General features: G+C 42.1%; 1 protein-coding gene across 2 annotated transcripts; it reads left to right on the forward strand.

The window, feature by feature from the left end:
* The first annotated feature begins 21901 nt into the window (after positions 1–21901).
* On the forward strand, positions 21902–56830 carry NR4A3 (nuclear receptor subfamily 4 group A member 3). Of its 2 annotated transcripts, none has more exons than XM_065878809.1 (7): positions 21902–22067; positions 24302–25269; positions 28890–29019; positions 29482–29654; positions 39312–39511; positions 41735–41913; positions 56583–56830. In XM_065878809.1, the coding sequence occupies exons 2-7, from the start codon at positions 24304–24306 to the stop codon at positions 56828–56830; spliced, it is 1896 nt and encodes a 631-aa protein (XP_065734881.1). In that variant the 5' UTR covers positions 21902–22067; positions 24302–24303. The 2 variants fall into 2 exon arrangements, with proteins under 2 accessions (XP_065734881.1, XP_065734880.1); XM_065878808.1 differs by lacking the exon at positions 21902–22067 and adding an exon at positions 22980–23010.
* Positions 56831–72089: the final 15259 nt, after the last annotated feature.

Raw genomic sequence — 72089 nt, forward strand, 5'->3', positions numbered from 1 at the left:
ACATCACTGTCAGTCCTAGGGTTTTTGTTTTTGTTTTTCTTGGGTCTTTCTATTTTTTGTTTTTCTTTCTTTCTTTTGTTTTACTTGGGTCTTTCTTTTCTTTTGAATTTTGTTTTGTATAAAACGAAATGACTTTCTCTGATGATGGGTTTAAAATTAAAAGAGCATCTAGTTTTGGTGTGGGGATGATCCAGAATTATGTTGTGACTGATGTATATAAGTTACTTGCGCTTTTTTTTTTTTTTTTTTTGGATCTTTGCAAGGGGAAAACTACAAGTAATGAGTTTTATATCATTAATTTAAATTTGTTACAGGTTTTCATGTTCAGGATAAACAATTTTTCAACCTTGGGTGAAAATACTTGAAACAGTTTCAGGTGACTGTGTTTTACCTTAGGACAACTGTTGCATTCCAATTTGTGTGCGCGTGTGAAAACACTTCAAAATTGAGTTAAAAGATGTAAATTTACAATTGGTTGTGTATCTAATCTGCCCCAGGTTCAATAAATAAACAATTCTCTAAAAAAAAAAGAGTTTACATATATGGATCTTGACTTATATGACCCAAATGAGAATGCCTACGTAATATAAGAAACCTATCCTACTGATTTAAGCCATTACCAAAACATACACACACACCTTTTAGTTCAATTACACAAGAAACAAAAAAAGCTAACTTTTAATATTGTTAATCGTGAATAGTCATATGCTACTTTAATTTAGTCCCTTTTTTTATAGTTCTGCAAATGCAAAGCTAGCATAACGATTTGGTGGAACTCGTATTAATTAGTTCAATTCTAGTTACTAAGCACTTAACACCAACCAGAAATATTTTAAATGTTCCTCTTTGTATACTAGCTAAAAATTCTCTAGCCCATTTGCCCACCTTAAGACAGAAGATTATTTCTTCAATCCAAAAGGAAGATATTAAATTAAATGGCATACAATGAATATAGTGGGTTGAATTGGTGGTCCCTGAAAAGATAGGTACATGTCCTAATGCCTGGAAACTGTGAATGTTACCTTATTTGAATAAAGAGTCTTTGCAGGTGTAATTAAAGATCTTGAGACGAGGAAATCATCCTGGCTTACTAGGTGGGTCCTAAATCCAATAACAAGTGGAGTATTAAAGTCAGTCCTTATAAGAATCAGTCCTTATAAGAGAAAGGCAAAGAGAGATTTGAGACAGACATAAGAGGAAAAGACACAGAATAGAGAAGGAGGAGGCTATGTGACCACAAAGGCAGAGACTGGAGTGAGGTGACCATAAGCCAAGCAGTGCCAACAGCCATCAGAAGGTGAAAGAGGCAAAGAATGAATTCTCCCCTAGAGCCTCCAGAGGGAGTGAAGCCCTGACAACACCTTGATTTCAGACTTCTGGCCTCCAGAGCCATGACAGAATAAATATCTGTTGTTTATGCCACCCAATTTGTGGCAATTTGTTACAGCAACCATAGGAAGCTAATACAGTGAACAAAGGCATTTTGGTAAGGAATCATGGGTTGAAGTCCCACTCCTGTCATTCAGTCCCTATTTGCTCTTTAGTAAGTTGGTTAGCCTCTTGCCTCTCTGAGCCTCCATGACCTTATTTGTAAAAATGGGATAATCAAACCTGTGCTGCTATCCCCCAGGGTTCTGATAAGAATCAGATGAGATCATATAGGTGAAAACATTCAGAATACTGTAAAATCCTTTACAAATATGAATTATTATTCTTATACTTTATCTGGAATTTAATGAGGTTTGGAGCCCAGGCTCTTTATGCAAGCCCACTTGCTGCAACCCTTTACATAAATCAGCACTTGTCTAATTTTAGCAATGCCAACATTATATCAAATTTTTTTTTTTTTTTTTTTTTTTTTTTTTTGGTATGCGGGCCTCTCACTGTTGTGTCCTCTCCCATTGCGGAGCACAGGCTCCGGACGCGCAGGCTCAGCGGCCATGGCTCACGGGCCCAGCCACTCCGCGGCATGTGGGATCCTCCTGGACTGGGGCACGAACCCGTGTCCCCTGCATCGGCAGGCGGACTCTCAACCACTGCGCCACCAGGGAAGCCCTATATCAATTTTTAATATTAAATTTTATTTATAGAATTAAACTATCACTAATATACATAGTACCTCTTTAGTGTTAGGATTTAATGAAGGTCTACTTAGCACTAACCTTATCTATTTCACTTCCCTCCATATATCTTTACTACTGTCACACTTATTTAGAAAAGAGACCATCGAATTGGTTTATTGCCCCCATATACATTAACAAATCAGTTCTAACTGATCTGCCTTCAATACTATCTGTGAACTCACTTAACACAATCATAATTCTTTCTCTAGCTGACCTTAATTATTCCTCACTGAATTTTTCTTGGCTAAGAATGAATCATTAATAACCTCTTCCTCCTATTTTCTGGTTTTTCCCAGTAGGTGGATCCTGATCTACTGCCAGACCTAGTTTCACCTTTCCTGAAATCAAGTATATTTATGAAGTATAACCATAACTAAGGATATCATTCCACAAGTTATGCACAAAAGTTTCATAACTCTATAATCTCACTTTATCCATGTACGAGTTTATATTTTCTAGAGAATTTTTCCATTTTTATTTCACAAGAAACATCATCAAACATATTCCAAACTATTGAGAGGCTAGTTCTACTGCAAGCTTCAAATTTCTTTCCTTCAGGGGACTTTCCTGGTGACGCAGTGGTTGAGAATCCACCTGGCAATGCATGGGACACGGGTTCGAGCCCTGGTCCAGGAAGATCCCACATGCCACGGAGCAACTAAGCCTGTGCACCATGACTACTAAGCCTGCGCTCTACAGCCTGCAATCCACAACTACTGAGCCTGTGAGCCACAACTAATGAAGCCCATGTGCCCTAGAGCCCGTGCGCCACAACTACTGAGCCCACACGCCACAACTACTGAAACCCGCATGCTCTAGGGCCCATGCTTCGCCACAAGAGAAGCCACTGCAATGAGAAACCCATGCACCACCACGAAGAGTAGCCCCCGCTCGCTGCAACTAGAGAAAGCCTGCATGCAGCAACAAAGACCCAACGCAACCAAAAAAAAAAAATTTCTTTCCTTCAGTGCAAGAGTTTGACATTAAAAATAAAGAAATAGTACTCTGATGATGCAGTCTTTATTTTCTTGTGCCATAATCATTCTTTTCTATATCAGAATTGAAAGATATTCAAATTTTCCTTAGATCTAACACAGAGTACCATAAACATTTTATTCTTTGAAATTTTGTCTCTTCAGAGTAACTTAAAAGAATTTTTCCCAAACAGAAGTTCAAAACAGTAAAACCTTGAGTGGGCTTTTGAGATTTGTAAATGTAATAATCACTTGCAATTATTATTATCAATAACACACATCCTTAAGATGAGATGTCCTTTAGATGTCCCTACCAAGCCACTGAATTGTGGGCAGTAAGTTATTTTAACATGCTTCACTATGTTTCCACAAACATAGTGAATAAATCATAAATCACTTCCAAGATGTAAATTAAACACTTGGTTCTCAGGATCATCACTAAAAATTTCAAATCAAAAGTTACACTTAGGGGGCTTCCCTGGTGGCGCAGTGGTTGAGAGTCCGCCTGCTGATGCAGGGGACACGGGTACGTGCCCCGGTCTGGGAAGATCCCACATGCCGCGGAGCGGCTGGGCCCGTGAACCATGGCCGCTGAGCCTGTGCTCCGCAACGGGAGAGGCCACAACAGTGAGAGGCCCGCATACCGCAAAAAAAAAAAAAAAAAAAAAAGTTACATTTAGGAAATCCACAACCATTATTTTGTATAAATACAGATGAATACTACTCTATGGCATTATCCATAACTTTAAATATAGGCTTTACCCGTCTACAAATGGGTTTATAAAGGTACCTACTATTATCACTTCAGATCAATAAGAAATTTACTAACAATGGTTTCCTAACTCTCTGGTCTCTAAATGACCTACATAAAAGTAAACTGCGAACTTCTTCCAACAACCGTTAGCCTCTATATTTTTCAGACAATCGGATCCCACGTGAGACTGCCAAAATACTACTTATTCTGTGAAATGTGCTAATCCTCCTGATCATGAAAACTGGAACTAACGATCTTCATTAAGAATTTTAACTCTGGATCCTCAGAATACTTCTTAAGAAACAAAAAACATCCTAAGAAGCCGTCCATTCCCCAGTCACCCATCTTAGCAACCAAGTGTAGAACCTGGCTCCTCGCCACTAGAGGGGGGTGTTTCTTCTATTGGTTTCTCTTTCCCCTAATTTGGCTTACCAGAATTTCTGGTTCAACTAGAAATAAGCCTCAAGATCAACATCCTGACTTTTATTTCCCCTGCATACTGTGTGGCCCTTTCTTTTTATTTCAGGCTGTAAGCTACCACTAAAATATCAACTTCAATCCCTGATTACCTGTACAATTATGTCCCATGTCCTATTTCATTGCCTTTTTACTAACAAACAAGATACACAGAGCTGATTCTAGAGACTTTGACATTAGTTCATCTGAAAAAAATCAGAAAATGCAACCAACCTCGCTTATTCTTTTTCAGGAAAAAGGCTTTTATTCATTTTCCATGTTCACATTATTTCATTTGAATCACAACAAAACTACAGAAAAGAATTGAACAATTAGTAACAAATTCCAAAGAAGAAACTCTATGTCTTTAAGTGACTTGCCCAAGATTTCAGGTAGCAAATAGTGAAGCCATAAATGAAGACTCAAGTGCCCTGACCCCTAGACATTTCTGGTGCTACCTGTTCTATGCCATGAGTAAAAGGCACTAGATGAGAAAATGGACTGAGGACTGACCTACTTTTACTTTTGCCATACCAGTCTAGAGCAAACAGCTGTGTGACTACTTAACTCACTATTATTTCTGGCAAAGATTATACATGTCTTAGACTAGCCCCCACTGGCCATAAAGTCACAAAGTGAGACAGGAGTAGATGAGAGAGATAAAGGAAAAGAGAGGCTCAGGGGAGAAGGAAGAGATGAAAATAAATCTATTAAACAATTTTGAGGCCAGGCATGAGATGCTAAGTATGCAAGAACAGGGACCAAGATGCATCGAGGAATCAGAATCAGAATCAGGAAAAGAACAAATGAATGACAAAAAGAAGCAGTCACACCACCAGATATTCAAATGATCCAAAAGGCTCCAGAAGAGGGACTTCTCTGGTGGTCCAGTGGTTAAGACTCCATGCTCCCAGTGCAGGGGGCCCAGGTTCAATCCCTGGTCAGGTAACTAGAACCCACATGCCGCAGCTAAGAGCCCGCATGCTGCAACTAAAGATCCTGCATGTAGCAACGATGATCCCATGTGCTGCAACTAGGACCTGGTACAGCCAAATAAATAAATAAATGTTTTTTTAAAAAAAGGCTCCAGAAGAGATGATGGCGGCTGGCTGATTCCTTGCTGCTTTCTGTGAAGAACCTCTAAGGGCAGAGGCCCTTAGAGAAGACTGAGACAAGAATTGGCCAGTTAAAATCTGCACCCACTTTCTGAAGCCATAAGACAGGGGAGGGAAGAGCCCCAATAAAAGGAAATCTATCAGAATAAAATCAAAACCGTTTGACATGAATCTGCTTGGGACAAAGTGAGTATACCACTCAGAATGCTTTTGGCTGCAAGTGACAAAATCCCAGATAATGCTGGCTTACACAATAAGGAACTGTGTTATCTCACAGACCTGGAAGTTCAGAGGTGAGGCAGACCAAGTACAATACAATCAGAAGTTCAGTAAGGCCATCAAGAGCTCAGGTTTCCTCTCTCTGTTCTGCCATCTTCTAGATCAGCTTCCTCCAAAGCTAGTTTCTCTCATTACCCTAAGATGTCTTGAGCTTTTCTAGCTATCATATTCAGACATAACAGCATCAGAGGAAGAAGAGGCACCATCTCTTTCTTTTATCTCTTTTTAGGGTCAAGAAAACCTTTCCAAGAAGCACCCCGGCCTTCCACCAGGCTTCCCTTCACATCTCATTGGCCAAAATAGGTTACAGGCCATTCTTAACCCTTCATTAGCAGAGGAAATGGGATTAACCATGACTGCTTAGACTCATCATCTAGGGTGGAATTAATGCTGGGTAGTCAATCACTATGACCATACCACGGGCAAGTTATAATGTTGAGTATTATTGTGACATTGTTTTCACTCCATAACAAACGTATAATTTATTATGTTGCTTCCAAGATCTTAACGATGAGGCATGTGCTTTGCCCAAAATTTAGATAATTACTCTTTGCTGACATTCCATATTTGCCATCATAAACTTTTTTATCAGTTATAAAACATTTTATTACAATTTTCTTGGCCAATCCACTATTTAAAAAAAAAACTTTAATGCAATATTTTAGAGCAAGAATGGTAAATAGGTTTGTCACAGCAACTCCAATAGGTACAGCTACTTAGAATCCCATTTCAAGAAAGATCCAAAGATGAGTTTGGATCCAATAAGTAATAGTGCCATGACTGATTAGTGATGTCTACCATGTACTCAGGTTTGCGCACAACACATAGCACATATCTGCCAACCCTGATTTAGAGAAAATCTATTTAAATAACTTCCCTCCAATGACAATGGATCTCTCTGCCTTATTTTTATTTTAGTCAGGAGCCAATCTAATTCCTACCCTCTCTTTATTATTCCCATCTAATTTATATATTTATACACATAATATACATCAAGCATGAACTCCAAAAATTATTCTATAGATAATCAGAGCGTTCCACAGGGACCCTTTTGTAAATATATAGAAAGGGTTGGCAGAATGGCTTAATTTACAAACTGTCTCACTTAAATAAAGCAGGGGGGGTGTCTTTGGGGCCCAGGCTAGTTGTGGATCTCAGCAGGCTTCAGGGACAGAAGGAAAAAGAGAATGGCAATCTATTCCCAATTAAAGTGGACTGGCCCACAGTTGCAGGTCAAAAGGGAGAAAGGAACCAAAGCCTAAACCTGGACAAAGGTGATTAATCAATAATTGGAGAATGCGTAAATAATGGCAGATTACAAACAGTATGCAGAGTTTATGTGTATAAAATGCATTTGAAAAGACAGGAAAGGACAACAGTGGTTATTCTTGGGTAAATTAATTTATGGCTTTTTTTTCCTTTTGTCCTTCTACTCGTCTACATTTTTCTGAGTGTCCTGTACTGCACATACACTGCCTTTTTAATGAGGGGAAAAAAAACAATAATGGAAACATGTTTTTATCTCATCCCTCGATGTTTTGGTTGTTCCAATTAACCTCTTATTGCCTTGTAGTTAAGATTGAGTTTGTCCAAGTATGCTATTGTTGGGCAGCTAGGTTGTCTTAACCTTTTGGTATCACAAGCAACAAAGTACTCTTGTAGTTGAAAATTAATTTGAAATATAAAAGAAGAAAAATCAGAAAAATCTCTAGAAAATGGACCAAAAGTGTTTAAACACCCCATAATATACTAAAAGTATCACTACTCAAAAATTAATAACTTAGGATATTCACACCAAATAATTGTTTTAACCAAATTGTCCAGTTGACCAGTTTACTTTCAACTAAATTGTATTTGGACAAAATTGATTTTGGCCAAAATAACTTTAAGTCAAATTGGTATTGGACAGAGTATACTACCAGCATCAGAGGAAAGTCTAAATGCAGAGATAAGAAATAGCACCCCCCCCAAAAAAAAGTTTCAATAATAAGCAACAGGCAAGTCTGAAAGAGAAACATCACCTGGGGCAATGTTTCAAAGTAGAAGGAAGTGTTTATCAAGGAGCTATAAAACTAACCCAAGTAGCTTAGAAAGTGCTAGTAAGGATATCACGTAAATTCAGTTTCAGCTGCCTGTTTGGACACTCTCCCCTAGGTAGAACAATGCTGGGTTTTCTCCAGGTTCCCTAGATGAAAAACTTAATCTGTTTGGAGTTCAAATTGAGGATGTATGTTCCACAAATCATTCATCCACAATCACTTTCCCAGTAAATGAGGTTCTGGAGCTGGCCACTGCATGATGGGGAATCCAAACCACTTCTTGGGCATATTATGGTTCCCCACCCCAAATTATAGAGGGTAATATCCCATATTGTCAGACAAGCAGAGGTAGCAGATGATGTGAATTTGCACGGAAAGAAGCAATCTGAACTGGATTGCCGCAGGAGTAAAAGACCCAGGTAGTGGGTTTCAGCTTCTAGAATAGCTGGTTAGCATGGCCAGAGAGAGTTAGAAGACATCTCTGACTTGAACAGTCTTCGAAGGAACCTGATTACAGTTAAGATTTCTTTTTAGCCCATTATTGCTCCATGGAAAATCCTGGAGAGCTTTCTGAGCAGCCTGTATGCATTCAAATATTAACTGGCTGTCAGGCTGCTGGTGTTGCTGAGGTAAGCAGAGAGGTAGCAGAGTAGAAGGCAAAGACATCTGTGCCATTAAAGAAGGGATTCTATAGGAAGGAAAACAGAGAAATGCATTTATATTCAGTCACAGCAAAGAAGGTGTGAAAAAACAAGGTAGATGAATCAATTTGTTTCTACTAAAAAGCAAAACAATGTAGAGAGGGACTATTCACAAATGGTGTTGGGGCAACTGAGTAGCCATTTGGAAAATAATTAAATTTGGACCTATGTCTCACACCATACACTAAGAAAAGTGCATCAGAAAACTTAAGTGTAAAATAGAAGCCATAAAAGTAGTAGTAAAAAAAAAAGTAGTAGTAGAATATGAGAGAATTCTTTTATAACCTTGTAGTGGGGCAGGCTTTTCTAACTATGACACAAAACCCAGAAGTCATAAAAGAGAAGACTGACAAATTCAACTACATTTTAGGAAAAATCTACATGGCAAAACACTACAAGCAAAGACAAATGACAAACTGGGGTCGGGGGGGATGATGCAACTCATTTTACAGAGGGCAAACCTCCATATTATAAACATCAGCTACAAGTTGATTTTCAAATGACCGCCCCCCCAAAAGAAGAATATAAGAGATACTTCACAGAAAAGGAAATACAAATGGCTTTTAAACATATGAAAAAATATTCAAACTCACTGTTAAAAAGAAATAAAAATTAAAACCACACTAAGATAACAATTTTCACTCACTGGATTGGAAAAAATCCAAAAGTTCAATAACACATTTTGTTGGCAAGAACACGGGTAGTCAGGCACTCTTATACATTTCTGATGGGGGTATAAATTATACAGCCTCTATGAAGGGTAATACCTATAAAATCACTATGAGATACACTCTTTGACCACAATTCCACTTTTAGGAATTTACCCTACAAATATATTTGTACAAGTGTGAAATAATCTATGTAACAAAAGTATTTACTGCAGCATTGTTTCTAATAGCAAGAGATTGGAAATTTCCCAAATGTCTATCAATATGGTACTGATTAAATAAATGATGCTATAGCCACACAATGATGTGGAAGAGATCTCCAAGACATACTGTTAATATGAAATATACCTCATATATTTCTCCACTGTTATGGAAAGAACACCAAGATACACTGTTGAGTGAAAAAGGCAGAATGGAAGCATAAGCTTCCATTTGTATAAAAAAGGAAAGGAAAACAGAATTTATATTTGTATTGGCTTGGGTATGCATTTTAAAACTCTAGGAGGATAGGAACTGAGTAGATGGTAGACAGGAGTGGAAGGGAAACTTTTTTATTTCTAAACATTTTGGTGTTTGAATCATGTGAACGCATTACCTTTTCAAAAGTTAAATCTTAAGATTTAATATATTAAATGTTTAGAAAATATAATTTGAGTTCCTAGATAATATTCTATATTTATGTCCCTCAGTCTATGGGTGATAGATTGTAGACAAGTGACAAGAGGCCTTGAACTGTAAAGCAAAGTGAGGGTTACAGTAGGAAATCTGATGACTAGAAGTGAAGAACTCACCAATGAACAGGTTGTACAGACCCAGGGTAGAGACAGTAAAGAAAAGAGGGAAGGACACCATCTTGTGAAAGTATCAGAGCAAAAGTGCCACATCGAAATAAAGAGATAAGCCAGAGATTAACTCTTGAGGGGGTTTAGGATCAAAAGGTGATATAATTCCTTAGGATACTTGAATTCTTTAGTTCAAACACAGATGTCACAGAGTGCTGTGACTCAGGGGTACTGCCCTCAATATGGACAACTAGATGTGTCTGTAGTCTAGTCGCAATGGAGAGACAGGCAGTTCAGAAGCAGCAGCACAGTGATGTACAGCAGGTCTTCTCTGCTGCTCTCTCATGCTGAACCCCTGAGTGAAACTCTCTCAGAAAAGTTAATAAGGCCACAAGGCTGGTTATGATAAAGAAAATAGAATATTTTGAATAAAGCTTCTTGAAAACTGCTTTCATTCATTCATCAAATGTTTACAGAGCACCTATTCTGTGCCAAGAACTGCTCCATGGGCTCAGTAAATTCATCCTCCCAAATAAATATGTCCAAGATAATTTAAACAAAAAGGCATTTTAAAAGATTTTGAGATAAATAGAAGCTTCTCACACACAAAAAATTTAAATATAAAAAGTCACTAAAAAGTTAACTGGCAACTATAAAGTACCATGAAACTATGGTAAATGGACTTCAAATTGTATACAGGTTATCCTGTTGTTTTTAAAAAGTGAAATTAATGACTTAGCATGAATTTAAAATAAGACAATCATTTTCAGAAATTAGAAATAATGAGTAAAATTCAATAATTTTACTAAACTTAAAAAGTATCAATATAAATCTTTAAAATATGGCTTTCTATTCTCATCACTACAATTGATAAAACAGGAAAACATAACCGGAAAAGAGAACTAATTCAGAATAGATATCAGGGAAGAATTTTTCCAGTAGTGAACTATAAACATGAGTAACAAATAATGAAAAATGTATTATGGCAAAAAATTAGAATCAGTTACTAATTACATGATCTAAGTGAGAAAACAGATACCTAAATATGTAGAAGAGGCATTTAAAAAGTAGCCCTAAATTAATGGACAAACCATGTTTTTACTATCCAAACCTAACTCAGATAATACATAAATCTGCAATGTGTTAAGATTCGGGTATTTCCCAATGCCTACAAAGTCAGCTCTCATTTATCCATAAAAATGTATCCAACAGCAAGCCAGCAAGTTTGCAAACAGCATTTATTGTATTCTTCCTGTTTGACTTGCTAACATATTTCCAACTTAATAACTACTTGGTACTTTCCTTTTTGACCTGCCTTCTCAATATCTCACTTTCTCTATCTGTTTATACTCTAAAAGGATGTAAAGACTTACAAGCCCACCATCACCAGCCCTTTTCTAGGAAAAAGCAAAAAGGACAGTTCTGCCTCAGCTGCTACATTTAAGAAGAAATGATTCATGCTTAGCATGCAGTGAGAATCAGAAAAGAACAGGAGGAGCAAACAACAGTATCCATTCCAATGAAAGTTTATTAATTTGTATGAAGTCAATTTGTGACTCATCCATATTCAAATGAATGAACAAAAACAAATTCCAAAGCTAAATATAAAATGACTTTTGGACTATCCAGGTTTCTGCTTGTTTCCACTTTATGGACAAGACAAGGCTGTGATGCTGGCAATACATTAACACTCTCAGGCCACCAAGATCCCACTCAGTGGCTACAGTTATTTATCAAGTAGGTCAAAGAAGTTTAATATAATATTACTACAAATATTACTACTATTTGTATAGTATACAAAAGAGCTACTGAACCTCCTGACTACAGCAATCAAGTAGTGACAGGAGACCAGGCCAGAGCTGACTCATGATTTACATTTAACCAGCCTTAAAAAGCATTCAACTTTAGAACCTGAAAGATCCTTAAAGATCATATAGTCAGCCCAACATTATCCTTTTACAGATGATATTTAGGCCCCCCGCAAAAGATTAATTAACTTACCCAAGGTTGGGCAGCTTCATGGCAGCAAAACCAGCCCCAGGCCTCTGAGAAGCAATCTAGTGCTTTCTGTAAAATACAGCATCCCACTCCTGGAGAATATGCTGAAGGAACTGATCTTGTACATGTGAGGCAATTTTTTTTTCCCAGAGCTGGATGATAGGAAAGGGCTATGTAGTTATATGTGGAGAGATATTTACTTGCTCCACCAACCCTAGCTAAAATGCAGATCTTATTTCATAGGCATAAATAATATCCTGAATTTATCACACATGCGTAATAACTTTTCTCTCCCAAATCACTGTGGCCTTCCAGAGTTTACCAACGACTGGGGAAAACATGACTAAGAAATAAACTATCTTTTTAACCAGATTGCAAGCCTGTCCTGTTATTTATCAATGGATAGAAAAATATTATTTAATGAGATTAAAAATAATATTACCACTTATACTATTTTTTAAAATAAATTTATTTATTTATTTATTTTTGGCTGTGTTGGGGTCTTTGTTGCTGCACGCAGGCTTTCTCTAGCTACGGCAAGCGGGGGCTACTCTTCGTCGCAGTGCGCGTGCTTCTCACTGCCGTGGCTTCTCTTGTTGTGGAGCACGGGCTCTAGGCGCACGGGCTTCAGTAGTTGTGGCATGAGGGCTCAGTAGTTGTGGCTCGCAGGCTCTAGAGCACAGGCTCAGTAGTTGTGGCGCACGGGCTTAGTTGCTCCGCGGCATGTGGGATCTTCCCGGACCAGGGCTTGAACCTGTGTCCCCTGCATTGGCAGGCGGATTCTTAACCACTGCGCCACCAGGGAAGTCCAGCACTTATACTATTAAGTAATCTTTCCCTCTCTGGTTTTTACTCTTTTCTAAAATTTTCTGTAACATAGAAAGTCTTTCCTGATCTATTATTTACTTTTTCCTTGTTAAATATTCGTATTCTAATTCACATGAGCCTTTTTCTAAAACTTGTAAGAAATCATAATTCCAAAATCTCTTTGCCTAGCTTACTTCTGCATATACGTAGTGTTATACAAATCTATTTAAATGTATCTTAGAAAAGATAAGAAACTCAAGAATTTATGTGTTTAACTGGTTATACATAGGTGCCATGGTTCTCAATTTTTTAAACCTTAAGAAATTTTCCCAAAAGAAGCTGATATTAACATTTCCTAGCCTACAGCATCCCATTCTTCATTGAGAGGAAGCAGCATAAGTGAAAGTACACATAGAGGGGGAAAGACTGTAGAAAAGTCAAACCAAAAGTCTGTCAGGGAAAAAAAAAAATCATAGCAAATCTTCCTACACGGCTATAATAGGTACAAGCCAAGCTGCAATTTCCTTGTATCACCATGTGGCTGGCTGGGCCTGTGGTGGGCACTATACTCAATCAGGAGTGTTAAAAGTTGAGGTAAAGAAAACAAACCACTCATGTCAAAAATATCCTAATCCATATAACTGGTTAACTTATATTATGCCTGTTCTCTCTTCATATTCAAATTTAGATGGGAACTATTTTATGGATATTTACTATCTCTGTTAAGCTTAGGTGCCACAGAAATTTCAAAGATATGTGAGACATGCTTTTGAAGCTTATAGTTCAACAGGGCAATAAGCTGTGGACACAAGAGCACAAAAAGAAGGCAGTAAAATAAGAACTTTATGAAAGACTAAAGCACAATCTGAGTTCATTTCTTGAACTAGTTTTAGAGGAAGGGTAAGATTTCAATAAGCAGAGAAGAAGGGAATGCCATAAAAAGGAAAACTATGAACAAATGTGGAAGGGTAAAAGGATCTCTGAAGAAAAGTGAGGATAACAGTTTGACTAGGATAGGAAAATTCTGTGGAAATAAAGAGGCCAGGATGTGGAGGCTTTGGGGTTTTATTTTGGAGACATATCCAGCTGCTGAAGATTTTTGAGCCCAGGAGTGATATAACAAAAGCCGTATTTTAGGAAGAATAATCTGGCAATGATAGAATTGATAAGGAAGGGATAGTATGCAGGTAGGTCAGACAGAAAACTACCACCATTGTCCCATGTTCCTAAGCCCAGTAATTTAAGTGTATAAGTCAACGTCAGCCCGAGCTACCAAATTTTATATACATATCTTAAATGTAGTCTAGAACTTCTATAGTGATTCAGGAAAACATGGACTTACACACGTGTCTTTTAATTTTCCTTCCTATCTTCACCTTAGGTAACAACTTCTGGCTTGGCATTTTCATTTCACCTTTCCTCACCCAATTTTTGTATCAGCAAGACTCATCATCATTCTTTACATATTAGCAAAATCAACAAGATTTACATGTTAGTGATTAATCAGAAGAGTCTTTAAAGCAATTCTAAATCCCATTTTGTTAAAGTAACTGCTTTATATCACACACAATAAATTTCCCCCAAATTTATATTTTGTTTTCCAAGAGAAAGAGCACTTTCTTTCTTGCAGACAGACTACACCTACAAAACCAAAACAAAATGAAAGATAATTATCAAGTGAATCTGTAATAGTTACTTCATAGAAAGAATTTTTAACAGATTGGCTGCCATAAGTATCATGAAAGCAGAAACTAACTGCTTTCTTTGCTTTGGGTGTAAACTAGGCCACACATGAATGTCCCTCTTCTAGAAAAAGGACCAAACCAGGTTAAGTTTTCCACATTTCACAGATTAAGATAGTCTTATTCTATTTGATTTCCCAAAAGAAGAGATTTAATTATAAAGTATTGTTTCATTTGTCATCAAAAAGGTATTTTATATTACTGAAATGGTCATATTACATAAGCCTTACAGAAAATTATGCCTGACTTTTAGTAAATCAGACTTTTGAAACAGTACAGAACAATAGATATTAATTTGAAAAAGAGAACGATTCACTTGGTTTGAGGTCACCTAAAGAACTGCATATGACTACAGCCCTAGGTTTAAGCAGAGGATGGTGTCCCAGTTTGTAAGAGAGCCTTGTCTCTGCTTCCATGACTTTCCATTTGAGTGCAAAAATGTTGCCACTTATCAGTGACCACTGGAACCTCTCCAACAGTCAGTCCAGCTTCCTACCCAGAGGAGTACTAAGCCAGCTGATTGGCTCAGTGCAATCAGACAACAGCCCTCAGCCTCACAGTAGTCAAGGAACAAAGATTGGTGACCCGATACTCAAGAAGAAAAGGACGTAAAAGGCAGAGGAGGGGAAAAAGAGGCGAGGGAAGCATATAACCAACATAAACGTGCAGAAAGTCACATTCACTCCAAGAGTCAAAGGGAGAAATGCTTTACCTGGAGATATTCAGACAGGAATGGAATTTTTTTTTTTAATGTAACATAAATAAGGAAAACCGGTTTGAAACGGTCACTGAGGAAACCCAATTCATATAAACAAACTTAGCTAGAAGCTTTATAAGTACCTTCAGTGGGCAAGGATCTTTTACATACTAACATTTTAAAATGTAGTTTACTCAACAAATTCACTGAAAGATGTTCTGTTTCCTAAAAACTGTACCTAATAACTGTTCTTTTCAGTGATTCCAGTTCTGCACGCGATTTCAAATTGAAGGGGGAATGGGTGGGGTGCAGAACATAAGAAATTTTTACAGCATGGAAATAAAAGTATTTTTAAACCTTCTTGGGGGTGAAAAGTTAGGCAAGAAGTAATACGTGGAAACTGTCAAGTGCTTCTCTACACATCCACCCACCAGATACCATCGCAGCCGGCTAGGGGAGTCTCCCTCTTCTTGCCTGACAGCTTCACTTTCTTTGAGGTCTGGAGCTGGTGATCACACTGGCCCGTCATGGTATTTTCATTTAACAAAGCAGTTACTCAACAGGGGAAAAAGCCACAAAGGAGCAGAGCAACTGCTGCTGCACCCGTGATGCAAGTGCAAGATGAGCCCCGGGCCGCCACCGCCGCCTCGGCTCCTCCGTGACGTCCGGGAGGGGTATCCCCGGCTCTCAGGAAGTGGTGGCCGCGGGCGGCTCCGCCCCCACGCGACTCGGGGCTGGCCGGGCCGCGGGGTGGCTGGACTGCCGGGCCTGCCGGCTGGCGGGGATCGCCATCCCACACCCGCGCACGCCCCGTGGGCCGCGTGTCCCGGGCCCTCCCCCGCGCCACCCCTGAGGGCAGGCGCCGCGCCCTGACTCGCCGTCCGCTCAAGTCACAGCCCGCGCGTCCCACTCTATCCCACAGCTCACACCCACTCACCCCGACCCCCTGCGCCGAGCCCGGCCCAGCGTCGCCGGTCACCAGACTGGGTCGAGCCGAGTCCAAGATGGCGACTCCGCCCCCACCCCCTCCGCACTCCCCGCGGGGTCTGGGCGCCCCCTCACGCGGCGAGCTGGCGCCCTAGGCCCGGCTAAAAATAGCCAGGCCCGACTATATTTGGTGCGGCCGGTTCCCGGCGCGGCCGCGCGCACCCCGCCCCGCCCCGCCCCGCGCGCACCCCGCCCCGCCCCGCCCCGCCCCGCCCGGCCCGGCCGAGAGCTGCTCTGAATGGAGAAGGGGCGGGGGTGACCGAGGGGAACCTACTCCGCTATCTGCCGCGCGCTGCGGCGGCGGGGCCAGGCCAACCGCCGAATTTAGTAACATTGCCTGCGTCAATCACGCGCCTCGCGTGCGTCAGTGCCGCGCGGCTCCAGGTCCTGCTACCCCCACCCGCCCGCCTTTGAATGGATGCAATGTAGCAGCGCCCTCCTTCTTTGTGAGACTGGATTGGAACCCGTGGCAGTTCAGAGGCTCTGTTCCTGTCCGCTAGGTCAACTTTCGTAGTACCCTTCCAGGTCTTCTCCACACCACCCTGTCTGAAGCGGAAGTGGAGGCGAAGAAATATACCCATAGCATATGTATAATTCTAGTTTTGTTTCCAAGTTTCTTGTGGTAGCTCGAACCTTCGATTCTGAATTGTGTGCTCCGCCCCCCCCACACACGCAAAGATTGTGACAAGTCAAAGACATAAATGTCACGTCTGATTCAAGCGGACCACATGGGGACCATGTCTGTCTGCATTGTTTCACTCAAATACTTTCTCCTCCTCAAAAAAATCATTTTTGAAAGAAGTTGTTTTCACCCAGCTGCAATCTTTGGAACTAGGAGACTTTAATTCTGATAAAATTTTGTTTTTGTTTTCAGCAAGAAATTCACACTTAAATTCATCACTTCCAGGAAGAAATTGCTCTCCCTAACAGAATCGCCCAGGCTTTCAGCTCACCATTTCATAACAACTGTGTCCCAGGAGACCAGAGCAAATCCCGTAGCGAGGGACTGACTAATAAATCCTGTTGACTGATTTCGAAATGTTTAATTTGGGAGGCGGGAGGGTAGGCCCGTCTACAACCATCAAAAAGTGAAAGTGCGAGCTGAGAGTTACATTTCTGATGGGAGGGGGTGATTTGCAAGTCAGACCCGCTCAGCTGTTCAACACGTGTGTTTGTTTTACACACAATAAGTAGTTTCTGCTGCAGCGCGCGCGGATGACGGATGTGCACTTAGTTGGGTTATAAAGTCCAGTTAGGAAACCCACATTTAAGTGTAAAGAAATAAAACCTTATCTTCCCAGAGCCATCGGTATCCCTGTGCGAAACACGCACCCAGCAAATGATGGGAGGAGGAGAGAGATTAGCCTAGGCGCAGGGAGCCAGAGAGACGTAAACAGCTTTAGAACTGTTGCTTGGGGAAAGAGCAGCACCTCGGGGAGTCTTCGGACTGGTGCCTGACTCCTGCACCCGCTGCCAGGTCACTCGGAGAAGCTGGCTGGCTCAGCCTTCCCTTTCGGAAGAGCTGTCCTCTCTCTTACCCCCTCGCCCTGGCTCCCTGCCTCGGGGCAGCCTCGGAGGCGCGCCAGTAGCACTCCTCCAACTCTACTCCACCCGAGTCTGACAGCTGGGCGGTCCCGCCTGACCCGCGGGCGGGCCGCTGCACCCTCTTACAGAATAGCGCCCGGGCAAGCAGCGCGGTTGCAAACGGGTTGGCAGCGCGGGTCCGAAAGGCCCCCGGGCCGGGACTGGCCGCGCGGCATAGTTTCCATTGCGCCACCCTGCAAATGGCCGGGGAACGCGCGCGCGCGCGCGCACATGCACACACACCCCCTCCCTCGCACACGCGGAACCGGCTGGGCCAGGGGAGGGAGGAGGAGGGTGACGTAGCGTCCCATGGCGTCACATTGACGTCTCGCATTCCAGGCACTCTATGGAGAGGCCGCTAGGGCTCCTGTGGCATAAATGACGTGCCGAGAGAGAGAGCGAACGCGCAGCCGGGAGAGCGGAGTCTCCTGCCTCCCGCCCCCCACCCCTCCAGCTCCTGCTCCTCCTCCGCTCCCCACACACAGACAAGCTCACACCCGCTCCCTCACTCGCACACACAGACACACGCGCGCACACACGCTCCTCACACACACTCCACTCTCTCCCGCGCGCTCACACCCCTCTCACCCTGCGCCCTCGCGGGTGCAGCGCTGCGCGGCAGGCGGACGCCCCTCCCGGTCTCACTTTGCAACGCTGACAGCGCCGGCGGTGGCTGTGGAGGTGGGAACAGAAGCGGCATCCTACCCCCTGGTCGCGGCCCGAGCCAGGACGCCCGCGGAACCCCTCGGCGGCGCTCTCCCATGAATCGGGATCTCAGCATCCCCTGCCAGCAGCTCACTGCCTCTGGGAGCCGCTGGACTTCTACACCGCAGCCCTTCCGGGACGGCAACTGTGACTCCCACCCCCCCCGCCGCCCCCAGTGCAGATTTCGGGGCAGCTTTCTAGAAACTCGCTCTAAAGACGGAACCGCCACAGCACTCAAGTACGTATGAGATTCGCTCAGTTAATAGGGGGACTTGCTAAAAAGTTGGCGCGCTGGGAAGCTTAGCTTCTGAAATTGACAACTTTGAGTGTGGGGTTTTCCCCCCTCGCCTCCTCGCTCAGGCTTTGCTCGCGGAGTCGCCGGTGTGTTCTGATCTGAAACTTTTCCCCCGTAGCGGGCCTGCGGGGATCTCTGGAGCTTGTGGGATTCCTCTCCCTACCCAAAGAGGCGAAAAGCCTCTAACAAAGAGGAGGACCGGGATTTGTGCAGTAGCAGCTCCAGCGATGTAATTCAGGGTATTTCGGCTCTAGTTGTCATGGTAATGATGCTCTAGGCGGCGGCAGCGGCAGGGAGTTGCAGCTCCGGTGATGAACGGCAGTAATTTTCCTGCCTTTTAACTAGGGTTGAAAATAGGGGCTCCGGTGGGTCCAAGTTAATATGCCTAATGGTGACTCCGAGATGGTTGACTGGGAGGAAGCTTGGGAGGGAAGGGGCCTGGTCAGCAGCGGCCGGAGTTTGCAGCGGCGCTCCGAGGATCTCAGGAAAGAGGGCGTAATTGTAGGAATGTGGCTTATTGTATTGAAATGAGCCTGGGGCTCCACCAGGCACGTCTGCCTGGCGTCGCCGACTTGCCCGTTCACACTTTTCTCTTCAGAGGTAATCGGGTGTAATTGCCGACCCCAGTGCCCCGACACGCGTGGGAACGGTGTCCGTCTCCTCCGGGCCTTGAGTCGGTATGGGAGAGGCGTGTTTTACTCTTAACTGACAGAACTCGCGCTTTTGGAGAAGTTGCTCGTAGTGTTTTACTCTTCATAGAAATGAAAGTTTTCGGTGGTGAGAGGAGAGCGGTCAAGCGGGAGCAGCCTGCGGAGGCTGACTTCCAAAGGCACCTCTCGAACCTGTTGGAAGCTTGGGTCAGTCGTGAGGGAGAAAGCATTTGTCCCTTCATTCCAAAGAACGTTCTTGGAGATTGTCATTTATTTATTATGCCCACGGATTCTCCAGAGGGAAGAGCTGCACGGAGTTGGGTAATCAGAAATCTCGGGCTATTATCCCAGAGCCCTAGGGTGCCAGGAGAGAGGTACAGGGCGCCCTTCAGTCATTTCATCGCGAATCCAATCCTGAATCTTCTTTTCCCACGACGGAGAAATATTTTGTAGAACTGAGCTAGGGAAAGGAACAGCTGCCTAACGCGGCTGCTGAGCACAATGAATGAAGTTTGAGTTTCTTCGAGTTCTCTTATCCGAGCAAGACGCTCGTAATGTGAATGTCAAAGACCTCTTAGGCCACAGCAGCCTCCACACCCGCTCTCTGCCCCCGCACCCCCACCCCCCACCCCCACCCCCGCTTCCCTGGGACCGTGCGCTCGCAGAAATTCTCCCCCGCGGTTTGTCTCCTCTCCCTCTGTCTTTCTGAGAATCTCTGCCTTTGCCTTTCTGTCGGTCTCTTCTCCACTCCTCCTGCCCCCGCCCAACCTCCGCCCCCGCTCCCCAGGGTTGGAAACTCCGTGGAGGAGCCCCGGTCACAATGGTGCGTTTCACGGTTTCCTTCACACACTTCACCACGGGGAGGGGAACACGGGGGTGTTCCTTTCGTCTGCCCACAAGAAAGAAAGGGGCTTTGACAGAGGTAGTTATTTCTTCCTAATTTACAACCCCGAGGCTCCGTGCTCCCGGCCGCGGCGGCCGCGAGCGGGAGCGGAGCAACGTGTTTCCAGGCTCTGAGGCTTTGCCTAGGTAACCGGTCGGTTTCGGGGCGGGGGGGTAGGGGGAGTGGAGAGAGCCGAGGGGCGCTCGGCTCGGCGGCTGTAGGAAGTGCAGTGTGGCTCTTCCCCGTGAACGCCGGGCGCTCGAGGGGAGCCCCTTCCTTGGGGAGACGCTACCCTCGCCCACCCCAGTCAGAGGCCTATCCTTGGAGAAAGACTCCGCTTGAAAGGCCGCGGAGAAGGGCGGAAATGCGGGCACCTGGAGGAGGTGGTGGGAGGTTGCTAGAGACTCCCACTGAAGATGCGGGAGGGACGGGAAGCGCAAGCTACAGCCGTGGGAAGATCCGCCCTTGACTGCGCTAGGGCGAGCGCAGGCTTTCTGTAGTATCAGCTGGGGCTGGGGTTGGGGATGGCAAGGGAATCCCCCATTTCCTGCCCGTCGAGGGCTCCCCGGATCTGGGGGCTCCGATACCCTCTTTCCTTTCAGGCAAGCCCGGGGTGCAGGGGCGGCGGGAGACGAAACTTATCCGACACCCGCGGCCCGCGCAGCCCCGAGGTTTTTGGAATTTTGGTAGTTTGGGTTTTTTTATTTTTCGAGTCCCTGTTGCCATCCGTTAAGCTGCGAGTGGGTGCGGGCAAAGGGGGCGCTATAGGCCGGAGTTTGGGGCCGTGGGATCCTTTCCCGAGGCCCGCCGAAATGAGCTTCTAGCTACAAAGTTTCGCTAAGGCTTTGCGCAGAGACGCTCACCCCAGAGCCGCTCTCGGCGCCCTCCGGAATGTGCCCCCCTCCGGGTCGCCGGATGGCCCCGAGCCTCGAAGTCGCCCACCCTCTGGGATACCGCCCGCTGGGCGCAGGGGGCCTCCCTCCCCTCTCACCACCAGCCGCAAACGCCAACCGCCTTGTGCCTCGTTTCCAGCGTCGGCCTATTTCCACTGTGTCCTTTTGTTTGCTTGACCCCTGGCCCCCGAAACTCGCGGCTAATAGAGGCGAAGCTCCATTAGCATTTAGAATGAAAAGCGCAGACTTTCTTAATTCCTCGGGCCATTCATGCATTCGTTCCGTACCCTGTGCCTTTCCTATGCAACGTGTAAAATTTGTATTTGAGGGGTGGGGGCGGGTGAAGTTGGAAAATATTTTCCGCTCGTGCACACTCACAGACTCCGATTCGGGCGGAACTCCTTCCTCAAGTGTTCTCCATTCTTCGGTTTTCATGACATCGTTAGCTTGGAACCAATTGTGGGGGCAGATAGATTAATTTCTGGGCGACGACTGGCTGCGCGTTTTTTTAGCCTCGGTTCGGGAACCACAAAACCGCGGTGAGCGCGGACAGCCTTTCCTCGGCTCCCCCAAGGCGCTGTGATGCTTGCTGCCCGGGGACTCCGGTCACCTTAAGCACTGCTTTCTTACCCTTCTAATTCTTTTGTAATTAATGCATTTCTAGAGATCTATTCAACCCTCACCGCCATACGCCCAGTCCAGGCCGCGGTGACCCAGCGTGGTCTCACTGTGACCTTTGTCTTCTCTCCTGGTGCCCGCAGAGCCCACTGCGGAAGAGCGCAGCCCGGCAAGCCCCAGCCCTGAGACTGGACCCTCAGCGGAGCCGGGCAGCACCTCCGCCGCTTCGCCCCGCCGGACGTCCCCGCCTCCTCCACTCTCAGCCTCCGCTGGAGAGACCCCCAGCCCCACCATTCAGCGCGCAAGATATCCTCCAGGTAGGTCTGAAGGCACGACCCCTTATTCCTCCCGGGCTGGGATATGTGGGTGGGGGAGCCACATACCCAGCAAGCAGGCTGGTCGACTTGCCCAGCGCCAGGACAGCGAGTGACTGACTGCTGGCCGCGAATTTCACGGCACAGGTGGCTTCCTTGCACGAATCTCCTCTGGATACCACACCCTGTTGCTACCTAGTGGAGCAGCCAGATTAAATTAATCGTATTGCTCAAAGATATTTTTCCTGAGAAAAATGCAAATACATCAACAGATTTGGATCTTTTATACATTTTAATGTCTTCATATTTGCTCTGTTTTTAATGCTAATGCATTTAAGTTATGGGATCATTTCGAACAATGCAAAGCATTTTTGTTTGTATAAAACACAAATCATTTGGGTGCAGACATTTGGATTATTGAAGCTCAAAGGGAAAGAGAGAAAGCATTTGAGCTAAAAACCAAGGAGTAAATTTGATTTGGGCAAAAGAAAGGATTGCAGGTTTGGCTTGTAATACCTCTTTATGCATTTGGTAAAGGGATACCAGGTGCCTGGCCAAAGAGATGCAGATAAATAGAACTCAGTCCCAGCAAGCTCATCTTCTATCTGGAAACCTCAGAAAGACACAAAGAAGAGCAATAGGTAGGGACTGGCAAAGAAGAATGATAGAAAAGACTCATGGAGAAATCCAAGGGAGGACAACAAATGAAACATCAGGCAGTGTTCTTTCTTTTAAATGACTAGCCTTTTATTTCACCCCAACAACTAGACAGCAGGATAAGTGCTCTTTTAACTTCAAACTAATGAGTGTTTGTAGGGTGCTCGGAAAATAAAGGCTTGAACTGGCCTCTCCTCATCACTGCTTCTTCCACCAGGCCCTCAACACCTTTCTACAAGTCAAGATTTCATCCCATACATGTATGACTCAATCAGATTTGGAAATGTGGGTAAGAGAAAGATGTCAAAGGAGATGTTAAGTATTCACTTTTCTATTAGTCACACCTTTTACACCATAGACTCCAAAGACACGTTAAGCACGTGGTTTTCCTTTGGCTCAGAAAAACCAACCACCAGAAACTGCCCAGTTTACTATTTATATTTAGCTATAAAGAAAGGGAAATAATTAGATAAATTATCCACTAGATCCAATATTTCTTAGGGCTTTCTCATCCAGTTCAACCTCTCTGAACAACAGTAAGCACTCCAGATATCATTGCTTTGGGGGCTGAGAGAAACTCAACCTATTAAGAAACTGCTTTCTTTTCTAGGGGTGCTAATTCTTCTGTCATAAGAAAATATGTAGATAACTAACCTATTATGACAACTGTAAACTACTGTTATAAAGCAGCCACTGATATATTTTATTTCTTAGAATGGGGGGAAATACACACACACACACACACACATATATAGCATATATGGCAGAGAGCAGGTTTGGTGGGTGTTCTGTTGCAGCTGCTGATCTTTTTCTTTGCAGATGGTGCAAACTCCCCCGAGTCCATTTCCTGGACCTACGTTCCTACCTCACCACCTAGCTGGCTGAAATCATCAACAGGGGTCCAGTTTGAGCAGGCTGCTAGCCTTTCTTGGAGGAGTAGGGAGAGGGTGGGAGAAAGCAGCCACAATGTGTGTGGGTAGCCTCAGTTGGCACTGATAAAATGTTAGAATGTCACTGGGCCAGTAAGTCCCATGTAGGACACCTTTTTTTTTTTTTTTCTTTTACTAACTCATAGGTTTACAAATCAAAGCGTGTGACTTGGGGGACGAGTAGTCTCTTTCACCCAAAAGAAACCAACACGGCATTCACTGGATTTCTTCTTGTCCTCCTAATTTGTGGCCGAGGTCACTTCATTTAATCTCTAGGGCTCAAAACCACTTTTAAAAACACAACTGGGCTTATGAGGGAAGACATCAAAATTCACAGATATAGTGGAGGACAGGGCAAGGGAGGGAGGGTGGGCACAGAAGTCCTCAGGAGGCTGGGTTTTGGCAACCTGTGGCCCCTTTGGCAGTTTGTCAGGGATTCAACTTTCTTCCCAGGGGAAGAAGGAAGGAAGGAAGGGAGGAAGGAAGGAAAGAAGGAAGGAAGGACGGACTCTAAGTCTATGATACTAGAAGGTGAAAAGAATGTCACTTCCTCTCTATTTCCCATATTGGAGAGCGACAAGTCCATTGCTACCTATTAGCTAGGAAGAGTGCCGACTTGCTTCTGAGAGACCTTATTCCTCTCCCTTGCAGATATGCCCTGTGTGCAAGCCCAGTATAGCCCTTCACCGCCAGGTTCCAGTTATGCAGCACAGACATATGGCTCGGAATACACCACGGAGATCATGAATCCTGATTACTCCAAGCTGACCATGGACCTCGGCAGCACCGAGATCACGGCCACGGCTACCACGTCCCTGCCCAGCTTCAGTACCTTCATGGAGGGCTACTCGAGCAACTACGAACTCAAGCCCTCCTGCCTGTACCAGATGCAGCCGTCGGGGCCCCGGCCTTTGATCAAGATGGAGGAGGGCCGCGCGCACGGCTACCACCATCACCACCATGACCACCACCACCACCACCACCACCAGCAGCAGCAGCCATCCATTCCGCCCCCCTCCGGCCCGGAGGACGAGGTGCTGCCCAGCACCTCTATGTACTTTAAGCAGTCCCCGCCGTCCACCCCCACCACGCCGGGCTTCCCCCAGCAGGCGGGGGCGATGTGGGAGGACACGCTGTCCTCGGCACAGGGCTGCATCGCACCCGGCCCGTTGCTCGACCAGCCGATGAAGGCGGTGCCCACGGTGGCAGGCGCGCGCTTCCCGCTCTTCCCCTTCAAGCCCTCGCCGCCGCACCCGCCCGCGCCCAGCCCCGCAGGCGGCCACCACCTCGGCTACGACCCGACGGCCGCCGCCGCGCTGAGCCTGCCGCTGGGAGCCGCCGCCGCCGCCGCCGCCGCCGCGGGCAGCCAGGCAGCTGCGCTCGAGGGCCACCCGTACGGGCTGCCGCTGGCCAAGAGGGCGGCCGCGCTGGCCTTCCCGCCGCTCGGCCTCACGGCCTCCCCCACCGCATCCAACCTGCTGGGCGAGAGCCCCAGCCTGCCGTCGCCGCCCAACAGGAGTTCGGCGTCGGGCGAGGGCACGTGCGCTGTGTGCGGGGACAACGCCGCCTGCCAGCACTACGGTGTGCGCACCTGCGAGGGCTGCAAGGGCTTCTTCAAGGTGAGCACTCGCCCCTCCGGCTCCCTCTCCCCTCAGCAGCCAGCCTCCCCAGACACCCGCTCGAGTGAGCGTCTAAGCGGGCCCTTCCCGGTTTGAGAGGTGTACTGGTTATACTGTGCATTTCAGTAGCCTTTCCTAGCACCCTCACACCCACTTTCTCAGGGCTTTTTAACTTGACGTCCATTACAGGAGGCCCAGACGGGCCTGAGGGGGCTGTGAACTTCCTGACTTGGCGTTACCTCCTGCTTATTTTTCTGGAGAGAGCTTTCAGCAGATTCGCAAAGGGATCTGTGACCTCAAAAATGCAAACACCTCACTGTGTTCCTCTTCTGTCCATCCAGGATGTCTGAGGGAATAGGGTCTGTGTGCCAGGCCCTGGGTGTTTGTATCTCATTTAATCCTCCTAGGAAGAGCTAGGACTCTAGACTCAAACAGAACTGACATTGAATTTTGGTCACCCACTAGCTATTTTTACTAACAGCGTCTTGAATGTTTAATTATCCTTGTTTCATAGATGAGGAAATGGAGGCTCAGGGAGGTTAACTGCCCCTGGACACACACTCAGAGAGTGAGATGGAGGCAGGATGCCAACTCATGTTTGCATGACCTAAACGTGCATGCCCTCTTCATAGCTCTGCAGCTGCAGAATAGACAGGGGCAGCTGGTGGATGCAGTTTGGGGCAGCTTACTCTGTAGAAGATGGTAGCTGGGGTCTCATCATTCCACTCCACTTCTGTACCACACAGAGTGGGGACACTCTTCATTATCTCAGAGACCCAAAGGAGAATTTTATAGTGGGAGGGTCTTCAGCCTCCCCCTTATTTTGCCCAGGAGGATACTGAAGTCTAGAGAGGTGATTTAGTTGCACATGGGGACAGTTCCAGCTGGTTTCTCCTGACTCTTGAGTTCAGTGCTCTTCTCACCACTCAGGGGGAACAGGCCTTGTTCTCTTGCAGCTCTGTTTTTGCTACTGACTCCCAGACTTCTTCAGACACTTAATTCTGTGCCGCCCTCCCCACTCCTCACTCCCCTGGCTATTATGTCAGGCATTTGCAAACCCCTGAATGCTCAATAATCACTTCCTAGCCTTCAGTGCAGGGCAGGGTGGAGGGAGAGGAGAAGCTGGATGCTGATTGGATAATGAGGATTTGGGAGGCCAATAGGATGTATCTGGAAGCATGCTGGAATTGGAGTCAGAACACTCAAATAGGAGTCCTTGATTTGTCACCTACCAGTTTTATGATGTTGGGCATGACACTTCCTTCCAGGCCTCAGTTTCCCTATCAGGTGAATAAATTTCAGAGAAAGGCTGTGAGTGTTAAATGAGAGAAATGTTTATGAAAGCACTTTATAAGCTTTAAAGGGCCATAAAAGAATAGTTCATTATAAATGAAAATAGAAACATTTATTTAAAAAATGCACATGTGTGCATTGGTATACATACCAACAAGCAACAGTTATTTTTGATCTGGAGATAGGAATCATGTGATTAATTTCTGCAGATAAATGAGAAAATGCTTGTGGAAGGATTTTGCAGTATGTTAAATGCCATACAGGAGGTATGCAGGATTATGATGTTTTAAATGTAGAACCATCAGTTTAGCCGTTTTTTTCTGTCTTAACTACTCAAGCTTTACTTTCAAGTAACTGCATTCCTTTAGCAGATTTGCTTTTTACAGCATTTCAGCGGAAATGCTGAAAGGCAGTGAAATGGGCAGCTGAAAGGGGAAAAAGAAAGAAAAACAAGAGAAGTATAAGTAATCCACAAATATAATCACCCCTGAATTGACCAAAATACAGGAGTGGTGATACATTCCTCGTCTAGAAATGTCAATTAAGTGTTCCCCAACAGCATCCTTCTTCTGCAGCAATATCTTGAAAACAAATCTATACTCGAAAGGGTAGGGGTAGGATAAGGGAGAACCACCCCACAGATCTGTTAATTAAGGGAATGGGAGCAGGTTTTACCCAGTGGCTTTCTACCATTAAATTGAATTCTTTAAAAATGTGACATGAAGTGCAGTTAATGATGGGAATTCAGTGATTGAACCATAACGATCTCTCCCTGTCCTTAAACTATTGTGCAGGCATACACAAAAGTGGGGATGGTTTGAGGTTATTGGGAAAACGTATACCTGAAGCAAAATGCCACCAGCACTGAAACTGGGATATCCTTGAGGACGATGGCAAGAAATAGAGTTTTTTTAATTACTTCATGTTCAATGAAAAAGAGCTTCATTTAGGAAACACAAGTTTCCTACCCTTACAAACTGCTGCGAATTTAAATGGTGGAAACCTCAGAAGTATGTTTGTGTTTTGGCAATTTTGCATTTTAAACTAAAATCACCTGCTAAAGCAGGGAAAATGTATCTGGCTTTAAATTTTATATAAGCAGTTTAGAAATGATCTCTTAAAATGAAATTAAAAGGTGATAGAGTGAAAACTGATACAAGGGGGTTGAGAACGGCTGAAAATTTAAAAAGATAGAAAGTAAATCTATTTAGAATTTTAGACACAAAATAGATCACCAATCCCAAATTACCTGGATTTCTTTTTTTTATGCAGCCCAGGCTTACCAAATAAATTCCAACTTTCTGCTCTATTTGGAGTTGAATAGATACAGGTAATTCCTGAATGAGTGATAAATACACATCCATTTGCACAAATGTTTTTAATTTTTTTTAAAAAATCAAGCATTCTCTTATATTTGGAGCATAAAATATCCTTTATTATTTCTTCATGTTTCATTTTAAAATTATACATGATTCTGAAGAATACAACATTATTTTATAACCAGGCCCAGGCCCAAGTTTTATGATACGTCTTTTACAGTATGGCTATTTTGATGTCTGTGTCAATAGTCATTTATGAAATAACCAATTAATGGGAATTTTCATTGAAAATATATGGCTCTCATATTCCTTCTTTTATCTCATTCTTTTTGTTTTTTTGGTTTTTTTTTTTCTTTCTTGGATGTGATAGCGGTTTTTAGTATCCCGTTTTATGATTTTGCTTTCAAAAATGAGAAATGGACAGTTTACCATTCTTTTAAAAATAGAATACACTACACAAGCTGATTAAGTGATTTTTTTTGCATTAAAACATTATTTCCTATATGTTATAACTAGACAAGTCCTCGTTTTTGCTTTTTATGATTTCATCTCTATTGGGGAACAAAGCCAGTTTCTGTGATATTTGACTTACAATAGTGATATCCAGCAAAGTACATCCCAGATAATTTTGATTTTATTTTAATAAGGTCAGCAATAATCAGGGGAGTGGAACAAGTAGAAAATTGTTCCCAAAGGGATATTAAAAGTGAAGATAATCTAATCCTCCAAGGTATGATATGTTGACCTGGTAATTTCAGATATGATTTTATCATTCAGACTTGGGTGTCTCCTGAGACTTGCTTCAGAACAATCCGAGATGATTTTCATTGTCAGCAGCTAACACTAATAAAATTGTTTTTCCTGCAGGCTAGCGTGTTAGGAAATTAAATTTATCTAATTATACAAATTGCACTGTCGCTTTTCACATTGTAATTAAAATACATCTTGTCAGGTCCTACCTCTTTCCAGAAACTATTAGTTGACTATCTCTGTATTGTATTTCCTCAGAGAACAGTGCAGAAAAATGCAAAATATGTTTGCCTGGCAAATAAAAACTGCCCTGTAGACAAGAGACGTCGAAACCGATGTCAGTACTGTCGATTTCAGAAGTGTCTCAGTGTCGGAATGGTTAAAGAAGGTATGGATATAATGCTTTTTGTCCAGCTTGCTTATAAATATTCTCAGATATCACTGAAAAAGTTAATGTTTACATTAGAATGGTGAAGTTTCCTAGTTTCCCTTTCTTTTCAACATTTTATTTTTATGGTGTGTATTTACATTCAAAAATAGCTGAGGTCTACTTATTCTAATTTCTCAAAATCAATAGAGAGCCTGTGTACATACATCTTTGTTCTATTTGAGAAGGAGACTTTTAGGGCTAATTCATTACCAAATGTAAGTGTGGGGTGGCTTTTATGCTGCTTGTTTCAACTCTCATTAAATCATTGTGTGGCTATTACTCCAAACTTATTGCCACTTTTAAATGGTTGGCATCGGTAATGATTTGCTCAACTGTAAAGTGTTTTGATTCCTTTTTGTGGTTTATGGCTGTTCATGGATATCTTTGAAGACATATTTTGTTTGTTTCTCTCGGTACCAGTCGTCCGTACAGATAGTCTGAAAGGGAGGAGAGGTCGGCTGCCTTCCAAACCAAAGAGCCCATTACAGCAGGAAGCCTCTCAGCCCTCTCCACCTTCTCCTCCAATCTGTATGATGAATGCCCTCGTCCGAGCTTTAACAGACTCAACGCCCAGAGATCTCGATTATTCCAGAGTAAGTTTTATGATGTCTTGCTCTTGAATGAATGATCAGGGTCTCTATTCATGATAATAGTAATAAGGGTGGATTGAATGACTTTGTGCCTGGCACTGTGCTCAACCGTTTTCATACCTTTTCTCTATTTTCCACTTCACTTAGCAATTCCAGTGCATCCATTGCACCAAATAATTTTTGCCTTATTGAATCTCTAAATGCCTTAACAAATGACCCTGACAGTGCTGCACCTGTCATACCCATTGTTGCAGGATTCCTGATGGTTGTGCCAACGAAAATCTGCACAGGTGAATTACAATTTGTACATTTCTTTCATGCTTTAGACAAAGTGACTACTTTTTTATTCCATATTGTGACCAAACCATCTGGGTAAGCTTCAAGTTATCCTTAAACATTTTACCCAATTGCACCGGCATTGACTGACCTACTGCTTATACTGAGGGATTAAACCATTGATGGAGAGGAGCAAACACTGGCCTTGACATCGGGAGGTGTCAGGAGGACTGGGATGGAATGCTGCCTCTGCTGCTTCCTGCCTGTGTCACCTGGCTCCTGCTCTTGGCTTTCTCATCCTTACAGTGGAGATGATTACAATATTTAACCTCAGAGGGATGTTTTGAACATCAGTCACACAGGAATGACGGTTGAGAAAACATTTGAAAATTGTAAATGATTACCAGTGTTGTTATTTAAGCCAACCAAAATATATTAACACTTTTATTTCATATGGGATATAGTAAAATATCATCAGTTTAAACCCTGCAAATTCCCAGAAATTTGGATAACACAAAGAAGAATGATGAGGAAGGATTTTCTGAGCAAAGGTATAAACATTACTGGAAGGCAGTTTTAAAAGAGACTGAGAAAAGCAGACTTCTAGTAAGACAGGGTCTCACCAAAGAAGAAAAGAAAGGAAAAAGATCTCAATTATTGAGCAATTTCTACGTGCTAGGCATTGTGGTACTTTGTCTCATCTAACCATTGAAAGAAGCATGAACTGTACGAATAGTTAATCCCACCGTAAGACAAGAAAACTTAGAAACACAGTTTACGCACAGATAAGAGAGATACCAGTCCAGGGATCCCCAGTTGGTTGATTTGGCTTGGCAGCAGCTACCAGATCGCCCTCTCCAGGTCCAATCAGTATTTCAAACTTCTGGTTGAAGAGCTGGCCAAGAGTGTGAGAGAGTCTGCCATATGCCCTCCTTTTAGGCTGCAATGTTGACAAAAGTGAAGGGGTGATTTGTATATCTGCTGTGATCTTCCTTCCCTCATCCCCTCCCTCATTTTAGGTTGTGAAGCCTCCTCTCCACACTTGAGCACAAGACTTCATATGAGAAGCATGGTAGACCCTTAGCATCAAAGGTTGAGGACTCTTACTCTGATTACAAGTAGCATCTCTTGACTGAAGTCAAGTCTCAAATAATAGTCTAACAGAATAATGCAGTGATTAAGGGCTTAGGTTTTGGAACCATGCAGGCCTCGATTAAAATCCCAACACCATCATATACTAGCTGGGTGATCTTGAGCAACTGATGAAATCTTTTAATGCATCAGTTTCCTAATCTGTGTTATGGAGTAATAATAATAATATCTACTTCCCAGGGTTTAACTTCCCAGGGAAGTTTAAATAAGATGATACTTGTCAAAGCTTTAGCACAGTGCCCTGTATGTTATCTCCTTGACCAAAACTTCTTATTCTGTCCTTTGTTGAATGTTCTAATGAGTATAAACACTACACATGTCAGGTGCTATGTAGCAAAACCACTAAGGTAAGTGTTATGATCTCTCATAGATGAGATTAAAACTGAGAAAGGCTAAAGGACTGACTTGCCCAAGGTCACATAGTAATATGTATCAGAGAGAGAATTAGAAGCCAAGTGGGCCCAATTTGGCCCCCAAAGTCTGTGCTCTTAAAACCATAATTCCTCGCATCTCTGGTTTCAGTGAGAGTGGGTGAGAGAAAAGCATTTGGGAATAAAAACTTTTCCACGAGCCAACTCTGGCCTTCCCTTATGCAATTCATCTGAATTAATGAAGCTTCTTGGCACTGCCTTCACTGAGGCTACAGCACACAATCTGACATTGTTCTGGGGCATTTGAAATCACTATTGATGGCCAGTCCAGAGGTTTAGTCCACGAAGTGGTTTGGTGGGTTGGGGGGGCCCAAATTATCCAATTATTGGTCTACATGGCCTAAGTAGTTATTCAGCAGCAAACTCTACCCCGTACTTTGAGTTGTCCCAGATGGGGACTGCCTCACAGTGAAAAATCAGTCCACTGTGTTTGCTTGCTTCTGTACCATTCAGGGTGTTAGGCTGGAGTCATCATGCTCATCAACAAACATTTATCCAATTTAATTGTTAGCTTTGCCCAAAATAACAGATTGACCGTGCCAGAGTCTGGGTCACACTGATACTACCTGTGGGGCCTGGCTCAATTTTGTAAAGCGTATTTATTTTAATTGCATTGTTTTGGAATTGGGTTGAACCTCATAGCTTGGATTCTCCTGCTTTTAGATAGCTTTGCAAAATTATCAAAAATTGGACCCAAATCAATTAAATTAAAAGTCTTTTTTTAATAAAATACAGTGAGTTTCCATCAAAAACTTGGATGAAGGCAGAGAAGGCATGCTGATCACATTTGCAGATGACAGAAAGCTGGGAGGGATCGCTAATATGATGGATGTCAGTGTCAACATTCAGAGTGATTTCGACAAGCTGGAACGGGATGGGCTGAAACCATCGTGAAGAAAGGTCACAAAAATAAGTGTGAAGCTCAGCATTTAGAATTTTTTTAAATGGGAGAGCCTTGGCCTGTCAGTGGTTCATGTTAAGAAGATCTCAGGAGTTTATTCCATACACATTCAGTAAGAACCAACCAAGTGTGCAGTGGAAGGGAGGGATACAAAATTAGCTTAGGCCTCAGTAGTAGAAGCATGGGACTAGAACCAAGTTGATGGTGTCCCACGGACTCTGTCAGTCCACACTTCAAGGATGGAGTTCAGTTCCAAGCTGGGATTTAAGAGGATGCAGTGTATGTGGATACACTGTTTCTGGAAACTCGAAAAGGATGGTTGGAGGAAATGGAAATACGTAGACAGAAAGGGAGAAGATTTGGCAGGATTAGGTCACACTTTGGCCCTGTCGCCAAGAGGACTGTTGCTCCCTAGGGCAGAACTAGAGGGTGAAGGAGGGGGCCCTTCCAGCTCACTCTGAGGACAAGGAAGAGCTCTCCTGGCTATAAGAGCTGCTGTGGAAGCGTGAGTTCATCAACACAAGAAGAAACTAAGGAGAACACATAACAGGGTTCCTCGCAAGGAGAGAGGTTACTTTGACTGATAATAATTTCCTTCCAACGCTAAGATTTTATGATTCTAGGGTTTACCTTACTGTCCCTAAATGCAAGTGAATATATATACATATACATATAAGAATGTGTGTTGTTAAACAACTTGTTACTTCACAAGATTGAATTTGCTTCGTTCTCTTAAAAAAAAAAAAATTAACGTAAAATGAATGAAGCAAAATGAATTTATTGAATGCCTACTTTGAGCCAGGCACCATCACATACATTCTTACATAATTTCACTTAAACCCAGTTTATGTGGTACAATTTATGGTTTCAGTCATTTTTTTAATGTCATTCATTGAAATTCAATTTTCATATTACCTTCTTCTTAAAGTTTTTTATTTATTAATTCATAGAACTGGAGGTGATCTTGAGGTCATCTAATCCAAAACCCGTATTTCAGAAGAGTAAATAAAGGCTTAAAAAGGCTAAGTGGCTTGCCTAAGGTCAGTGGCAGAGCTAGGGTTAGACCCAAATCTCATCACTCAAAGTAATATGTTTCTCTTTCACCATACTGCCACTTCTGTTTAATGGCAATATACTAGGTTTTTTTTAATAGAAGCTTTATTAGATTTTAAAAATTACAATAAGAGTAATTTATAAAAGGCAGACCATTTAGAAGTGAATAAAGTGAAAAATGAAAGTGTCTTCTTCATTTATTCCTGCCTAGTCTATATCATAGTGGTATACATAATTTTACCTTTTAAATAAGAATATGCCCTGTCAGTTTTGAGTCAGACAATTGGCTTGACCAAAACAATTTATTAAAGATGCTACCTTCCCCCAGTGAATCAGAGAAATGAGAAAATGTTTTCCAGGCAGGTATGTTCTAATCTTGTACCTGCCTATGTGTCTTTAAGGTAGTAAGTGAGCATTTTCCTCGTTTGTGGGAAAGGGAAGTGAGGAGTTGTTCCAAGTCACAGAGGGAAGGGGGTTTTCAAGGCCAGAAAGAGGGCTCTTCACTCTGTGAAGCCTTCCTGGCTCTGGGAACTTTTCTTCTCCTTTGGGCCAAACTTCTCTCCTTCAGAAGTGAGCTCAGATCATTGTATATCAGTGCAGTCAAAACACGTCACATTTGATTTGTTTCTCCTTGAAATGTTGCTATTCTGTACCCCACAGTTGCCTTTAATGGAGCATTACAAGTATATATAGATACTGGGCTTGTGTTCAGAGCCTGCATAATTACTAATGAGAAAATGCACTTCACATCCTCATTAGTTGGTCATTTCAAGTATTTTCCAGCAAACTAGGATGTTTTCTGGTAATGGGTGTCACTTAGTATAGTAACAGACTCCAAATACAAGAGATACTGCCCAGATAAAACCAGGCACCAGCAAGTGGCATTTAAATATGTTAACAAGATAGCCTAAGAAACAACATGGTCGACATGTGTTAAACCTACAAAGTAAACAACATGAAGATTCTGCAAAGAGGGTGCTTTCATGAAGCTACTCAGAAGACCCTCTCAAATTGCCACCAACTCACTAGATGATTTCAGGCAAGTTCTGCCCCGCTGTAGGCCTCAGTTTTCTCATCTGAAGGCTGAGGAGATTGGACTAAATGCACTGCCATGATCCCTTCCAGCCTTCTCCTTCCCTGACCCTCTGATTCCCCTATGGGTACAGGTCTGCATTTCCCAAAGTGTGGTGCCCAGACTCTATGTATCAGAAGGAGTCAGCTTAAAATGCAGATTCTCGGGGCCACAGGCAGGCCTACTGACTCAGAATTGGGGGACCGGGGAAGGCAGGCAGGAATCTGTATTCTAAAGAGGACCTTGGATGATTCTTTGGCACACTAAGCCTTGAGAACGATCGATATGGTTTAATAAGAACAACTCACTTTTACCTCGTATCTCCTATTTCCCAACTTTCTTGGGGTTGAGAAGGAATGAGCAATAGAGATAAGTTTAACAGAAAGTAATTGATTCATTTAACAATTCTTCCAGAGCAGTGGACACGTTATTGAACAAGATGCAGCTCCTGCCCTCATGGAGCTTACAGGCAAGTGAAGGAGACAGAAAGTAAACAAATATGTAACTGCAGTGATGCCATTGACGGGAGGAGAGGAGGGTTTTTTGGTTTTGGTTTGGTTTTTTAGAGAGGGGAGGCAATTAGATCAGAAAAGAAAAAATTGGGGATAAAATATATTCATTGCCACTTTTTAAAGTGTCACTTCTTAAAGTGTAAGAACCTAAGAATATGTATACATAGTTTGGCTCATAGAATGATAACATCTAAAATATAAAGAAATATAAGGACCCAGGGAAAAGTTACATTCTAAGTGGAAACAAAGTGTTCTTAGGACATTTTACATATTTAGCCTGGACTGACACCGAGGAAGAGTAAATAGCAGATTCCACTGTGCTATGAAAACATCACATTGCTAAATTTTAGGGCTGGTGTTCACCAAGGGTCTCACGTAATTCCCAAATAACTTATTTTAGGCCTAGGTTGTGGCTGAAATCTGACCTGTATAGCCATGGTATTGCCATTTGAAATGTGCCAACTCAATTTAGTTTAAATAGTATTCATTGTTTTTTGCAGCTCTAGATTCTCAATCTAAGTACTTTGGAGAAATCTGCATTAGACATTAGCTATCAGTAAATGCAATATTGTGTCTTTGACTAGTGGTAAAACCTGATTATTGATTATTCATATAGGCTGGAATAAAAAGCATAAATAGGAAAAAAAGATTCATTTTTAAAGTCTTTCTCTATTTGGCCTATGTCTGATTAGAATGGTCAATGAACAAGTATTTCTAGATTTTTCTTTGGTGAACCCCAAAGCTGCTTATCCCAGAGACAGAGGGATGTAGGGGAGCACAGAGGCAGAGATGGGGGTCTGGTTCTTCCAACTCCACGTACAGTATTCCTTAGCGAGGTGTTTATAAATTGCTAGTCCAGGCAGAGAAAGACTCTAAAATGTTTTGTTCCATTTCTTTAAATCTTATGTTCAGTAGAGGGGATACTTGATTTGTCTTTTCCCCCCAGCAGTTGATGCTGACCCTCCAGTCACCCCCAAGTTACTGATGGCTCAGGCTGAATCCAGTTTGGCTCCAGAATTCTGAAACATGAACCAGAATCGCTGCAGGTGAAGCTCAGAGGGTCTGGCTGGAGTCTGGCACACAGGGCCTGCTGGCTTTCCTCCCTGCTGGACTCTATCAGAGAAAACAGCATACACAGGCAGCAACTGCATTTCCCTGTGTGCAGGAGGCATGAAATGTGAGCCCAGCAGGGGTGGAGGCCTGCAGAGGACCCTGGGGGAAAGCTAAGTGCTCTGGAGGATTCTGAGCAAATATTGGAAGCAGGGAGATTATTGAGTTGTGAGCCATGGTTTCAGGGACTTCAGTGCAGGAGAGAGCTGTTAGGTCCCATTCCTTGACATTCTTTAGTCTTTTTTCTCCATTTAACACACTATTTTAAAACAACAATGCTGAATCAGTATCAAATTCTAGGCAATACCGTCACACCTGGTGTGATTAGCAACATTTAGAATCATCAAATGCAAGAGCCATCACATGGAACATTCACCAGGATAGATGATGATCTGGGCCATAAAACACACCTTAACACATTTAAAAGAATAGAAATCATACAGTGTCTGCCATCAATCCCACAAAGGAATTAAACTAGAAATCAGTAACAGAAAGATAGCTGAATGCAAGAGCCAGAAGGAATCAGCTAGTCTAGTCACTTCCAACTTCAGAGGCAGAAACAAACCCAGAGAAGTTAAGTGCCTTGTCTAGGGCGCACAGCAAGTCAGTGCCAGAGTCTGGAGGAAGTCCCCATGACCTACTGCCTGATCCAACATTCTTTCCTCAACTCTGAATTACCTGGGAGTTTCACATGTAGTGCTGTCAACTTTGTAAAGGTGGTGCTGCCCTGAATTTCATCCTGACCCTGGAGAGCATATGGAGTTAGATTCATATTAGAAGAGAAAGTTTAAAAATAAAATCTTTTTTTCCCACTCTCCTCCAGTTAATAGTATGTGTGCTGGAAGGAACTGGTGGGGAGTGTCTATGACACCAGTATCATGCTGTCATCCTTGAATATCTGTGGGAAGGATGACAGCTTCCTTCTCCTGGACTTTGCTTCCATGGTCCATTACAACACAGAACATCCAGGGCTTCACAGAATCCAGGCCCTGGGTAGATTATTGGGAACAGAGGAGCCAGGGATTTGAACTGGACCTGATATTATGGGATCCTAGAAAAAGTCAGGGCTGAAAATTAGAAACCTTTCAGTTCAACCCCTTCCCCCATTTTATAAATATGGAAGCTGAGGGACAGTGATAACTCCAAGTATCAAAACTGTTATCAGTATCATCACTGTCGTCATGTGTCAAACACGTTCTATGCATCAGGTCCTCTGCATGTATTATCACATTTAATCATCACAACAAAATGTTAAGGAAGATTTTATCCCCATTTTACAGAGGAGAAAACTGAGGCTCAGAAAAGTGAAGTAATTTACCCCAGATAACTATAGCAGCAGAGCTACATTATTTCACAAATTAGGAGCCTAGACAAATCTAGGATCAAAGTAGCTTGGTTCCTTGTCTGATGTTTCTTTTGTTATTTCATGATGCCTCTTGGGAAAACACAAAGGAAAAAAAAAAGACCCAATTAAGACAAGTGCCTCATTTCCTCACACCTGTGTAGTTCTAGAGTGAGCACTTGGCTGCTTATTGGCTGTTTGTCCTCCAGCCAGGTTAGAGTATTGTTGCAAACCTAGGCACTCCCCTGACTGTTCTTTCATGGAACAATATTCAACAACAGTTTATTGAGCGTCAATTATGTGCCAGTCACTGTGTTGACAAAATATGGGACCAAATGAATACATACATGGAGAACTCCAATTAAAGCAAAGCAAAATCCTTTTTAAAACTATCCTACAGGCCACCAGCTAGTAACATCAGACCTATTAACAGCTAGGAGGTGTAGGACTGGAAATCACAGAGCCATGTTTAAGTCTTGGCTGTACCACTGTTGGTTATGTAACTTGGGAAAGTGTATTAACCTTTCCAAGCTTCTTTGAGCCTCAGTTTCCTCATCTGTAAAATAAGGATTAAAATCCATGCCCTTTGAGGATCAACTGAGAGACACAAAAGCACACTCAGCTGTTTTCATGTGAAGGCAATGACGTGCATATTTATATGAATGTTTTTGCTCATCTCCTAAGTCTGTGTTGTTGGTTGTCCCTTGATTATTATCTCGCTGTATCAATCTTTCCTGCCTAACGCAGGAAAGATTTTCCTCCAGTGATTCAAGCAAAACCCAGACTCTACCAGCATATCTAAAAGCCGTGTCGAGACTTTATCCCTGTTTGTACCTTTCTTCTCCTGGGGCCCTCTGGATCAATGATGTCCAATAGGGTGTTCTGCTGTGATGGAAGTGTTCTAAACACATGTGACTATTGAGCACTTGAAATATGGCTAGTGTGACTGAAGAACTGGATTTTAAATTGCATTTAATTTTCATTAATTTTAGTAGCCGCGAGCCCTGAGTCTGATGGCACACAGCTGCCTGGGCCCTGCCAAGGACACACTCCTCCCCGACCCCTTCCTTGTTTGTTTTATCCCTCAGAAATCCACCTGCAGCAAGCATCCATCTTCTCGTATTGGTTAATTCCGTGATTCTCAAACTTACTGTGCATGAGAATTCACCTGGAGATCTTGATAAAACAGTTTCTTGGGCCTACCCTCAGAGTTTCTGATTCTGTAGGTCTGGGGCAGAGCTGGAGATTTTCATTTCTAACACATCCCCAGGTGTTGCTGATGCTGCTGGGCCAGGGGCCACAGTTTGAGAACCAGGGGTTAATTAAGCATATTGTTTGGAGACAGCTGTGCCTTAGGGAATCTGTGGATGCTGGAGGCCCATGCAGACACAAACCCCTGGGGTAATGGTTCTCAACACAGCAGCCCTTTGGAATCACCTGGGGAGCTTTTAAAATTCCTGATGACCAGTCCCGATCCCAGACCAGTTAAATTAGAATCTCTGTGGATATGACCCAGACATGAGTGTTTTTTTAAAGCTCCCCAGATGATTGCAGTCAGGATTGAAAACCACTGCACTAATGGGACTTAAGCAAATTTCATTGCCTATTAAGTGGTAACAGAATCCACTCTATCTATGTCACAGGGCTATTGTGAGAATCCGATGAGACTGTGAATGCAAAAAGGTTTTATAAACTGTGGCACCTAAAAGTAAGGATTTAGGTGTTGAAAATCTTGGAAGAGCCAAGCTGCAAATGATGCTGTTATCCCTGTTGGATTGAGATAACGCCGCTATCTGTGGTTTGCATTCTAGTACTGTCCCACTGACCAGGCCGCTGCAGGCACAGATGCCGAGCATGTACAACAGTTCTACAACCTTCTAACAGCCTCCATTGACGTATCTAGAAGCTGGGCAGAAAAGATTCCCGGATTTACTGATCTCCCCAAAGAAGATCAGACATTACTTATAGAATCAGCCTTTTTGGAGCTGTTTGTTCTCAGACTTTCCATCAGGTAATTACTTTTATTTTATCTTCCTCAGTCCACTCCTTCCTTTGAAGAAGTTTGAAACCTGCTGTGTTTGTAACTAAGTCAGCAGTGAAAAGTTTGCTCAAGGTGGACATATGAAATATGACCAGGCATTAAAAAACTGAGCAGTGGGTGGAGCCCTGGGCTGGCAGCCGGGACTCCTGGGTTCTAGTCTCAGTTTTAATACAGACTTGCTCTAAGACCCTGAGCAGGTCACTTGCCTCACCAGAAATTTAGTTTCCTTCTTTGTAAAATGAGAATGTTGGATTTGGTGTTCTCTGAAGCCCCTTGTAGCTCACATTCTGTGATTCCAGGAAGATTCTCATGGTGCATAAAGTATATCCTGGGAGCAAGTATTTGCTTTGAACATTGCATTTACCTCCCAAGTTTCTATTAAACAAGTTGCTGTTCTCATACACCAGATGGGGCACTGAAGAGTTCCCACAGCTTCTCAACCCCCAGTGTTTACTCCAAGAGAATAGCTTCTGGATCAAAAGATTTGGTTCAACTTATGACACTCAATGACACCAAACACAAAAAGGAACTGATTTTTCTAAAAGCTAGAACCTGGGATCTAAGCTTCTCTCTTAAAGTCTACATTAGCATTTTAAATTTCATCTTCCTTGCTTCCTTTTAGTTATATATTTATAGGAGATGGTACCAACATTTTACCAGTTTTATAGGAAAAATCATCACCTTTCCCCTCTTTGTCTTCCCTACCACCCCCTCCCCAGTTTCACACCGTACTACCAGAAACTCTCACTTAAAGTGCAAATTCCCATGCCTCATTCCCAGCTATTTCGGTTTGGATCTACCTTGAAGGAAGTCCAGAAATCTGCATTTTTAAGTCATGCTCCAGCGAATCTGATGCCGGTGTTCTGAGGTCTGGGTTTTAAGCCCTGAGGGTGAATCATTCACTCCTGTGCGTCCCTCTGTGGAGGGATCTGTGGGAGAGACTGAGGTGGAGTTACTACTAGACTGCCAGTGGTTAGCATAGTTACAGTCCTGTGTGTGCAGGAGCCACGCTGAGCCAGCAATGTGACTACCGTCTATTAGGCAGGCAGCAAAGGTTTAAGTAGGTGATAAGCTCCATGAGAGCAGGCACCATAGAGGCCCTATTTACCAGGTGTTCTCCAGTGTCTGGCTAAGGAACGGCACAGGCTTTGTGCTCAGGAAATACTTTCTGAGTGAATGAACGAATAAAGCTGTTCATCCAAGAAGCACAATTAAAGAGACATTAACTTGTTAATGCAGAAGGCCAAGAGAGAGAAATATGTGGCAAGAGATTTGAAAATTAAAGGAATTTATGAGTAAGGTAAAAGGACCACGTAGAATTCAGAATTAGTTACACTTGACACTCATAGGCCTCTTATATACCAGGCGTTGTGCATGAGCTTTCAAATCCTTTATTTCATTCAATTCCCACAACATTCTTTGGAGGTAGCAATTATAATTCCTGTTTAATAGATAAGGAAGAGGAAACTCAGAAAGATTAAAGGAGTGCCCAAGGCCCCACAGCGAAGTGGTGCTCACTAGAAGTTCCAGGGCACCTTTCATCAGAAAAGAATGGGATGACTATGGACATAATATAAACTATCTGGATGGGTTGAGAAATAACCCTCTACAGCCCCACTGTTTAAAGCAGAGAATGTAATACAAAATAAGGACTCTTTTTATTTTAGACCACTGTTAGTTTGTCATTGATTTCTGGCGCTTGCAGGAACTTGGTGTTTTTAGAGTCTGCACAATGGAATTTTAGTGTCTAGCCTCGGGCCTTATCAGTTTTTGACATTTAAGGAAATGAAAGGGAAGTTGAAGGAGCAAAGTGCGAAGGAGCACTGAAGGGAACAGTCTCGTGTTCACTGCAGAGAGTACTGGGCACTGGGCTTCACTCCCACCATCCATGAGTCCCAGGATGAGCCAGCAACTGCTTGTAGCAGTAAGAGAGCAGACACACTACCCTGAGCATCCCCAGGGCTGAGGCTCACCAGGGAAGTCAGCAGGCACCTGGTGGTGGTTGTTTATCCCAGGAGCACAGTCTTGTTCATGGAGGGCGTCTGGGCAGGTTTCACAGCACCACGCTGGGTTTTGGATGCTGCCCCAAGACTGTATGGGTGCCTGTGTGTTATGCTGTTATCCCACTGGACAGACTGAACAGACCTATTTAATGTGTCTCTGTCCCTCACCCACCACGACTTTCTCTCGTAGGTCAAACACTGCTGAAGATAAGTTTGTGTTCTGCAATGGACTTGTCCTGCATCGACTTCAGTGCCTTCGTGGATTTGGGGAGTGGCTCGACTCCATTAAAGACTTTTCCTTAAGTTTGCAGAGCCTGAACCTTGATATCCAAGCCTTAGCCTGCCTGTCAGCACTGAGCATGATCACAGGTAAGCACCACCCTGCTGTGACTTGAAGGGACTGTGTCCCCCTCTCTCTCCTTTCCTGGCTTATGGTAGATTCTGGCTTTGGCTGTCACACACACAAGAAATTAGGAAACTGATCGCCACTTTGCTGAAATCTGCTGTTTACCCTAGTTTAAAACAAGAGACAGGGATTTCCCTGGTGGCACAGTGGTTAAGAATTCACCTGCTAATGCAAGGAACATGGGTTCGAGCCCTGGTCCGGGAAGATCCCACATGCCGTGGAGCAACTAAGCCCATGCGCCACTACTGAGCCTTGCGCTCTAGAGCCCGCGAGCCACAGCTACCGAAGCCCATGCGCCTAGAGCCTGTGCTCCGCAACAAGAGAAAGCCCGTGCGCAACAATGAAGACCCAATGCAGCCAAAAATAAATTAATTAATTAATTTAAAAAAAAACAAGAGACATACACCTGCAACTTATTGTCACAAACTTCCAGGAAAGAGGATTCCCAGTCTATTTGGTTATTGTCAACAAACCCTATATATGAAAATCTAAGTTTCCACAGGACCTCTGTGGGCAGTTGGACTCGCTGCTTCAGGGTTATTTTTACAGGGAGTTTTGAAGGAAGATTACCTTAACCAACCTGTTCCTGTGGGGCAGAGGGACGAGTCTTCCCCTTTCCCCAGTCCTTGGCTAGTAACCCAGAGTAAAACCAAAGAACTGCCCACACATAAAATACACCTTTATTTATTTACAGCTTTATTTAGCAACTTTGATTGGCAGAGGACTGAGGAAAATGGATATTCATATAAAGCAAAAATGGTTTAACTCAACAATTTTGAAGGGTTAAAAGCAGAAGCCTAAAATATATTCAACTTCTTTGTTATGCCGTTCTCCCCCTACGTGTCTCTCCCTCTCTATCCTTTGGGAGATAAAGGATTCCAAGGCAGAATGAGAGAGAAAGAGAAAGGCACATTGGGTAAGAGAGGGGATACCATCTCCCTGTGGCTGCTGGAGGCCACAGGCCCCAGCTCCCCTTTGCCCCTTTACACTTTCAGAGTTTCCTGTTCGATCTCATCCTTCTTGATCAAACAGGGGCCTGGTGAGACAGTGACAGTAGATGGAGGCTCCAGAAGAGGCTAGCCAGACCAGGGGTGCACCTCCCATCCTTTTCGTCAGACCCAAGTGCGGGCTAGGCCGTTGGACTGAGGATTAAATTTCAGATTCGCGCTACACTCTTGGCCATGGAAAGCATGTTTTTCAGGCAGGTGATGAGTTTCACAGAGGACCAGATGCATCCTGTGGCACCGATGGGCCCTTCTTTCTGATGCATTGTCTATATGCACCTTCTTGGGACATCTCTTAGCTAAAGTGAGATGTGTCTGAGTACCTTAAGAGGCTAAGCTGGTTCATCATTTAATGGTTTACGTGAAGCTCAAGAAGAGTAAAAGCATGTGCCATGGGAGGAGTAGGACACTAGCATGTTCCCTTAGTATTCCAAGTGGAACCTGACTCCTCCTGGTCTTTGATCCTAGATGAGAAACTCCCTTCTTTTGTGAGGGTTCCAGAGACTTCCAAGGGAGCCATTAACAAAACAAAAAGAAACTCTGTCTCCAAAAGTATGGATTTGATTAAGGGGGCTTTCAAATGGCAACGCAAGGGAGCACCTAAAGAAAATAAACCCATTTAAGGCACAGACATATTTCTCCAGCAGTACTGAAATGAAATTGGCTCAAAGGCTACCTTTCAACTAAAGCTCTTCAGTTCAATTTTAAAACCATTCACCTCTTCCTAGGACAGTTAAACCTTCAAAACTAGAAAGTATGAAATTTAGTTAATTTAGAAAAACAGACACAAAAAGTAGAGCCAGCCTTTGCTTTCCGTGAATAAAGCCAGCACATTGCCATGTCTCTATGGAAATGGGTTTTGAGTCTAGTATATCAACAAGTGTCCCCTGATCTAGGTACTCTGCTGCAAGTCAGTGGGTTTTCAGAGATGATAACACACATCCCTAGAGGAGATAGAATATGCAAAAGAATCCATGTGATACAAGGTGCTGAGTGCTATGGTGGGGATGTGAGAGTGGGTACAAAGTGCTGAGAGACCCATGGTAGGGGGTGGTCTTCTCAAAAGAGGTAACATAAAAGAGTCTAAAAAAAGAGTGGATATATGTATATGTATAACTGATTTGCTTTGCTCTACACCTGAAACTAACACAACACTGTAAATCAACTATACTCCAATAAAAATTTTTTAAAAAGAAGTAAATATGTCCAAACCAGGGGGAAAAAAAAGAGGTAATGTGAGCTGGTCTTGATAAAAGCTTACGATGTTTCCAGGCTAAAATGGAAGGAGTGAGAATTCTAGGCATAAATAAAAATGTGCTAAAGCCATTGAAAATATGGCTGTCATACGTTTCAGGAAGGAAATATGTAAAAAAATAGAGTGATGGGAAATGAGACTGGTGTGATAGGTTAGGGTGGGGCAGGGCATGAAGAAGCTTTTACACTTAGGTGAGAAGATTGGGGGTTATCTTGAGAGCAGTGGGGGATCCACAGAGATGAACGTCATGGCCAGGCTTGCATTTTAGAGAGGTCTACCCTGATGGCTGGTTTTGAGCACAGATTTTAGCAGGAAAGAGACTAAGAGGGAAAAGGGCAGTCCAGGTGTGAGAGTTGTGGTTTAAGAGGAGGGCCCGAGGCCTACATCTTTTTCTGTTTTACCCTTTAAGTAGAAATTAATAGACAACAGTGAGGTCACAGTATGCAGGTGCCAGGCAATCCCAACCTGGAGAGATGGGCAGTTCAGTGCACGGAATACAAACTAGGAATTAGGAGAAGGTGGTTGCTAGTCTTGTCTCTGCCTCCAGTTTACTGTGTGTCCGGCAGTTACAGCTGCTCATCCACTGCCTATCTATGTAGAGGCATGCTCAGGGAGGAAGCAGTTTGGCATGGCAGAAATTGCAAGGATTTTGGAGACCACCATCCCCAGGTTAGAATCTGGGATCGCGTATTTAATAAGTACGTACTATTGAGAAATGCATTTCTCTGAACTTCAGTTTCCCCATCTGTAAAATGGGGGAAATAATATCTATTGCCTCAGGTGGCAGTAAGGATTACAGAAAATTAGGTTTGTGATGTAGCTAAACTGGATTCAGAATAAGCACTCTTATCCACTCACGTTCCATCCTGGAGGGATGGTAACAGGGACTCCCTCAAATGAGGCACATGCCTGCCCCTTCTGCAAACCCTAGGTGGTCCAAAATCAGACTCAGTGTCATGAGGAATCAGGTGGTGGCCTTAGAAGCAGTGTGTTTGGTGAATGCTTGAGAGAGGCTCAAAGAAGGACAGCGATATTAAAGGAATTCAGCTGCAGTTACTGGGCACTTACAATGGGCCCGGTCCTTGATGGGCTGTATCCAGATCCTGTGCTCAGTCCTACAGCCTGTGCAGAGCCGGGTGTTACAGGTGCTGTGGTTATAACACACACGAAAAAGAAGCCCTCTTCTCTCATTTCTGGATCTCACAGAACTCTCTTTGTGATTTGCTGGTTCGGAGGGGGTTTGAAATGTGTGAAAGCATCAGGAAATGGCAGAAAAGGCAATGCCTGAGCAACAGCAGTGCACATTGTTGTGGATATTAATTTTCATTTGAATATGGGCTACCCTGAAATCTTGACTTCTAAATAAGCTCCATTGACCATAAAGGGTGCTTGTCGAATATCAGTTGGGCTATTGACAGAAGAAAATTCATCCCAAAATCTTCTGCTCCAAACCACACAGAACTCATGAAAAGGAAATGGGGTCTTAGACATTTAACCAGTCTTGCTTTCTAGGAAAGTTATGAGAATCTGGACAATATTGGTAGTTTGTACAAACATGACTTTGTTTCCTAATTCTTTTTTTTCCTCTTCCTCCACCTCTCTATATGTGCCCTGGTGAAAAACTAGGTGGTGAGGTGGGGCAGGAAATGGTTTCTTTCAGATCACTCTCCTTTCACACAGTGAAAGGGAATTCCCCACAGTTGTGGTTGTCAAATGTTTTTAGGCCCCCAGTTCATCTACCCTTTTCTAGTGACATATTCCTGACATAGGAGTAATGGAAATGCTTTGCTTCTGATGGAATATCCATGAGGTGGTATCTAGTTGCAGTTAATTATGTATAACAAGTAAGAAGCCCCCCAAATAGAAAGTTAGTGTGGAATTACTATTTTATCAGTATCCATTCACTGAGTAAATACTGAAGACCTACTATATGTGGGGCATGGTGGCAGTCCCTAGGGATGCAAAGATGAGTCATGTGTGAATTCTGCTGTCAGAAACTGTATGGTCTACTAGGAAGTCATATATGATGATGATGTAGTAAACTCAGTGTGTGGTGGTGAGTGCTCAGGTCCTTAAAAGTGCAGGGGAAGTTCAGACTACTGCTAGCACTTTGCAGGTGAAGGAAAGTGGAGGTGCTGGTCATGAATAGCTTCCCAAGGAGGCGGTATCAAGAAATGAGACCATTTAGAGGAAGGACATTCCAGACGGAGGAAACAGCATAGCAAGGGCATGGCAGTGGAACACTTCAACACATTTTGGGGAAAAGCAAGTAGGGTGGAGTTGCATTATGTATCTTTTAAATCCTATATATAATCTCAGTAGAAAGAACAGAAAAATTAAAAGAGTACAAGTTATTACATTTGATGATTCTATGTCTTTGAATGAGCGTGAGAGAGAAGACATGAATCCACTGTGGGCCGTGGTCTCTTTGCTTCTGGTGGTGAGAGCTAAGAGTGTGTCCTGCACTTTGGGGAAATGTAAAGAATTTTCAGGAGAAAATATTGATTCTATGTAATATTTACCTTATGGCCTAGAATTATGACCTAACCTCAGAGTAAAATGCATTTTCCATATAGTAAAAAGGGAAATAAGATTGGAAAGGCAATTTTGGACCAGATGGTGGAGGGAACTTGAGTGCCCAAATGCCATTTTGCAAAACACTACACTAAAAGAATGTTCCCCGTGGCTTTCTTTCCCTATTCATGTCTTCCGTCAGGTAGAAAATGCTCTTTTCTTTCTGTAGTCTTTTTCTTTGTCTTATTGGAACATGAATTCTGAGACTGAGGAGGAGGCAGAAAGCAATGAAACAGTGACATGGCAGAACCTGGCAGGTGGCTGATCCTGCCACACCCTCTACCACCTGTCTTCCCAGAGCTCCACTGTTCTCTCTAAATGGTTACCTGGTTACTCTGTTTTTATATCACATATAGCCATCGGCTACATTGCAAGGAAAACTAAGTGTAAAACTTGGCAGGGCCATACTGTTTTTTTTAAAAGGTAGTGGAGAAAGGTTATCATGAGGTTTGGAGATTGGAGAGCTGAGTTCAAGTCTTCACCCTGCTTACTTCCTAGCTCTGCAAGTTTGGGCAAGTTCCTTACCCTCTCTGAATCTCAGTTTTGTCCTTTTTCACAGGGATAATAATGTCTACTTGTAGGTTTCTTGTAAAGATTGAATGAGCTAATGTATACTTTGCAGAAAAAAATATTAGACAAACCTTTATTATTATTATCCTAAATGGTAGGAGTTTTACTTCCAGGAAGAGCTAGCTGTTCTAAGAATCCATAAAAATGTTGATGCATCCCTACAATTGTTTATGCACATCACATTAAGCAATTTCTTTGTGTCTTTCTTTTCCAGCTAGACCCAGGGTTTCTTAAGGGCAGGGAGAGTCTTATTCATCTTTAAAATTACTTTAGCATTGAAAGGTGTCTGGCACAAAGCAAATATTGGTTGAATGAATGGGTTAATTGTGAATAGCAGAAAGTTTCCCAAATTAGGAAAATCTGAATTATTTATTTTTAGCTCACCACTTTGTTAGTAGAAAATAGTTAGAATTCCTGAGAACTACCTTATTTCAATTCAAATTGACTCAGTAATATTTATTGAGCATCTTCTATGTGCCAGGCATAAAATCCCTTACCCTCCAAGAGTTTGTGGTCTCCCTGGGGAGACGGACACCTGCTCTAATAGATCAAAGACAGACAGACAGACTGAAAAGCACTATTACAGCCTGAGCACAGGTTGCTGACCGACTTGTGGTTTCCTGATCAGCGTGGGCTCAGTGTCTCTGGGACTGCCTGTCAGTAAAGGATGTTATTATGACATGAGAATTAGCAGTGAGATGACTTCCCAGAGAAAGAAGTAGAGCTCCGAGCAGGAAGTTCTGTTTGTTAGTTGGTGTTTGAGTTACACACACATCTCTCCCCAGTTGCTCTCCTCTCCTTCTCCTTTGGCTGGACCTGTATTATTGCTGTTGCTGGGTTGGCCTGTGTGGAGACCTGCTCAAAATCAAAAGTTGCTTTTCCTTATTGAGGCTCCTGATGGTATCATCACCCCTTTCCTCATCCCCTGATCCTTGCCGTGAGGAAGAGGATTTGGCATTTCTTGTGTGGGTCTAAGAGGCAGATCTGGAAACTGTAGGAAGGCAAAATTTAGCTCAACATAAGAAAAACTTTCTAAAAGACAGAACTATTTGAAATTGGAATAAGCAACCATGGACAGTGAGTTCCTGCCTTGGGGAGTGAGGTTTACAAAACAGAGACTAAATGAACGCTAGTTGTAGACTGGGTCAAACATCTTATGGGGACTGGGGTTGACTATAACAGACCTTCTCCAGCTTTCACGTGCATGCAAATCACTGGACATCTTGTTAAATTGAGGGTTCTGATTAGGTAGGTCTCTGCAAGGCCTGAGATTCTAACAAGCTCCCAGGTGATGTTGGTGCTGCTGATCTAGGGACCACACTTGGGTAGCAAAGACAAGGGAACCTACTGGTAATTAGGATTCCATGAAATTAACAATAACTACCATTTTATAATACTCAGTGCGAGGCACTGTGCCAAGACCTCTGCCTGTGTTATCTGTCTAATGTTCTTTAGTAAGTAGATTTGGAAGGACCTGAGGTGGGTTACAGCAGAGATGGGAAGCAGAGAGACCAGTCAAAAGCTATTAAAACAATATAGGTAACAGATATTGAAAACCTGGTCCAGAGGCAGTGAGACTGAGAGAAGATAGGTGCAAGGAACATTGCAGAGATAATAATCAAAGTTCTTGCAGTGGATTAAATATGAGCCGGGGAGAAAAATTGTTAGAGATGATTGTGAGAGTGACGGGGAGGATTGTGGAATCATTAATAGGCCAACTCAGAAGTGGCTGATTTGAAGGAAAGTTGAAGGGAAAGTTGAGCTGGGGACGTGGAAGATACTTGCTAATATTTATTAAGTACTTACTGTATGCCAGGCATTGTTCCAAATACTTCACATGTCCTAATTCATCTAATTCTCACAACAACTCATGAGGCAGGTACCATTATTAGCTCTATTTTATGAATGTGGAAACAGACCCAAAGTCACCCAGCTGATAAGTGATAGAGCAAGGCTTTACATCCAGGAAATCTGGTTCCAAAGCTTCTGATGTGGTAGGTTTTAGAGTTTGTTAAGTTCTTTCCTGTTGTTAGCTTCTTAATAACTCCCAACTTGTATATTTATTCTGAGCAACCCACCTGTTTAGTATTCATTTAATATAGTTTACAGGTCCCTCCATTAACATATTCACTTAACAGATATTTATTGGGTATCTCCTATGTAGTAGGTTTGGTGCTGGAGATACAACGATGAGCAAGGACAGTCTGTGCCCCCATGGAGCTTACATTTAATGGAGGAGGAGGCCATTGTTGCAAAAATATCTGATTTCAACCTGATATCATTCAAAGGGAAAAAATAGAGAAAATGCCATAGGAGAACATGATCTAGACTGGGAGTAAAAAGGGAAGCTTCCCTGAAGAATTACTTGATCTGCAATCTAAAGGATGAATAGATGTTAACTAGGTGAAGAGGGAAGAACATGAACACAAACCTAAATAGCTTTATTATTTCACTCAATCAGTCCCTCCCCCTCTCTCTCCATCTCTCTCTCCCTGTTTCCTCCCTTCTCCCTCCCTTCCTCCCATCTCTCCTCCTCCCCCCTGCCTGCCTTCCTCTCTCTCCTAGCAGAGATGTCTATGGCCTGGATAGCCAGAATGAACAGGAACCCAGCAGTGTCTTTAGATACTAACACCACACAGGTTAGGAGTGCGGTCTGTTGTCTGTCTGCTTTGTTCACTGCTCTAACCCCAGTGGCGGTAACATTGCTTGGCACAGAATACATACTCATATATTTGTGGAAAGAAGCAATTAGTCAATTAGCTAATTAGGTACATGGAAAGTAGGAGAGAGTTACAGGGAGGCTGAGTTAATCTCAGGAAGAGGAGGAACATTCTAACAGTGTTCAAGGCAACCAGGTACAATAGAAATATCTCTGGACTTGGTGTGAAGGAAATTAGCCACTTGTTCATTTTGACCAATGGGCAAATCACTTAACTCTCTGTGCTTTAGCCTTCTTACTCATTAAATAAAGATCATCTTTGTCCTGCCTAATTCACAGAGTTATTGTGAGGATGCAGTAAAATAATCTAAGTAAAAGTGTAATGTAAAGTGCTATTAAATATATTTTTATTATCAGGGTGTAATAGTGAACTGCCAGTCCAGCTGGTGCCAGGTACTGTCTTTGTGGTATCTCATAGTGGGAATTCTTGTCTTAGGAGAAAGTTTGAACTGAATAACTCAAATTCTTTCCAATTCATGTATTCTACGGTTATGACATATAAATCCATTATGTAACCATTTCTATAAGTTGTATTTTAAAGTTTTGAATACATAAAGCTGAGTTCAAATACTGAAGTATTGGGTAAAAATGTTGTAGATCAAAATGCAGAAAATACTGAGAAGTTTGTTTTATTTAGTGGTGGACAAAGATCTTAAGCTGAAATCTGTATATAATTCTCTAGGGAGGGGGAAAATCCGAATGTCTGATTTCCCCTAGAATTTATGAACTCTCTGTATGTCAGCTCTGCAGCCATGTTTACCAAGCTGCAAGATGAAAGGGGGTCCCTTAAACTAAAATGCCGGTGATTGGGGTTTTAAGGAATTTCAAATTACTCGGAAGGTCCCAGACACTTAGTGACTCTCAAGAGATTTGAAAATCTTGCTGACTGCTGGCAGTAGTTTGCCTGGAGACTGAATTTTATCTCAGCCCTTTTGAAAGAGTAAAGAAGCCACAAATCCAGTAGCTGTTCAAAACAACAAAGAAGGTGCCCTTGGCTTCTAACGGGAGTGTCTCTGAATTCCTCAAGGAATTCCAGGCCTAGGCTTGATCCAGCTGGCAGGAGGTATCGATCTCCACTTGAATTCACTGAATAAATAATTGGTTGCCATAGTTATCGAGCAGTCACAACTGGTTGGAGAGCAGGGAAAACTCCGAGGCACCTTCTGTGAGTTTGGCCATGAGAAAGTCTGGTTACAAGGTTCCATAATCAACCCCCTCCTGAAATCCAGCCCACACATTGCTCAGTTTCTTTATCCTGATAATGAATATGGGGTCTTGAATATAGTGCAAGGCATGAGGCACAGAAAGGAAGGGAAAGCTTAAATCAATGGATCGGTATTTTATTCTGGGAAAAGCATCTCTCCTAATTTGATATATTTCAGTATTTAATAGAATTTGCTATCAGCAAGATGACTGTTTGATCGTGTTACAGCAACTAGAGGGGTTCTCAGAGGACCAAATCCCAGTTTGTTCTATTTTAACATTGTTTATTATACCAATAGCATTAACCTGGATATTTAAAAGAAAGGAAAAGAGTTATCTGACAATCTCATGAATATTTTCACTTTTCTGTTTCCTTTCATCCTTCTCTATATGCAGAAATACTTTTTACATGGATGGAATCACAGCTTAGATACCATTTTATATTCTAATCTTTATTTAATGTGATATTATATATTTTGCCATGTCGCTTCACAACCTTCATATTTGTCCTTTTTGATGTCTACAGAATCTTCTATTATGAGAACATACCATTTTTCACTTAACAGTTCCCCTATTCTTCTTCCCTTTATCTTTTTCCATTTTTTAAAATAGGTAATGCTACCCCAAATGTCTTCATGCATATAGTCTTATTCTTCTGTTCAGTGTTTTCTTCAGATAAATTCCCAAGAATGGGATTACTTGGTGAGAGGCTATGAACATTTTATAGCTCTTGAAATTTACTGCCAAATTTGCAGCCAGCTTTTTTGCTTTTGGGGGAAAATAAAACTTTAGGCAGAGCACCATTGCAGTTGAAGTTCACTCTTGAGTGCTTCTTCTGAGACTAAAACAAGGGGACTATGTATTTAGTAAACATAAACCATAGAGGACAGCTTTGCACCTGGGCTGATTAGTTAATAGCTTCCTAGGGGAAAGCAAAATCCTGCACTGCAAAGCTTGGGAGTCAGGGGACTTTATCTCCTTTGTTTGACCCTGCAGCTGCCAGCCATTTGCCATGTGTCAGGTATTGTCTTAGGGGCTGACTGTGCCATGCATGTAGCACTCTACAGTTGGCAGAACACTTTTATGTAGCATCTTCTTAGCTGAACCTCACAATAAACCATGGAGGCGAGCTTTATTATAATCATACTTTTTCTTTCAATTCATTCTGTAATATTTAAGAAACACAGAAAAGAATGAAGAAGACTACAACAAAGACTTGTGTATCTACCACCCTTTAATCCCCATTTTCCTAGGAGGATGTTGAGCCTTAGAGCAATTAGGTCACATGATTAGTAAGTAACAGAACCAAAAATGGAACCCAGGTCTGTCTGACTCCAAGTTCAGTCACCTTTTCTCTATATTATGTTGCATTGAGATGAGAGACCTGTAAGTTACAGCCCACTGAGATGCTGCTGGCAATTTTCATGGTTGTACTTTATTTTTTTTTTATTTTTATTTTTTTAACATCTTTATTGGGGTATAATTGCTTTACAATGGTGTGTTAGTTTCTGCTTTATAACAAAGTGAATCAGCTATACATATACATATGCTCCCATGTGTCTTCCCTCTTGCGTCTCCCTCCCTCCCACTCTCCCCATCCCACCCCTCCAGACTGTCCCAAAGCCCCGAGCTAAAATCCCTGTGCCTTGCGGCTGCTTCCCCCTAGCTATCTACCTTACTACGTTTGTTAGTGTGTATATGTCCATGACTCTCTCTCGCCCTGTCAAAACTCACCCTTCCCCCTCCCCATATCCTCAAGTCCGTTCTCCAGTAGGTCTGTGCCTCTATTCCTGTCTTATCCCTAGGTTCTTCATGACATTTTTTTCCCTTAAATTCCATATATATGTGTTAGCATACGGTATTTGTCTTTTTCTTTCTGACTTACTTCACTCTGTATGACAGACTCTAGGTCTATCCATCTCATTACAAATAGCTCAATTTCATTTCTTTTTAAGGCTGAGTAATATTCCATTGTGTATATGTGCCACATCTTCTTTATCCATTCGTCCGATGATGGGCGCTTAGGTTCTTTCCATCTCCGGGCTATTGTAAATAGAGCTGCAATGAACATTTTGGTACATGACTCTTTTTGAATTTTGGTTTTCTCAGGGTATATGCCCAGTAGTGGGATTGCTGGGTCATATGGTAATTCTATTTGTAGTTTTTTAAGGAACCTCCATACTGTTCTCCATAGTGGCTGAACCAATTCACATTCCCACCAGCAGTGCAAGAGTGTCCCCTTTTCTCCACACCCTCTCCAGCATTTATTGTTTCTAGATTTTTTGATGATGGCCATTCTGATTGGTGTGAGATGATATCTCATTGTAGTTTTGATTTGCATTTCTCTAATGATTAATGATGTTGAGCATTCTTTCATGTGTTTGTTGGCATTCTTTATATCTTCTTTGGAGAAATGTCTGTTTAGGTCTTCTGCCCATTTTTGGATGGGGTTGTTTGTTTTTTTGTTATTGAGCTGCATGAGCTGCTTGTAAATTTTGGAGATTAATCCTTTGTCAGTTGCTTCATTTGCAAATGTTTTCTCCCATTCTGAGGGTTGTCTTTTGGTCTTGATTATGGTTTCCTTTGCTGTGCAAAAGCTTTGAAGTTTCATTAGGTCCCATTTGTTTATTTTTGTTTTTATTTCCATTACTCTAGGAGGTGGGTCAGAAAGGATCTTGCTGTGATTTATGTCATAGAGTGTTCTTCCTATGTTTTCCTCTAAGAGTTTGATAGTTTCTGGCCTTACATTTAGGTCTTTAATCCATTTTGAGCTTATTTTTGTGTATGGTGTTAGGGAGTGATCTAATCTCATACTTTTACATGTACCTGTCCAGTCTTCCCAGCACCATTTATTGAAGAGGCTGTCCTTTCTCCACTGTACATTCCTGCCTCCTTTATCAAAGATAAGGTGTCCATATGTGCGTGGGTTTATCTCTGGGCTTTCTATCCTGTTCCACTGATCTATCTTTCTGTTTTTGTGCCAGTACCATACTGTCTTGATTACTGTTGCTTTGTAGTATAGTCTGAGGTCGGGGAGCCTGATTCCTCCAGCTCCTTTTTTCGTTCTCAAGATTGCTTTGGCTATTCGGGGTCTTTTGTGTTTCCATACAAATTGCGAAATTTTTTGTTCTAGTTCTGTGAAAAATGCCAGTGGTAGTTTGATAGGGATTGCATTGAAACTGTAGATTGCTTTGGGTAGTAGAGTCATTTTCACAATGTTGATTCTTCCCATCCAAGAACATGGTATATCTCTCCATCTATTTGTATCATCTTTAATTTCTTTCATCAGTGTCTTATAATTTTCTGCATACAGGTCTTTCGTATCCTTAGGTAGGTTTATTCCTAGATATTTTATTCTTTTTGTTGCAATGGTAAATGGGAGTGTTTTCTTGATTTCACTTTCAGATTTTTCATCATTAGTATATAGGAATGCCAGAGATTTCTGTGCATTAATTTTGTATCCTGCTACTTTACCGGTTGTACTTTAATATAATTACAAATATATACAAATGTGCATCAGAGCTGGAAGGGACCTTAGAGGTCATTAAATCCAATCTCTTCCTTTTCATAGGGGCTCTAGAGAGGAAGGAGCTCCCCAAGTCATACACAACTAGCCAAGCTGGGGAAGAATGCAGATCTCCTGGTTCCTGGGCCTCCTTTTATTTAGGGCAAGAGAAAAAAAAAAGTGTCTAGATAGTTGCTTCATTCTTGCGATGATTTTGGGAATTAACTTTTCTAACAAAAATATTCCCAACTAAAAAAAAAATTAATGTAGGAAAAATTAAAAACTAGTACTTGATTTCCCATTGGATGGAGATCTTCCATCTCTCAAGAATTATTATTTTACATGTAAATATACCAAGAGATGAAAACTTTGACTAAGATAACAGGGGCCAAGCTCTTCGCTCTTTCTCTTCTCTCAGAAAGAGACTCTGATATCTACATGCTGAGGGAGAGCAAATTGATTTGTACTGGATGTCATGCTCCTTTCTGTTTGCAAGGAGATGCAACATTGCTCTGGAGCAAGAGGACAGAGTCTGCCTCAGAAGACTGGGTTCAAATCCCAGCTTTTAGCAGCTGTGTGACTTTGGGAAAACCATTTAACCTTATTTACAAAATAAGAGATCATAATATTTAACATGGGGATTATTTATATATTATTTTATAAAATATAAGATACTGGTGTTCATGTCTTGCCACATTATAAAATGCTTGCACCACCTCCTCTGGGCCTCCTCTCTTCTCTTTGACTTTTCCGTCTCCACAGCAGAGGAACGTGTGTTTTGTACCAGGTATAGGTCAGGTGTAGGTGTGTGCCAGGTGTAGGTCAATAGGAGTATGGGGCTGGGAGAACAAGGGAAAGAAAATCTGGATTCTTCTCCAGCTGGTTAGCATGAAAATACAAGAATGCGCTTTGTATCAGGTCTTGCAGGGCAGCCTTTGCATTAACAAATGGAAATTACAGCCACACTTACCAACCCAGTGTGTCAAGATGGGAACATTTTTTCATTTGTCTGGATGTGTTTCCATGTCACTCTGAAAAAGAGTTGCTTCCTGATGGGGCTTTTGTAAGACCTCAGTCAGATAATGTGTGCAAAATAGTAACCACCCTGTTACTCACTCAATGTGGCTCTGTGACGGGAACTGTGTACTTCATCTGCATTATACGCCCAAGCTGATCCTCCCAGAAACCCTGAATTGGGTATGATTATTATCTTCATTTTATAAGGAAACTGGGGCTCAGAAGTTAAGAGACTTACTCAAGGGGACACAGTGAGTAAGTGACAGGACTGGGATTCAATCCCTGTTGTTGTTTAATACCAAAGGCCATGAACTACCTCTAAGAGAGAGGGCACTTTGACTGTAAAATGCCATCCCAACTGGCAGAACAGGACACAGGCCTCCATTAGGGATTCAGGGTTTGTTTGTTTGGGTTTTTTTTAAATTTATTTTTGGCTGTGTTGGGTCTTTGTTGCTGCACGCGGGCTTTCTCTCGTTGTGTTGAGCAGGGGCTACTCTTCGTTGTGGTGTGCGGGCTTCTCATTGCGGTGGCTTCTCTTGTCGCGGAGCACAGGCTCTAGGTGCGCGGGCTTCAGTAGTTGTGGCACACGGGCTCAGTAGTTGTGGCTCACAGGCTTAGTTACTCCACGGCATGTGGGATCTTCCCGGACCAGGGCTCGAACCTGTGTCCCCGGAATTGGCAGGCAGATTCTTAACCACTGCGCCACCAGGGAAGTCCAGGGATTCTGGGTTTTTTAAGATGTAACTGCCTCCTAAATTTTTCTATCCTTTTCTAACCCTCTGCAGAACGACATGGGTTAAAAGAACCAAAGAGAGTGGAGGAGCTATGCAACAAGATCACAAGCAGCTTAAAAGAGCATCAGAGTAAGGGACAAGCTTTGGAGCCCACTGAGCCCAAGGTCCTACGTGCCCTGGTAGAACTGCGGAAGATCTGCACCCTGGGCCTCCAGCGCATCTTCTACCTGAAGTTGGAAGACTTGGTGTCTCCACCTTCCATCATCGACAAGCTCTTCCTGGATACCCTGCCTTTCTGAACAGGAGCAGCCTGAGCGGGGAGCTGCCTCATCCGCTAGCAGCCGCTTGCTAAGCAGTGGAGGGATGGGTCTGGACACCTACCATTTTCTGTCCTTCCTTAAGAGAAAAAGCAAGCTCCTGTAGAAATGAAAGACTTTTTTTTTTTTTTTTTCTGGCACTTTTCCTTACAACTGAAAGCCAGAAAGCTTACAGAGTATTGTGTTGGGGTTGTGTTTTATATTTAGGCTTTGGGGTTGGGGTGTGGTGGGGTATAGTTCATGAGGGTTTTCTAAGAAATTGCTAACAAAGCACTTTTGGACAATGCTATCCCAGCAGGAAAAAAAAATAATAACTGTTTTAAAACTCTTTCTGGGGAATACAATTATAGTTGGTTTGTATTTAAAAACAAGAACAACCAAGGGTTGTTTGCCAGGGTAGGATGTGTCTTGAGATTGATCCCTTTAGAGTACACTTCTTGTATCAAGGGTACGTATGTGGTGCAAACAAAGCAGAAATTCCCTCTTCCTAATTTCTTTCTTCCTTATTTTATTTTAACAAATGGTGAAAGATGGAGGATTACCTATAAATCAGACATAGCAAAATGATAATGGCTGTTCGCTTCCATATACAAGTGCAATTTTTAAAGTGCTGTCTTACTAAGTCTTGTTTATTAACTCTCCTTTATTTTATATGGAAATTGAAAGGAGGCAGTCATGTTAGCAAATGACACATGCTAATTTTCCTAGTAGAGGCTTTGTCCACCTGCCCTTTAGAACCCTTCTGAGGTATGGTCCATCCAAGAATTTAGGCGGTTCTTGATGGATACAGATCCCTGCCCTGACTGTCCAACTGTCCTAAAGGGGGCTCAGATTATAAGATGGATTGCATACAGCTTTTTTTTGTCATGTTCGGTAAATCCAGCCGGAGTTCCCTAAACTTTCTTCAATTATAGAAACCGACTGACACATTCATTCAGAAGGCCCAGGAGCATTCAATGAGTTTTAAGCGTTTGAACCCTAGATGAGAACATGCAAATGAGTAGGAATGGATCATACAGGGTAAGCACCAGGGATAATAAGGTTTTTAAAATATATATAATTTAATTTTTGTTATCGGTTAAAGAGACAATTTTGGAGAACAAGCAAGTCTTATTACAAAAAAAAAATAGTGTGAATGTAAGTACTTAGAAAGGATTAGTGGGCTGCGTTTCAACATTCCGTGTTCGTACTCCCTTTTGTATGTTTATACTGTTAATGCCATATTATTATGAGATAATTTGTTGCATAGTGTCCTTATTTGTATAAACATTTGTATGCACGTTATATTGTAATAGCTTTGCCTGTATTTATTGCAAGACCACCAGCTCCTGGAAGCTGAGTTACAGAATACTTAAATGGGGTGTTCACAGTGAACTTGGATACACCAATTAGAAATTAAATAAACAAATATATATATAAATATAGCAGGTTACATATATATATTTATAATGTGTCTTTTTATTAACCATTTGTACAATAAATGTTACTTCCCATGCGGTTATTTTATGGTTCATTTGCAGTGACTTTTAAGGCAGTACTGTTTAGCACTTTGATATTAAAATTTTGCTTATGTTTTGCTAAATTCAAATAATGTTTGAAGATTTTTAGGTCTAAAAGTCTTTATATTATATACTCTGTATCAAGTCAAAATATCTTTGGCCATTTTGCTAAGAAACAAACTTTGAATGTCAAACTGATGTCACAGTAGTTTTTGTTAGCTTTAAATCATTTTTGCTTTAGTCTTTTTAAAGGAAGAAGAACAAAACTATGCTGTTTATATTGTCATTAAATTATACAATCAAACAAATGCCAAATGAATTGCCTAATTGCTGCAAAAGATAGCCGAGATAGCAAATCATATATGTTTTTTTCCAAGAGTCATTCTGATATTTGATCACGTATTATGTTTGTGTGAGCTTTTGTGAGAGATTATTATTTTTATATCAAGATGATAGGATCTGGAATGTTAGGATCTTGGAATGTTAGACTTAGAAGGGGCCTGACTTGTCAACTAGTCCGCCCACCCTGAAATTCATAGAGGAGAAAACTGGGGCCCAGCAAAGGGCAAAGAGTTACCCAAGTCAGACAGCTGGTAACAGAATCAAGACTAGGACCTAATTCTTCTTTCCATGGTCTTTTTACTTAATTTACTGCACCTATAGGGAAACAGCCTTTTAGAAATAACCACTAATATTTATTTACATTTTACCATGAAAAAGTAGTACTTTTGCAGTAATTTTTTTAGCTTATATGCAAACATAATAAACATTATTAAATATCAGGAAAGCTAACGTTTCATACAAGGTAGCTTCAGACCAAATTCAAAATGAATTTGGATAAATTAGAAATACTGTGCATACATATAACCCTTTTGTGCACTGTTAGTCTTGGAATGTTAATCCTTGTTTTTTTGTCATGTCTGTGAAGGAAAAACAAAACAAAACAAAAAAACAGAGCCCTAGAGAAATGCTGTCACTTTTCATTTTTACACCCATCAGATTTAAGGAAAAGACTTTTTAGCCGATATTGATTGGTTGGAAGGAATGAAGGTTTTTAGTTATAGGTCCAGACACTAGTGCTGAAAATAAAGATTATAGCTAGTGTTCTTCTGTCTTCCATAGTTATTACAACTATGAGAGCCCTCCACCAAGTCATCTGTCAATTCAAGTCTCTTTTTTTACCTTAATGTTGACACACAAGTTCATACAGAGTGGATGACCAAACTAGCTCAGATGAGGACAGCAAGAATTAAAGCAGGTGATTCTTCCCTTGTGGGAGAGCTCTCTCAGTGCGAACATGCCTTCTGTGGGCGGAAATCAGGAATCCACCAGCTGTTAATGGAGAGTGCCTTGCTTTCATTTCAGAGAGCAGAGTTTTCCAAAGTTTCTCTGCTCCTCTAACAGCATTGCTCTTTAGTGTGTGTTGACCTGTGTTTGAAAGAAATGCTCTTGTACATTAACAATGTAAAGTTAAATGATTAAATTAAATTACATTTTATCAATGGCTGCTGGTGTGTTGAATAAGCACGCTTCATTTAACAGTATTTTCTTAACCATTTATATAATGGTATTTGCTGTGAACTCTTAGACATATCCCAAATGGATTTTTTTAAAGGCTTACTAATACTGAAAAATTAATAGACATTCTGAATTGGAAATATATTAAACCTCACTGATTGGGAAGAAAGACATTCTAAATTCAATAACCATCTATTGACTACTTCCTGCAGGCAAAGCACGGTTGGGTGCTTTGAGGAGATACAAACATGCACAGTGTATGAAGTTTTTGCTTTCAACTGTATATAACATAAGTGGAGCTAACAATCTGTTGCCTAAACTTGTCATTTAGGGGTATGAAGGATTTATTTCTATATCAAGATGACAGGATATCAGTTGTCTGTGAACCAGAATTTACAAGAATCAGTGTAAGAGTTCGCAAAGATTGATTGGTACTCTCTGCCTTTTTGCTGAAGCCATTACTACTACATTGCTTAGAAACCCCTCTGTGGGCAATGCAAATACAACTTTCATTCAGCTCTACCCCAAACACATATTCCAAGTTAGTACAAATATTTTTGTGTGTGTGCACTGATAGCTCAAAACTAGAAACGTGGGAGCTCTCATGATTTTCTTCATTAGTTCATGCATAAAGTATTTTCTAAGTGCTTTGTGTGGTCTAGGAGCCAAACCCTTCTCCCTGCTTCTTGCCAGTGCCTTCATTTCCTCAACTATAAGATACAGTAAGAAGAGAATGAGAGATACAGCGGAGCACCGTCTTGCATACAAATTCAAATATAGGTGCTTGGCCCAAAGGGAAAAAAGAAAGGGGGGGTGGGGAAGCTCCTTTTTCGGGGACTCTAGTGGCAGAAGTTTGGTTTGAATGGGGAGGGAGACAAGGAAGATCAGTTCTAGATAAGGGGCATTTCTTTGCCTTCGGTTGAATTTGCATAAGTCAAATGCACAAAGATAACGCAAGAAGCTAATTGTTGACTTTAAAAAAAATTGCGGTAAAACACACGTAAAACTTATCATTTTAACCATTTTTAAGTATCCAGTGATGTTGAGTACATTCATATTGTTTAAACAATCCGCAGAACTCTTCAGCTTGCAAAATTGAAGCTCTGTTCCCATTAACAATAACTCCCCATTCCTCCCTCCCTCAGCCCTTGTAACCAATAGTCTTCTTTCTGTCTCTGTGAATTTCACTACCCTAGGTACCTCACATGAGTGGAATCACACCGTATTTGTCCTCTTGTGTCTGGCTTATTTCACCTAACATAATGTTCTCAAGAGTCATCCATATTGGAGCATGTGTCAGAATTTCCTTCCTTTTTAAGGCTAAATAATATTCCATACCACGTAATATACCACGTCTTGTTTACCTATTCATGTGTCAATGGACACTTGATTTGCTTCCCCCTTTTGGCTATTGTGAATAATGCTGGTATAAACATGGGTGTACAAATATTATCTTTTCAAGACTTTGCTTTCAATTCTTTTGGCTAAATGTTGACCTTTGAGCTTAAAAGTATTATGTAAATTATTTTCAAAGATAATCTTGATTATATGTGATTTTATGGTTTGTGGGTTTTTTTTGCCTTAGGCAACTGATTTCAGACCCTCCCCATTTCCTTCTCTCTGGTAGCTCCACGAGCAAGCTGCTTATAAACCTTTGTTCTAGGACTAGGAGAAAAATGGGAAAGACTAAAATCAAAAACAAAGACTGAAATTTAAGAGTATTAAATGGTCCATCATCTTGTCCAAATACTTTTCTTTGAAAAAGCCCATACTTTTCTTTGGAAAAGCCCATACTTTCAGCCCAATGGGTTGAAAATCTCATCATGTTTCAAAGAGGATTTTTGCACCTTCTATTATATGACACCCCTCACCATGAACAAAATTCTTCAAAAGATATTTAAGAAAATTATTCCTCAGGGTCATCGCTGAGTTGTGACACTAACAGACAATACTTTTTGTTTGTGTGTTCTGTTTGGTTAGTGTTGCAAGCACACTCATTCCTGTTTTATTTTTTTAACTCTGCTCATTTCATGGCTCCAACTGGGAGCCAAGGATCACTGGCCCCTTACCCGATTAACTGCTATGATGCTGGTCATCCTCCAGGCTGGGGCTCTAAGGGCATTTGATTCAAGGAGAAGAGGAGACTCAACATTTATTAGGCATCTATTATGTGTGCCAGATACTCCAGTAGATATGCTCATACATGATCACACTTAATGCTCACTACTTCTGAGAAGGTGTCATTATTCCCTGTCTGAAAATGGGGAAAGAGGCTAGGAGAGGGTGAGTACATTACCCAAGAGCCCATGGGATTTGAATACATGTCAATATGGCTCTACAACCCCTGGCAGTCTTCCTGGTGCTTGGCAATCATTCAACCCCTCACAACTCTTTCCTGCCCCAGCCAACTTCCCAATTTCCAGCTGATTTAAAACTTACACTGAGGCGCTATAGTCAACAGCTTAAAGGTTGTCCTCCTTCAGGTTCTACAACCTCCTCTCTGTTCCCTTCTGACCACGTTCAGTAAACCCACAAAGACCAGTCTCATCATCCCCATAATCTGCTTTCCTTGTCCCTGCAGAGAGTTGCTGGAGCAATGCAGAGAACCAGACAGTCCTTGACCATCTCAGAGTTGTTCTCTTCCCAGCAGCCTGGCCTTCATTTTGCCCATTGAACATATGAGTCTCCTAACACACTTTCCACCTTTTATTCCTAAAATCCTAATTTCTTCCCCCCCGATCATTTCATCCTTGAACATTTTTCTTGCCAGTTTCTAATCAATTGTTCAGAATTATACAAAGGTGTTTTAAAGTATATATTTAAAAAGACACATAAATATACTAACCTAACATAGCTGCTTTCATATGTTTCATTGTCCATATGAACATACTTAGGTTTTTCTTCTTATTTAAAAAAAATAAAGAGTACATCCTTATATATTTGCATTTTTGCTTCCTACATTGCCAAGAGATTCTATGGGAAACTAAAATAATATAAAATTGGAAAAATAAAACCGATTGAAAAGAAAAAAGTAAAATAATTCATATATACAAAAAATGAAACTGACTTAAAACCAAAAAAATAATTATAAAATGATTTATACATACAAAACAATACTATAACCAACATTTATGAACTTACCACCCAACTCTAGAACTGTTGGAATCTCTGTGCTTCCCTAATCGTATTGCCCTCTTCTCCCCAACAGCCTGAATTTTGGTTTATCATTGCATATGTATATATTCCTAAACACTTTACTGTTTAGAGTTACACTTTAAAAATTTTTATATTAGTTGTATCATAAGGTATATATTCTTCTGCAACTTGTTTTTCTCTTTGCTCAAAATTATGTTTATCTATCGACAGATGAATGGATAAAGAAAATGTGAGGCATATATATACATACACACACACACACACACACGCACACACATAGGAATATTACTCAGCCACAAAAAAGAATGAAAGAATGCCATTTGTAGCGACATAGATGGACGTAGAGATTATCATACTAAGCGAAGTAAGTCAAACAGAGAGAGACAAATATCATATGATATCATTTGTATGCAGAATCTAAAAAAAAGATACAAATGAACTTATTTACAAAACAGTAGTAGACTCACAGACATAGAAAATAAACTTATGGTTATCGAAGGGGGTAGGGGTAAATTAGGAATTTGGGATTAGCAGATACAAACTACTGTATGTAAAATATATAAACAACAAGGTCGTACTGTATAGCACAGGGAACTATATCCAGTATACTGTAATAGACTATAATGGAAAATAAGCTGTATATGTATAACTGAATCACTTTGCTCTACACCAGAAACTAACACAACATTGTAAATCAACTATACTTCAATTTTTAAAATATATTTATCCATGATATCATATGGCTCTAATTCATTAATTTTCACTGCTTTGTAGTACTTCTTTTAATACATTATAATTTCTTTATTCACTGTCCTGTCAATGGTTATTTAAGTTGTTTTTAAGTTGTTGTTTTTAAGTTGTTATTTAAGTTTCCATGTTCTTACTATTACAAGCTATAATATCAGGAACATTTTTGTACACATCTCCTGATAAACATAGGCAAGAATTTTTCTAGTCTAGTGGTTTTCAAAGTGTGGTCCCAGGACCAGTAGCGTCAGCATCACTTGGGAACTTGCTAGCAATGTAAATTCTCAGGTCCCACCCCAGACCTACTGAATCAGAAACTCTGGGGATAGGGCTTAAGAATCTGTGTTTTAATAAGCCCTCCAGGTGATTATGATGCATGCTAAAGTTTGAGAATCACTGTTCTAGGATTACCAAGAAGTAGAATTGCTAGGTTATAAGGTATGCAAATCTTCTCCTTTACTGGGTTTAACAATATTCTTCAAAAGTGGTTGTACCAATTTACACTCTGAACAACATTGTACGAGGGTTCCATCGGTTCTACGTCTTCCCCAACACTTGAATTCATCAGGATTTTTTATTTTTGCTAACTCAGCGTTTATAAAATGGCACCATGTTGTGCTTTATACAATTATGAATAGAGCTGCCTATTTACCTACAGGCCTTTTTGTGAACATGCTTCATTTTTTCAGAGTAAATACCTAGGAGTGGAGTTGCTGGGTAGGTTTAACTTCATAAGAAACTGTCAAACCTTTTTACATAGGAATAGAATATTTAGCCTGGCACATAGCTACTCAGGATAAACACATTTCTCAGATTTCCTTGCAGCTAGGGGTGGTCTTGGAACTGTGTTCTGGTCAATGGGATATAAGTGAAATTGTCGTCTGGGTACTATGTCCTATATGCCACTCTCTCCTTCCAGATGGCATTTGACAGTGGCCTTCTAGAGACAACATTATTATTGTCTGGCCCCAAAAAGTGGCTTTATGGGTAGAAATTTCAGCTTGGAGAAGAATCAAGAGTAGTATCATAATAGGTGATATTTTAGGATGACTTGTACCTAGGGCTGGTCCCGGAATATGTCTGATTGGTATTGTAACCCACATGTTAGCTGGGGCCTCTTCTCCTTAGGATCTAGAAGGGATTGTTTTGAACTCCCTATTCCACAAATAGTGAGGTCCAAAGACCTCCTCAAGATATCTGTCAATTCTCCCAATTTTTACATTAGCTCTGGTTTCAGGTTCCCAGTTCCGTTTGCTTAGCTCTGTTAATGGACTGTCTTGACTGATGATGTCATCCTTATTCCTGGTGTTGCTCTAGAAGTAGAACCATCTCCCCACCCCATTGGTTAACTGTGGTTGAAGAGGAACATGCATTGACCCTTCAGAAAATATTGTGACCTGAATAGTTTAAATCTGAAGGGGCTGTAAATATAGTGGCACTATAACTATCATGTCTAGTGTAGTAGGAAGCTTGACTTGGCTCATGAAGCCATTGTGGAGGGTAGTTTTGGTAGAATCATCCTTAGTACCTAGCACAGTGCCTGGTTCACCAGAAACCCTTAGAAATGCTCACGTAATGAATTCAAGTTAGATATTCATTGATGGAGGTGAGAGATGGAAACCACATCAAATTCCCAAGAGATAGACTATGTCATGATTTTTGAAGTTGGTATCTAGAGCCAAAGTGTCGAGTCTCATATTTTTCTGAACTTCAATCCAAAGACAGAGAGAGAAAGAGAGAAAATCAACACAACCCCAAGGAAGGTTTGTTTTTTCCCTCCCCTTTAGAAAGCAGCTGTCAGTTTAACTTATCCCAAAATACTGTCAGTGATGAGCATGACTGAAAATGTGTTTTATCTGTAATTAGAGAGATTACATTAAACACTATTATTTGCAGACACACATTGAATTAACCCTAATCGAGGCTAGCAAATAGTAGAGCCTGCCTATTTTTCACCTCAAAATTTTTAGAAAATTGTGACAGTTGACACACGAGGGACAATGCTGACAAGATTTCTTTCCATCAAATGCCAGACAGTAATTACAATTGCCTTTAAAAATGTTTTAAGCAGTTTCGTTAGTAAATCAGAAGTTGCCACAAATCATGCTGATAGTTTCTAAACAGGGAGGTTGTTGACTGTGCATTCCAATATAAGTTTAATGAATTGATTTTCTAAGGAATTTAACGTTCCATGTTTTCAGGTGTAATTAATTCACTGTGATTAATGTGATTAGCATAGATATCAGTGGATTACACATGATGCCCTCTATTTATTCACTTATTTTTAATCTGCCACACTGTCCATTGGGAAATTATATATGTGTCGTTTGGGGGAAACATCTTGCTCATGGCTCTGATCACATTGGATTTCTGCAAAGCAGAATCCTGGTAGGAATTCATTGATTATTTACAGGCTATGCAGCAATGTACTTTTGTTTGAGGGGCCTATTAAGGTTTACACAGTTCCGGGCTTTAAAGAGCTTATAATCCGGAGGGGAAGATGAGACAAACATTCCGATGCAAGTCACTCACAAGGAAGAATGACTGTCCTCAAATTCTTCTTTTTCTGAGCACCTCTCCCCTCCTCCCCTTAAATAATGCTATTACTCAATGGCTCTCCTCTTCTCCAGTGCTTCCCACAATCCTGGGTACTCTTATTTGTGGCTTCAACTACCACTCCCAAATCTATATCTCTAACTCAGTCCTTGCAGATGCCTCCAGGTAGCTTCACCTGTATATCCCACAGGTACTCCAAATTTAACATACCAAACCCCAATCTCCATCCAAACATGCCCCTCCTGTCTTCCCAATCTCTGTAAATGCCTCCTCCATCCATCCAATCAGCCAAGCTATACTATTATTGTGAGTCTCAGGACAAGAAGAAATTCATTTATTTCCCCATCATTCTCAAAATTTAACATTCATTTTAACGTTCATTAGAATCATCTGGAAAGCTAATTTAAAGCACAGCTTCCTGAGACTCGTGCCCAGAAATTCTAATTCAGCGGTCTGGAATGGGATCCATGAATTTGCATTTCTAACAAGCTCACATGTGACACCAATGCTGTTGGACCAGGGGCCACAGTTTGAGAACCATTGCCCTAGATAATGAATATAACATAGACACATTTCCACGAGCCTTCAAATCCCTACTCGGTGAGCAATCATTGCCAGAGAATGAAGGCCCAGGAAGTAAATCTCCTCTGGAGAAAGCCTCTCTGCATCAGTCAGAGGCAGTATGAATTAATGAAAAGGCATGTGATTTAATTATTCCTTCATCCATTAACTTGTATGAGTGCCTACTCTCTGCGAGGCACAGTGCAAGGCACTGAGCTATTCTCTGAGATACAGTGCTGAGTAAAACCATGACACAATCCATGTTTTAACAGGTGAACTCAGGCACTCCATTGAGACTTAGATAATCTGTAAAATGGGGACTGTACAGACTTTATGAGAGATATCAAATAGAGGACTAAAGTAAATGCCTAATTCAGCACCTGGCACACTGATTCTCAAAAAGGATGCTGAATAATTGGTAATTAGTTCTTATTTTTTCATGTGAGAATTAGCCACTCTAAAGTGCTATACAAATGCTAGTTGTAATTATTTTTAGCATTATTTAGTAGACTCCTCAATGAGTTTACCCAGGTAGTTTTTGATTTAAAAAGAGTATTGGTTTATTTACTTATGTGCATATACATATAAATAAGTTCTGGAAAGATATATAACAAATTGTTAACAGTATTTATTTCTCTGTGGAATAATTATGATTAATCTCCAAAGAGTAATCTATATTTTCTAGATTTTTTTACTTCTTTCTCTTTTTCTTACTTTTTAAAAATTGAAGTACAGTTGACTTACAATATTATATTAGCTTAGGTGTAAACATAGTGATTCAGTATTTTTATAGATTATACTCCATATAAAGTTATTATAAAATATTGGCTGTATTCCCTGTGCTGTACATTACATCCCAGTGTCTTATTTATTTTTTTATGGCTGTGTTGGCTCTTCATTGCTGTGCACGGGCTTTCTCTAGTTGCAGTAAGTGGGGTCTGCTCTTCCTTGCATCGTGCAGGCTTCTCATTTCTGTGGCTTGTCTTTGTTGCGGAGCATGGGCTCTAGGCACACAGGCTCAGTAGTTGTAGCTCACGGGCTCTGGAGCGCAAGCTCAGTAGCTATGGTGCGTGGGCTTAGTTGCTCTGCGGCATGTGGGATCTTCCCGGACTAGGGTTCAAACCTGTGTCCCCTGCATTGGCAGGTGGATTTTTTTTTTTTTTTTTTTTTTTTTTTTGCGGTACGCGGGCCTCTCACTGTCACATGTGGCCTCTCCCGTTGCGGAGCACAGGCTCCGGACGCGCAGGCTCAGCGGCCATGGCTCACGGGCCCAGCCGCTCCGTGGCATGTGGGATCTTCCCGGACCAGGGCACGAACCCACGTCCCCTGCATCGGCAGGCGGACTCTCAACCACTGCGCCACCAGGGAAGCCCCTATTTTTTAACCTAGAAGTTTATACCACTTATTCCCCTTTCTCTATCTTGCCCCTTCCCCCACACCTCTCCCCACTGGTAACCACTAGTTTGTTATCTATGAGTCTGTTTCTGTATTGTTATATTCGTTCATTTGTTTCAATTTTTAGACTCCACATATGAGTGAAAACATACAGTATTTGTCTGATTTATTTCACTAAGCATAATAACCTCAGGACCATCCATGTTGCTGCAAATGGCAAAATTTCATTCTTTTTTAAGGCTAATATACCATAATATATATATTAATGTATATTCTGTTATAGCTTCTTTATCCACTCATTTATTGGTGAAAACTTGGCTATTGTAAGTAATGCTGCAATGAACATTGGGGTGTATATATCTTTTTGAATTTGTGTTTTAGTTTTCTTCAGATATATACCCAGTAGAGGAATTGCTGGGTCGTATGGTAGTTCTATTTTTCATTTATTGAGGATCCTCTATACTGTTTTCCATAGTGGCTATACCAATTTTCATTCTCACAAACAGTATACTAGGGTTTCCTTTCTCCACATTCTCACTGACACTTGTTATTTGTTGTCTTTTTGAGAATAGCAATTCTGACAGGTGTGAGGTGGTAGCTCATTGTGATTTTGATTTGCATTTCCTTGATGATTAGTGATGTTGAGCATCTCTTCATGTACCTGTTGGCCATCTGTACATCTTCTTTGGAAAAATGCCTGTTCAGGTCCTCTGCCCATTTTTTTAATCAGCTTGTTTGTTTTTGTGATATTGAGTTGTATGAGCTTGTTATTAATCCCTTATCAGACGTATCATTTGCAAATATCTTCTCCTGTTCAGTATGTTGTATTTTCATTTCGTCAATGGTTTCCTTTGCTGTGCAACGGCCTTTAAGTTTAATTAAGTCCCATTTATTTATTTTTGCTTTTGTTTCCATTGTCTGAGGAGACAGATCCAAAAAGATATTGCTAAGACTGACGTCAAAGAGTGTACTGTCTATGTTTTCTTCTAAGAGTTTTATGGTTTCCAGGTTTACATTTGGGTCTTTAGTTCATTTTAGTTCATTTTGAGTTTATTTTTGTAGATGGTATGAGAAAATGTTCTAATTTCATTCTTTTCCATGTAGCTGTACAGTTTTCCCAATACCACTTATTGAAGAGACAGTTTTTACCCCACTGCATATTCTTGTCTTCTGTGTAATAGATTAATTGACCATAGGTACATGGGTTAATTTCTGGGCTCTCTCTTCTGTTCCAAGGATCTATGTGTCTGTTTTTGTGCCAGCACTATGATGTTTTGAATGTTAATGTTGGTATGCTTGATGTTGTCCCAGAGGGACTCATTTTTTTTAATTTGTTTCTCTTTTTGCCGTTACGACTGGGTGATTTCCACTATTCTATCCTCGAGATCACTTATGCATTCTTCTGTATCACCTAATCTGCTATTAATTCCTTCTAGCTTATTTTTCATTTCAGTTGTATTCAGCCTCTGACTGGTTCTTTTTTATATTTTCTAGTACTTTGCTGAATTTCTCACTCTGTTCATCTATTCTTTTCCCAAGTCTAGTTAGCATTCTTATTAGTATTGCTTTGAACTCTTTATCAGGTAAATTATTTGTCTCTGTTTCATTAGGGTTTTTTTCAAGGACCTTATCTTGGTCTTTTATTTGAAACATCTGCCTCTGTTTTCTCATTTTTGTTTACCTTTCTCTATTTGTCTCTATGAAATTAGGTGAAACAGTTACCTATCTTGGTCTTGAAGGCACGTCCTTGTGTGGGAGGGTCCCTATGCAGTCTGCGTGTCTCCAGCGGCTTTGGTGGGAGAGCTGGATCTGAAGTGAGCATGGGCCATGTCTTCCCCCAGGCACTGGCAGCCACCACCTTGATGGGAGGTAGGGCTGGAATCAGCGGGGCTGGGTGCAGAGAGCCAGGTGCCAGCACCAGTTTCTCCTAGGCTCAAAGGCAGTCACCGCCCTATCGTGGGTGGGACCAAGGCCAGAGGGGCTGGAGCAGGAGCCCTGAGGAAGTTGGGTTTCTCCCCAGTGTGATGGAGTCTCCACCTTGGTTGGGAGCATGGTCAGAGCCTGAGTGCTTGGGGCTGCACTTCTGAGCTGGTTCCACTTTTCCCCCAGTGTGTGGAGCTTGGTTAGAGGCTGGGCTGGGGTCAGAGGTGTTGGAACCGAAGGGGTTGGAGACACGCTGTTCATCTGGTTCTGCTCCCTCCCCGGTGTGAGCTCTTGCTGGCAGTGGCGGGCTCCTGCCTGGCTAGAGGCAGGGCCACAGCAAGCTGGTTCATCTCCCTCCAAGTGTGAGCACACTCACTGACAGTGGTGGCCTCAGCCTTAGCGGGGAGCAGCGGTGGAACAGGAGCCTGGTATGGGGTGGGGGGCAGGCCCTCAGAGCACCAGGCAGTTTTCAGACAGCTGCCTCCACGCTGGGACTGGGAGCAAGCAAGTTCGTGCACGTGACCTTTCAAGAGCTGTTTCTTACAGCCCTCCGGTAAGCCCCACTTCTTTTCAAACCAGCTCATGTTCCTAGTGTTGAACCCCAGGGCCGGGGTGCCTAATATGGGACTCGAACCCCTCACTCCTTAGGGAGGATCCCCAAACCTGTGATATCCCTGTGCTGTTCTGGGTCACCCGCGAGGGGTGCAGGTCCTCATTGGATCACTTCTCCTTCCCGCCTACCAGACTCTGTGTGGTCCTTTCGTTACAGCCTAGGTCGTAGGAGAGTCATTCTGCCAGCTTTCATGTCATTCTCAGTGAGAGTTGCCCAATATGTAGTTGTAGTTTTGATGGGTTCGTTGTGGGGAGGTGAGCTCAGGGTCCTCCTATTCCACCACCTTGATCCTGCCTCTTGCATTTTCTAGATTTTATTAAACAACCATATATGATTGGTGTAATAAGCATTTAGCAAAGGGAGAAAGAGAGAATGAGTCCACAGGTCCTACAAGGAACAGGTAAACACGTGGAAGCCCTCAGGCAATGTTTCCAAACTTGGCTGCATATTAGTATCAGCTGGGGAGTTTTTAAACATCTAATGGCCTGGCTGCCCCCAAGACCAATTCAATATAAATCTCTGGGGCTAGAACCCAGGCTTCAGTAGTGTTTAAAGCTCCCCAGCTGTTTTCAATGTGTAGCCAAAGCGGAGAACCCCTGCCTCAGGAGAACTCCTGCATTTTCTTGTTCTTGGTAGGTCCTGGTAGTCCTGGCTTATGGGGGGGCTTCCTGGGTCCCTACAACCAAGCTCATCCCCAGGAGAGACATCAGTGTTCCTTGGCTCCCAGTATGAACATAGTTTTGTTCAGATTTCAGAATAAATGGATGAAGGATGAAATGAAATGGATCAGGGCTAGAAATGACTTTGGCCACTGGATGAATATAGGGAGAAATAGTTGAAAGAAGATGTGAGTTAGAATATCTGGGTTCTTTGTGAGGTCTGTCATCCAACAGCTATGTGATCTTAGGTTACTTTTCACTGAACCTCAGGTTCCTCATGGCTCTGCCTTTCTGTGATCTATTAGGATTAAATGAACTAAAACACATGAAAAGAGTTTTGTGAAATGTAAGGTACTATATAAATATTATTATTTTTATTTTGTAACTAATAATATGAAGAATGTGCTCAGAGAAAGATGATATCTGAGGAAGACACCAGAAAGGTTGAATTACCCTCCCATAGGAGACCCAGGCCTCTGGATGGACAGGGAGAACTAAGTTCAAAGCGAATTAAATAAGGGGCAAATCCATGGACCGAAATGAAAAGCAACTTGACATGCTAAACACGAAACACTTCTCAGAAATCCAGAGAAGAGACTCTGAGAAAGATCTTC

Source organism: Phocoena phocoena, chromosome 6 (genome assembly GCF_963924675.1).
Source record: "Phocoena phocoena chromosome 6, mPhoPho1.1, whole genome shotgun sequence".
Classification (NCBI taxonomy): Eukaryota; Metazoa; Chordata; class Mammalia; order Artiodactyla; family Phocoenidae; genus Phocoena; species Phocoena phocoena.

What these genes read in the sequence shown, in the direction of transcription:
- NR4A3 (XM_065878808.1), top strand. Translation starts at nt 22,980, where the DNA reads ATGTATGACTCAATCAGATTTGGAAATGTGG. An exon ending in GAGATCTCGATTATTCCAGA is followed by an intron (nt 29,655 to 39,311) that starts GTAAGTTTTATG and finishes TTTGCATTCTAG; the next exon opens with TACTGTCCCACTGACCAGGC. An exon ending in AGCACTGAGCATGATCACAG is followed by an intron (nt 41,914 to 56,582) that starts GTAAGCACCACC and finishes AACCCTCTGCAG; the next exon opens with AACGACATGGGTTAAAAGAA.